Source organism: Schistocerca piceifrons, chromosome 5, assembly GCF_021461385.2.
Source record: "Schistocerca piceifrons isolate TAMUIC-IGC-003096 chromosome 5, iqSchPice1.1, whole genome shotgun sequence".
Lineage (NCBI taxonomy): Eukaryota > Metazoa > Arthropoda > Insecta > Orthoptera > Acrididae > Schistocerca > Schistocerca piceifrons.
The window spans coordinates 132,238,051-132,310,139 of record NC_060142.1 but is presented as its reverse complement, the minus strand read 5'-3'; the positions used below and the strand labels follow the sequence as shown (position 1 = coordinate 132,310,139).

Sequence of the window (72,089 nt, the reverse complement as noted above, 5' to 3'; positions counted from 1 at the left end):
CTTTCCTACATTCTTTTTCAATTTCCTATTGAAAGTTTGTTGTGTCCTGTCTACACCTACCTCTGCTTGAGGCTCATCAGTTTCTAACTGAAGCAACAGGTCAAACTTATTTTTGACATTAACCACAAAACTGTCAGACTTAGTTCTAGGCCTGTTCCTTCTGCTACCTGTTGCCACTTCCCACCTCTCTTTGCCCTTCTCCCTCGTTAACCTGTCCAGATCTTCCCTAGCCTGATCTAGCTCAGCCTGAAGGGCAGCAATTTTCCCCTCCTGTTCCACTATCTTCCTATCTCTGCTGCAAATCCAACATAACCACTGATGAGCCTGATCCACTTTCCCAACACCCACGCCACTGCAGTCCCCCCAGTGAAAAAAAACTACTACATCCATCACACCAGACCCCGGAACTAACAATTCTACGGCAAGTTAGGCACTTCTCACTCATCGCAAAAATAATACTTTAGCTAGAATTAATCAATTAAATTACCGAAAATCAAAAAAGACGTTACAAGAATTAAGCCTATTCACAAATGTATATAAGCAAGTTTCTGATTTAAAATTACGCTGTTTTTCTGAGATCTGTATTAAAACAATGAAGGTATACGCTATTTATTATATATTTCACTCGATGGAATGAAAAAAAAGGGCGATTAAACGAGATACTTTAACTTTGATTCTCCAAAAACGTTACGAGAATTAGGCCTATAAACAAATGTATATAGGCAAGTTTCTAATATAAAGTTACGCTGTTTTTCTGAAATCTGTATTAAAATAATGAAGTTATACGCTATTTACGGTAGTTTACTTATTTTTTACCGAGAAACTAGTTAAATTACCGTGAAACACGAAACAAACACGTTTACAAAATTTAAGCCTAAGCGCGACTTCGCGAAGTTACGATCTTTTCGTGTTTTCTGAAAAAATACGCAAAGAAAAGTCAAACCTTTAACGGCAAGACTAAACAATACACTAATGCACGTATTTAATTTGTTGTCGGCGTTAAACTAAATTATATTCCTGTCTAAATCACTTAACTTTCTGGAAATGGTTTCTGGCGTCACTTACTCGGCGGCCATCTTGGAACCAGAATGGAAAACAAAATCCCAAATAGAGTAGAAGCCAACACACACCCCAGCCTTACACTGCTATCAATAGGGAATGCTTCTGATGTTTTATCGTTGAAAAAGCCTGTTGCTTGTGTTTTTTAATGTAAAGAGGCAGTTATTTATAGTAGATTAGGTGGGCATCCAATCTTCTGTAGGAATTTGAAGAGCCCATTTCTGTGAACTAAACCAGAAGGTTTAACAACTTCAGTAAGAGCAATATAAAGTGGTCTCTGTTGCTCATGGCACTACTCTTGCAATTGTCATAGAGAGAAGATCATATCTATGGTTGATGGGCCAGGTCTAAAACCCATTGAGATTATGGGTAGATCCTCGAAGCTAGGATTTATAATCACATTAGGATGACTTTTGCATATGCTTCCCCAGCTACACTTAGCAGTAATTGTTGTTGTCACTTTAGTCCCATTTCTCTTAATTCGAAGTAACAATCTTTGAATTACACATACTCAGTGGGATGTAACCTTCTTCTGTGCTGCTTGTGAGAAGTGGGTGTAGATGTCTCAGAAGCACTTACTTATTATGCTTAATAACCTCTGCAGGGTTCCTATCCTCACTTGGAGCCTTTCTATTAGTCCAGGGGATGTATTGTTCTAAAGAGTTCTCCGATAGTAGGCATTACATTGACTCCTTCCATAAGTGGCATTTGTTTGATGACATCAGGACATCCCTGCTAACTTTATTCTCAGCAGCATACTGCTTGAGGTACTGTTCATCCCAGTATTCCTTTTGCTTGCCTTCGTCAGTAATGACTTCACCTCTCTTGTAAAATGAAAGTATACCTCTAAAATGTTTTACCGTTCATATACTGATATATAACTTGTGAGAAGGGTCTAACTCCCTTATTTTGTATCTAAATATCATCCTTTTGTACCAAATTAAATTTACAGATGAAGAAAATTTCGTTTTTCACATTTTCATGGTGAATTTCAGTATTGTCATGTTTATTTAAGGTAAAATGAAATAAATCTTTAGAGGAAATACACTAAAACAAAAAATGCAAGTTTAAAGAAGTCTCAAAAGGAAAATTAGCTTGTAGAGAAAAATGTAAACTTCAAAAATGAAAACTAACACACTAAGAAAATTCGATTTCATATGTAGATGTTTTAATCCTCACATTCATTCTGCCTTTGTTTGTTAAGAAAATAGGAATATGATTTTGTGATGTTAAAGTATCTTTGTCAGTCTTTTTAATATACCTCTGTTGTAAGCAAACTTGAAAATTATTACATAAAATATTATTACTTCTCCACCAAATTTTATCAATGATTTGATTCTCATAAACATTATATTTCTCATTAATCTTAAGCTCAGAGACTTAAATAAAGTGTCATAGATTATCCAGTTTTGTGGTCAATTGATCAATTGATATAAAAAAAATAAAAAAAACTTGAGCAACTAAATCTTTATACATTGATTTTTATTATTGAAATAAATATCCAAAATAAGGTTATCTACGGTAGAAGACAGTTTCCACCTATAAAAATCTTTACATGTGTAACTGATTCTCAAACAAGACACAATATATTTTCATTATGAGTATAGATTCTTTAAGCTGAATCTAAGATTATCTCATTTTACATAAGCAATATAAATGAAACTTTTTGTTAAACTGTCCAGGTTTGCTAAAATTATTCCTTAGTTTCACTTGTAGAAAATAATATTTAAGTCTTATAATAATTTTAAGATCATTTTAATTTTTTTCTATCATAAATGGAAAACTGCTTACATACAACATCAATTAACTAATAAGATTATATACAAAAATATCTAATTTGCATAAAGGTAAAGAAAATTTTAAGATGATTATGAGAAAGATTGATATCAAATCTAAAATATTTTTAGAGCTTTATGAGTTGTTACTATCTATGTCTAAAAACCTAAGGGGTTAATTTTAGTAAGAGCACGGTAATGGGTGTATTTTTTCTAAAAATGGAAGTTTTAAAACTCATTTATAATCATGCAAAATATGAGCTACTTTTACTTCTACAGCATATATTGAAGTTTTTCACTTTTTAAATGTTTGTAGTTCTACACTGATCTTTATTTTGGGATAAATGATATATATAATCATATAATAATATTGTATTGTTATATCACATTTCTCCAGATTTTATTTTCTTGTTTGCTTCTTCCTTAATTTTATATACACACATCTTTGCTCTTAAAATTACACGTTATACCATAATTATATCATTGCATTCATCTTTCCTATAATTCATGTTTACTTATGGCATATGACTTTTAGATAATTGTTGCTATCAATTTCATCTGTCATAAGATCCTTATCATTGCATAAATCTTCAGTTTTTTATAGTAAATGGTTTTTTATAGTAAATGTATCAATCTTATTGTGGTAACACAATTATGATTTGTATAATTCATTTCAGGATATTATATTGAAATTAAAGTGGAATTTATAGATCTAAAATACTCATTGCTTCATAAATTGCTCTGTTAAATTTAATTTAGTTTTCCTGCATTTTTATTGCTACTGGTTTTCTTTAAAGATCATTTTAATCTTTAAATTTGGTTTAGGTGATACTTTAACAAATTTATTATCATTTGAAACACGTTTTTATACTACTATCCACATTTTTCAAACATTGAATTATTCGCAAACTGCCTATTGGCTTCTGTCTTGGGTTCTTTGGCTGATGTTCGTCTAATGATTTTTCTTATGTTCCGCCAGCACGAGTGGCTGGCATTGTCAAAGCTTCACCCTCCATTGCCGGTGGTGAACTGGAGCCGAGCTCGCGGCCACAGACTATATGTACCTGGCGTGCCAACATCCGAGGGCTTCTCCGCGGTCATTTCCGGTGCGGTTCTCCTCTTGCTATCTCCGACGGTCGTTCACTGCAGCACGGGAAGCCAGGATCCGTTTACCTTAAGGCTTTCCTCTTTCTCGTTGAAACTGTTCGCGTGTTTTTGGATTTCAACAGCTTCTCTGAACAAGCGCGTGTGATAGTGCTTCTCTACAGCCAGAACTTCCGTGTCAGCGAATTTTATTACGTGGTCGGTCTCATTCAGTGCGTGCTCTGTCACGGCCGATTTCTCCACCTGCCCCAACCTGCAACCTTTCACAATTACATTGTGAAAGGTACCTTTATTTATTACTAATAATTTTCAAATGTTATCTGTTATACCTGGTTTATTCTTAGAACAATCTGCAATTTTGTAGTTTTCCTTCATAATACAACATAAATTAATGCATATTACAGGGTATTTCCTACCATTACGATTTTTGTCGTGAAATTTGATAATTTTTAAGTATAAAAAATGTCTTTCTATTTCTTTTTATTAGCAATTTTTAAAGTGTAAACATAAAATCTTTTATCAAATCAGTATACAATAATTCACAATCCAACTTTTTATTCAGTTATTGAAATATCACTTGAATATATGTTTTAATTGCACAATGAAATGAGTTTAGATTTTCATCAATCTTGTATGACATTCTGTAAATCTACTTGGTACTTCTCTTTTAGAATTCTTATAGGAACTTTGGATATACAGCTTTTGTGAGTACTAAACTCTATCATTAGATGATTTTCAGTTCATTTCTTGCATGTGATTATTCTTAGGCAACCTTAAGTTGCAGTATAAGTTTATTTCAACTTGTCAATTATTGTGAGTCTCAAAATTGACCCTAATTATTCTACATACAATAAGTTTTATGAAAATTAGAGAACCTATTGGATCTCTAGATTTTGTGTATTAATGCTTTGAAGCCTGTTCTGAAAAGCACTCTCCAACTTTCTGAGTGTTCATCACTCTTTCTTCAGGTTGTTCAAAAATTACCCCTTTGAACAGAAATATGTTCCTTGGTTCTTTTTCTTCAGGTTTATGCCCTCCTCATATATCTACAGTAAGAAATCGTAATACTTCAACATTCTCTATTATTCTCCTTCATAAATATTTATTCCTTTTCCTTCATTCTCTTTCATTCTCTCAATCCATGTTATAAAATCGCTAAAATGGAATACAGTGTATGATCCCAGTTGCAGGTTGAATGTCTCACATCTTTCAAAATGAACAAGGTGATTTTCGGTATTATACATAATTACTGACTTAATTTAAATACTGGCAGAAGTAGAGCTGTGAGGACAGGACGTCAGTCATGCTTGTGTAGCTCAGTGGTAGAGCACTTGCACGCGAAAGGCAAAGGTCCTGATTTCGAGTCTCGGTCCAGCACACAGTTTTAATCTGCCAGGAAGTCTCAATTATAATGCTATCATCTACTCATTAAGAGGTATAAACGTCTATTAAAAGTTTAATAGTAAAAGACTTGTGTTAAAGTTAGAAACTGTGGAAATGTGTTGAGGCAGCATAATTCATTACTCGAAAATTTCCCAGATGATTTACATCCAGTGGTTGAGAATGAGAGTCTTTAGCAATTTACAACCAACTTTACACAATATTTCCAACCTGTGATGTCTCAACATTTCTAATTAAATCACCTTTCCTCTTCCTGCTACAATATTTTATTTCCACTCAGACATTGGCAGCTGCTTTACACATGGCAGTTTGATTCCTTAAAGTGTCAGGGTGAGGCTTACTGACTTCTCTACATTTATAATTGAATCACCCTTTTCATTTTGCTAGAAAATTTTCTTTCCTTCTCTTCAGCGAATTGTGTTGGCTTATTTATTACCAAAGTATTGACGTTCATTATACTTGATATAGGTGTCATAAGTTGTTCTTCACCTGTTCATTAGGATGAAAGACTGTACAAAGATTACTCTTTTATTTATATATAGTTTATTCAATATAAAGTAATAAAATTAAAGTTAAAATTACATGTGAATTTATTCTGAGAGTGTGACAATATTTTATCGATAAAATATAATTAAGCAAAAACATTACTATTTTAAAAAGAAATTATTCGGTTATAAATCAAGAAACTACATATGAATTTGTATATACACAATGACAAAATCTTCACTGATAAAAATTTGTTAAGGACTTATGTTAATATTTTTCGATGAACTTAATTAATTTTAATTTTAAAAACTGTGTTTTACAAGTTACATAAATACAGAAATAATTTTTGTACAAATATACAAAATCAATACCTGTACAAATGCACTGAAAATTCAAAAGGAGCTTTATGAAAGAAGTTGAAAATTGTTTTAAAAATGTATAAACGGTGATGCAAGGAAAGATATAAACTGAAAAGGTAACTTGTACCAAATGAAATAAAAAGTAACAACTGAAAAACACGTAATAAACAAAAAAAAAAAGAAAGTAGAGGAATTTGGAAGAAAATTAGGAACTGTGCAAATGTATATAATAAATATTATTGTAGTGCACAAAAGTTACATATAGAAGATGAAGAATGTAAAACGATTTCCAGTTTTTAGGAACTGTAAACTAATACAAAGTGTAAAAAATTTTAGAAGAAAATTAGGGAAAGCAACAGCTGCTTGTTAGAAATATAAAAATGCTTATGCAAGGGAAAAAATGGAAAATGGTTTTTTAACTTGTGGTGTGTGTAAAGAAATTAAATGAAAGGAATTTTCAAAACTGTTAGCTACACTGCTATGTGTTTAGAGGTATATTATGCAAATTTAAGAGAAATATTTATTCAAAACTATAAATTTGTTCTTTTCAGACATTGAAGGTCCAATACATAAATATGGTGATTTGGAAGAAGGAACATGGCAATGGAGAAGACGTAAATGAAATTAATATTGTAACAAAGTGAGACAATTCTGTAAATCTTAGTAATATAGATGTTACACTTGAAATAGTGTTAAAAAGACATATGACTACACAAAATGCGGAATGAGATATTTAAATAAACAATTGAAGTGTTAAGAATGTTTTTTGATGGTGGCATAAGGAAATTTAAAGTTTCTTCTCTGTTTCTGGTAGTAAAGTTAGTGATTAGGTTTGTGTCCCATATACAAACTTTATAGCTGTAACTGCAGATGTTTAAAATATTCATCTGGGTATTTCTGTTAAGCAATCAAAACAGACCTACCAAAATCAATTTTTTTTATTTAAATCCTTCAAAGTCTTAATAAAAACACACTGAGTATGAAGTAAATTTAAATAAGCAATTTAGCGAAAACTAATAAATTCTACCAAAAAATAAAATAGTTCATTAGCTTTTTAATATGAATTTAGTACAATTATGCTTAAGGAGAAGTATGTAAATAGCTAAGTATATGACTTTATTTAAATAAAATGCAGTAAAATATAAATAAGTTTTTCTATGTAAAGGGAGTTAATTAAAGCAAATCACTGATGAGTATCTTTGAATTCATATATCAAAAGTCTTCTTATATTAATTTAGGTTCTTGGTATAAGGATAAGTCAAGGTAACAAAATTTAAATGAGCTCATTTTTCTCTTAATTTTTTGTTGTTTACAAATGTCTGTGCCATCGTGAGGAAGATTATAAAACTATTTTTTTCTTTAATTTCAATGTTTTAGTCGTAATTTTAAAATATTCACTTTTACAGACACTAACATGATGAAATATTATGTTCAATAACAAGAAAAGGCCTTAAAAATTAATATTTGTAAGCACAACATTTCAAATTATATAAACAGACATATATAAAAGGTTACTATTTAGTTTGGAGAGGATTTAAATAAAAAATGAGCACATCAATGGCTACTTTGTTAGTGTGGCACTCTCTCCACTCCATGCACTAAACCCAAATACATCCCCCACATACTTCTATTGGTGTATGTAAAGAAATTAATAAACAGCAAATCAGTTCCAAAATGGAAGGTTTATTTACATCCCTTTATGATGGCTTCTACATTAATAAAACCATCTTCTTCAGAAGGCAACTAGTGACAAACTAACAGGTTATCAGCGCATATTTCTTAAGCTATACATATACAGGAACACTAATAACTCATTACAAATACAAAAATTACTCAGATTTCCTGGATTATTTAGTGTAGTGGAGGTACATTGAAGTGCAGTTGAAAGGTGTCTGTAAAATGTAAATTTCCACCTCCAAAATATTAAAAATATTCAACACATTTTGGACATCATTGCATAGTGCCTTACTAATGTAGAGTTAAGGCACTAAAGTGCGCGTCATATATCTTGGCGGCCGAGTTTAGGTTCGTTCTGCGCATCTGACGTCACAAAACACAGTCAGCCAATGAACAGAGAACGACGTTGCCAGATCTCGACAGCAGTGCAGAGCACGGACGAGTGTCTTCAGGTTTAGAAACATTCAGTCATAAATTAAGTAATAGAACTAAAGCAATGTCTTGATAGCAGACTTTCTTTTACAGAAAGTTTGGAAAAAGCATTATTTATACCAATTGCTTCATATTCTATTAATTAATTAAACCAAACAAGCAATAAGACTCCTAATTCAGGCGATAGCAAGGAAAGGTGTTTGTTTCAATCTCACGAACTGCTTTTTCGCAATAAAGAACAGCGGTAATTGTTTATTTCCTATTGTACTTCGACGAAGCGTGAGTAATTCATAGTCATACCAACAGTGTTTATAAGTAGTTGCGTGAGGTGTTAGAGTCCTTATGGAGTTACAATGTTCTATGAGCTGAGGTAGCGGAACGATTAAGGTGTTGGGCTGCTAAGTGAAAGGTTATGAGTTCAAACCTTGTGTGGGACTTAATATTTTCTTTATTTAAAAACAATATTGGAGTGCCTTACTTCACGAATTTTATTCGTTTGAATGAAATTTCTAGTGCTTTGCCTCTTCATTAACTTTTTCGCTGCTGCAGACACGTGCTCCCCGTATTCCGCGCTGTGCGCGATTTTGTCATCACTGCACTTCTCGCCCGTGTAGACACATGGTGTTCCCACTGCTTTGACACACTTATCATTCGATTTCACAAAAACTATTTGGCCAAAAAATTTGATTTTTACACGTCTTCTTGCCTGATACCTTCCCCCCATAAATGACTTAATTTTTTTTTTATGTGCAGCATTAAATGTAGTAAACCATTGCACGAAATTTTGAAGAGTTTGCAGAGGTAAAAGTCCATAGCGTATACTTTCCGTATGGTCGATTTTAGTTGCCACAATGTTGAGAATGAAATGTGGACAAGATACCTAAATTTCATATAATATTTACTGTATAGGAATATCTCATTTAATTTAAGTACCACATAGGTGTTGTATGTAATATTGAGAAATATTCCGTCTTTCGCAACTGGAATAAAAGTTTTATATATACACGGCGCGTTTGGCTTTATTTTAAAGCACTTCCATTGGTGAAAGGTATGGCACATACACAATAGTATTCATGTTCTATTTCTTGTTTTTGTTCCACAGTCACAGTTTTACCAATGGTATTGAAATATATCCCTCTTCTGCAACTGTAATAAGCGACTTATTTAGAACAGACGCGTTTCTCTCTTTTGAAGCATCATAAGAGGACTGTATTTTGTGTCCTCCATTGCCAAGTAACCTTTCGTAGTTTTGTGCTGCGGTAGCACAATATTCAACGTTTGTGTTGGCTCATCAGTGTTTTAACAAATAAATGCTGTTTGTGTGTGCCACACACAAAATTATATTTGACATAGCTCTGAACACTTCACTGACAGACGGTATATTCAAGTCCTAATGTTTTTGTAAGTCCACAGTTTTGTTTAATGTATTTTGTCTACTTCCTTTTGATTGGTTGAAGTGCTTTAAAATAAAGCCAAACGTGCACAGTGTAAGTAAAACTTTTGTTACAGTCGCGAAAGGTGGAATATTTCTCAATATTACATACGACACTTATGTGGTACTTAAATTAAATGAAATATATAGGTATCTTGTCCACATTTCATTCTCAACATTGTGGCAACTAAAATCGACCATACGGAAAGTATACTCTATGGACTTTTACCTCTGCAAACTCTTCAAAATTTCGTGCAAAGGTTTACTATATTTAATGCTGCATAATAACTGCGTTGAACATCGAAACAAAATTAAGTCATTTATGGGGGGAAGGTATCAGTCAAGAAGATAGGTAAAAATCTAATTTTTGAGACAAATAGTTTTTGTGGAATCGAATGATAAAGAGTGTCAAAGCAGTCGGAACACAATGTGTCTGCACAGGCGAGCAGTGCAGTGACAAAATCGCCCACAGCGCGGAATGCAGGGAGCACGTCTTTGTAGCAGCGAAAGGGTTAATGCGGCCGTGGTGGCTTTACTTCATGAACTGCGCGCTCCCCCTAAACGTAAGCTTGCGAACTATGCTATACTATGGCGCTGCTTCTATTGGCGCGTGCGTCGTGTGCAACTGGCAACGCAGCAATCTCCAGCGTCTGGGCGGGCATGCGCGAGCCGCCAAGATAAAAGAATTGAACTATAGCGTCACATATGTGGGCTAAGGAAAGCTTCTGATGAGAACAGGCAATAGTAGTACACACAAGGAGACTGTACAATATTGAATGAACATTATTAGGCTAAACTTGGTTAAAGGGTGATAAATAAAAATTGAGAAATTGAAAATCAGATCATATCCAGCTGTGTACAAATGTAAAATTAACAAAATAGAAACGAACAGTAAGCTGCTACCAAGAAAAGGTTATTGAGGTCAAATTGAATTACATAAACTGTGAGATGGTGTAAATAATAAACAATACAATAAGGTATGGTATCTGAAGGAAGGGTGAGATAAGGAGAAAATGAAGGAAGGTAGGGGAGGAAAAGGGGGTGGAGAGAGGATAAGATGGCAAAACATGTGTAATTAAAAAATACAATTTATCTGACAAATTGTGAATATCAAAACATTATAACAGAGAAGAAACAGAGTACCACCAATATTAAGAGATGAGGAAATTGACATCCAATAGTCATCTGTAAGACAGGGCCACTCCTCTTCTATTTTAATGAAAGTAGGGGCTGAAACCACCTATAAAATTTCTGTTTTTGAGTTGCACTTCCTCATTTCAAATGGATCCATCTCTATGAACAACATGTTTTAAAATTTCTAATTCTTCTGACAGGTCAAACCTGTAATCTTTCTTTAAGCAAAAGTTCAAAGTCTTCTAGTCTCTATGGTGTGTGTCTTCAAATTAAGATGCTAAGAGCTCTTACTTCTGCTGAACACCTGCTTCTTCTCCAACACACATTGCACAGACACGAAGACTTAGAACTTTTGTGTAAGGAAAGTAAAGGTTACATGCCTAACCTGTTAGAAGAATTAGAACTTAGTGAACATTACGTTCTCAAAGATGGATCAGTTTTAAATGAATGGGTGCAACAAAAAAATATAATTTTTTAGTTAGTTTCAGACCCCTTCATTCGTCATCATAACAGAGAAGTGGCTGAATCTTCCAGGTGTCCCTTGGATATGTCATTTCCCTCACATGATAATGTTGATGGTACTCTGTTTCTTATGTAGTATGATGTTATTGCATTTATTGAGGTTTTGATATTCGCAATATCTCAGATATGTTGTATTTTTTAATTACACACGTTTTTGCCATCTTGCTCCCTCTTTACACCCTCCTTTTCTTCCGCTTACTCCACCCTCTCCTTTCCCCCCGTCACCTCCTGCCCTTCACCCCAGTCCGACTAAATTGTTTATTATTTAGACCATCTCATAGTTTACATAATTTGATTTCACCACTATAACCTTTACTTTACGATAAATAATTATTTGCTGTCATAGGGTTAATTTTACTTATGCATTTAGCTAAGTTTGATCTAGTTCTTATGTTATAATTTTAATTTTTATCTTTTAAGCAAGTGTAGCACAATAATTATCATTCACTATTGTGCACCCTCCTTGGATATACTGCTAGTGCCCTCTCTCACTAGAAGGTTTCCTTAGCCCATCATTACATACGCTATGCTAATGCATTAACTGTACATTGGTGAGGCAGTACTCAATGATGACCAGCATGATGTATATATTTTTAATACTACAGAGGTGAAAATTTATATTTTACTGATGCATTTCAACTATATTTTAAGATACTTCCATTACAAGTAACCCACTAAGTTTGATTATTGTTTATATATATATATGTGTGGGGGGGGCTATATATATATATATATATATATATATATATATATATATATATATATATATATATATATATATATATATATATATATATATATATATATATATATTCACTGTTAATCTGTTAATGTTGTCACTATTTCATCCCATGGTTCCTTCTCCAGCCATGTATAAAGTTTTAAACCTTCGATGGTATTTTTTTCAGTAGACCACATATCTGGGAGAAAATGTTCAACATGTTCCACGTTCTTAACTCAAACCTCCCAAATTCTGACTAACATACCGGCATGATGGCCACCACAAAAGGTCTGCGTAAGGGTTTGTATTCACTAAGTGAGGTCTTACAGGATGTGGGTACTGCAATGTTTGCTTACATTTGGTTAAGATTAACCACTAACCAACGCTCCTCTACAGATAAATTGGGTAAAAAATTGAACGAAATGTAGCTGTTTGAAGGGCAGAGGAAAAAAATGTGCCAAGACAAGAGCCAAGGGAAGAAAGCCTCTGCGATAGTTTGGTCGAATAGCAAGAGCAGTAGCAGATTTCTTACTGCCTGCGACATGTCATGCAAGGGTAGGTTTTGTTAGTAGTGGGTATCATGCATCGATACCATATCAGCACCATAGGTCATTGTAGTGAGAGAAGTCCAGTACGGCAGCCCAGTGTACTGCTTGAACCCTCTGCTGCGCTGTGTCGTTGAAGACTTGGTGCAGCATCTGGCTGAGTAGAACGGCGGCAGCTCGCTGTTGGGCGGCGACTCTTGTTTACTGTGTGGCGCAGTTTTTCTGCAGTTGCTGCTCGAGCAGTTCTGCTTGCTTAATGAGCCTGCTGCTAATTCGTCGGAGAGATGCAGGCCATTACCTTGCGCTTGAACGATGTATGCTGCCTTGTTTTCTTCTGGCTTGGCGCTAGTCATCCCCTTGGCTTTCAGAGTTGCTGCCGTTGCTGTTGTGAAGATGGATGTCTTTCTGATGCCCTTCTCCTGAAGAGCTCCACGGGCAGTTACAAGGGCAGGCACCCTTATGCTGTTCCGCGTGGGTACAGGAGCTTCGCTGGAGTTTGCGCCCCTGCTGCTGATCGTAGACCTTGGGTGAGGACTGCACGCAGTTGCCTCAAGGCCTCCCCCTCCTCCTCCTCCTCAGCCAGAGCGGTAGCGAAGGCAGCCCTCTCTGTCACCATGACGGCTTTCAGGGGCGTTGTGGCTTCCTCCACTATGGCACAAAGTTCCCCACTGCTCCTATTCTCAGGGATGGAAGCTGCATCCCGACCGTCTGCCTGTGGTTGGTTGTCCCCGTTGTTAGGGGGGAGAGCTGTCTCCGTGCTCTCCCTCTACTGTACTGGGCTCGTATTAGCCCGCCATTGTCGTCGTCGTCGTCGTCGTCTTCTCCCCTGCAGCCTCAGTGCGGCTGCGGCCCTTAATTTAAGAATCATGAAAGAAGGTTGTATACATGGAAGAACCCTGGAGATACTAATAGGTATCAGATAGGTTATATAATGGTAAGACAGAGATTTAGGAACCAGGTTTTAAATTGTAAGACATTTCCAGGGGCAGATGTGGACTCTGACCACAATCTATTGGTTATGAACTGTAGATTAAAACTGAAGAAACTGCAAAAAGGTGGGAATTTAACGATATGGGACCTGCATAAATTGAAAGAACTAGAGATTGTACAGAGTTTCAGGGAGAGCATAAGGGAACAATTGACAGGAATGGGGGAAAGAACTACAGTAGAAGAAGAATGGGTAGCTCTGAGGGATGAAGTAGTGAAGGCAGCAGAGGATCAAGTAGGTAAAAAGAAGAGGGCTAGTAGAAATCCTTGGGTAATAGAAGAAATATTGAATTTAATTGATGAAAGGAGAAAATATAAAAATGCAGTAAATGAAGCAGGCAAAAAGGAATACAAACGTCTCAAAAATGAGATCGACAGGAAGTGAAAAATGGCTAAGCAGGGATTGCTAGAGGACAAATGTAAGGATGTAGAGGCTCATCTCACTAGGGGTAAGATAGATACTGCCTACAGGAAAATTAAAGAAACCTTTGGAGATAAGAGAACCACTTGTATGAACATCAAGAGCTCAGATGGAAACCCAGTTCTAAGCAAAGAAGGGAAGGCAGAAAGGTGGAAGGAGTATATAGAGGGTCTATACAAGGTTGATGTACTTGAGGACAATATTATGGAAATGGAAGAGGATGTAGATGAAGATGAAATGGGAGATACGATACTGCGTGAAGAGTTTGACGGAGCACTGAAAGACCTGAGTCGAAACAAGGCCCCCAGAGTAGACAACATTCCATTGGAACTACTGACAGCCTTGGGGGAAGCCAGTCCTGAAAAAACTCTACCATCTGGTAAGCAAGGTGTATGAAACAGGCGAAATACCTTCAGACTTCAAGAAGGATATAATAATTCCAATCCCAAAGAAAGCAGGTGTTGACAGAAGTGAAAATTACCGAACAATCAGTTTAATAAGCCACAACTGCAAAATACTAACACGAATTCTTTACAGACGAATGGAAAAACTAGTAGAAGCCGACCTCGGGGAAGATCAGTTTGGATTCCGCAGAAATACTGGAACATGTGAGGCAATACTGACCTTACGACTTATCTTAGAAGAAAGATTAAGGAAAGGCAAACCTACGTTTCTAGCATTTGTAGACTTAGAGAAAGCTTTTGACAATGTTGACTGCAATACTCTCTTTCAAATTCCAAGAGGTGGCAGGGGTAAAATACAGGGAGCGAAAGGCTATTTACAATTTGTACAGAAACCAGATGCCAGTTATAAGAGTCGAGGGACATGAAAGGGAAACAGTGGCTGGGAAGGGAGTGAGACAGGGTTGTAGCCTCTCCCACATGCTATTCAATCTGTATATTGAGCAAGCAGTAAAGGAAACAAAAGAAAAGTTCAGAGTAGGCATTAAAATCCATGGAGAAGAAATAAAAACTTTGAGGTTCACCGATGACATTGTAATTCTGTCAGAGACAGCAAAGGACTTCAAAGAGCAGTTGAATGGAATGGACAGTGTCTTGAAAGGAGGATATAAGATGAACATCAACAAAAGCAAAACGAGGACAATGGAATGTAGTCGAATTAAGTTGGGTGATGCTGAGGGAATTAGATTAGGAAATGAGACACTTAAAGTAGTAAAGGAGTTTTGCTATTTGGGGAGCAAAATAACTGATGATGGTCGAAGTAGAGAGGGTATAAAATGTAGACTGTCAATGGCAAGGAAAGCGTTTCTGAAGAAGAGAAATTTTTTAACATCGAGTATTGATTTAAGTGTCAGGAAGTCATTTCTGAAAGTATTTGTATGGAGTGTAGCCATGTATGGAAGTGAAACATGGACGATAAATAGTTTGGACAAGAAGAGAATAGAAGCTTTCGAAATGTGGTGCTACAGAAGAATGCAGAAGATTAGATGGGTAGATCACATAACTAATGAGGAACTATTGAATAGGATTGGGGAGAAGAGAAGTTTGTGGCACAACTTGACCAGGAGAAGGGATCGGTTGGTAGGACATGTTCTGAGGCATCAAGGGATCATCAATTTAGTATTGGAGGGCACCGTGGAGGGTAAAAATCGTAGAGAGAGACCAAGAGATGAATACACTAAGCAGATTCAGAAGGATGTAGGTTGCAGTAGGTACTGGGAGATGAAGAAGCTTGCACAGGATAGAGTAGCATGGAGAGCTGCATCAAACCAGTCTCAGGACTGAAGACCACAACAACAACAACAACAACTTATGGTTGTAACAAAGAGCACAGACATAAAAATAATAACAATCATTACAGTTGGTGCTATCTAGTGATTATTTACAAAAGTAAAGGAATGAGCAGTATTTCTGTTCTAGAACTTTTAAAAACAAGAATAACTAAATACTTAAAATATAATTGTTATTTGTGCCAAATTGTAGTTATTTTTGGGTTTGTTGTTTCCATTTTAATCTGATAGTGCATAAAATTTGTTGTTACATTTTGCAGTTTCCATTATTTCTGTTGTGGATTAGCAAGACAGCCAATCCACTATGACAGGAAGCCGAAAGGCACGTGTTTAAGCTCACGCAGGCTGGCGTGAGGTCTGGAACAGGACAAGGAATTTATAGTAGCAAAGAACGTACGTAACTACTGGAATACTTAACTTTAATTCATAATTGGTGAACATCGCTCTTGACGGTACATGTTTTACAGCATCAATAGTAACTGGTAATGGCGCCTTGCTAGGTTGTAGCAAATGACGTAGCTGAAGGCTATGCTAACTATCGTCTCGGCAAATGAGAGCGTAATTTGTCAGTGAACCATCGCTAGCAAAGTTGGCTGTACAACTGGGGCGAGTGCTAGGAAGACTCTCTAGACCTGCTGTGTGACGGCGCTCGGTCTGCAATCACTGATAGTGGCGACACGCGGGTCCGACGTATACTAACGGACCGCGGCCGATTTAAAGGCTACCACCTAACAAGTGTGGTGTCTGGCGGTGACACCACAATTTCTTTAACCTAAACAGTGTTTTGACAATTAATGGTGTATTGTGTTTGTTATATAACACTTTAGGGGGTAAATGAACTCCTCCTCTGAAAAACTGAGACCATTTAAGAAATATCGTGTAATTTTGAAAAAGTATGAAGTTGATTAAATTGCACTAAAATATGACAATCCAGAAATGATAGTGTCAGTATATATGAAATTAAATGAAAACACCTAACAATTTGGTTCAAATGAAATAATAGGTAATAGTTCCAGGAAATCAGTAATAACTTTTGATATAAAATAATGAAAACAGGCAAGGAAGTAATATATAACAATTCATACAATCGTTTTTGTTTGTGTGAAGTATGTGAGTCAAACTGAAGAAAAGTTTAAATATGAAAAAATTAAAGATAAACAAACAGGAAAATTCAGAGATACACTTGCTGATGCAGTTCGTATACTTCATGAGAAAAATGAAAAAAGTGAAATAATGTCTGATATTACTCTGGCAGTTTAAAATGTGACTTAATAAACATGGTTTTTATTTTACAATTATCTATGTTATTAGATGTCAAAGAAGAAAGCTTGAAATATCATTATAATTACTTAAAAACATATATAAAAATTCTGAAAAATATTGAGGATGAAGTATAATTCTAGCTCAGTTTATATACAAATATATTCCTCCTCTGCCGGCCATGGTGGCCGAGCAGTTCTAGGCACTTCAGTACGGAACCGCACGACTGCTACGGTCGCAGGTTCAAGTCCTGCCTCGGGCATGGATGTGTGTGATGTCCTTAGGTTAGTTAGGTTTAAGTAGTTCTAAGATCTAGGGGACTCATGGCCTCAGATGTAAAGTCCCATAGTGCTCAGAGCCATTCCTCCTCTGAGTCTCAGTGCAGCTCACAGTAGTAGTCTGCCAAGAAGTTTCAAATGAGTGCACACTCAGCTGCAGAGAAAAAATTCATTCTGGAAATAATCACTTAGCTGTGGCTACACTATTTTCTCTGTAACATGTTTTCTTCCATGAGTGCTAAACATATAAGCTTTGCAAGACAATTTCTGTGAAGTTTGAAAGGCAGGAGAAGAGGTAGTGGCAGAAGTGAAGCTGTGATGGCAGGTTGTGACTAACATTCAGGTGGCTCAGTCATTAGAGCATTTGTCTATGAAAGACAAAGGTCTCAGTTTTGACCCAATGTCCAAATCAGTCTTAGTCTGCCAGCAAGTTTTATTCCTTCTTTAATTTGAAAACTTAATTTAATCTGAAACCACCAGAAAATAATTTTAAAACTTATGTACTCAAATGTTTACAAAAATATTCATCAATGTTCTGAATTGTGTGTCATTATAATATTATTCCTCTGATCAGAAATAATTAATTAAAACTCTTGATATGTATTGTCCAAACCAAACAAATTTCTTATTACCGTTTTATAAGAACAAAACCAGCATGCTTCAAAATGATGTGAAGCATCCAAATTACCTATCCTGTATTCAGTTTTACTTGCTTTTCCTAGAAGTTCATTAATCTTAAAAATCTTTACATTCTCAGCTTTTAATTTCTTTAATAATTTTTCTCTATTTGCTAGAGGTTGTGTATAATTTTCTAATTATTTTGCCAAATACCTTAATTTTTCTTATTCTTCATTACCAAATTGTGCTACTTTCAACAAGTAATTCAGCATAATCTTTTTGCTTCTGATGAACTGCAGTTGTAATAGCTGTACCGCCATCAACCAGAGATGCTAAAGCTCCAAATGCTGCAAACATCATTGGAAGAAGTCCACCTTCATGAAGTTTTTCTTTCTTCTTTGTAAAATATTCTAGAATATTTCTACTAACTGGAACAGATTGTGCTATAAGCAAATTACCATCATTTATAGACTGATTTCTTATAGCTTTTCTCTAAGCATACTTTAAGTAACTATCGAAATTGCATTTCTATAATTCATCTTTTGCTCATTCTTTCATTATAGTCTTTACTTTATGTTTTGGACTTGGAGTAATATAATCAGGAGAAAATTACTTCATTCATCAATTTAAAACTTATAACACCTGAAACCATTATCATACTCTTCAATACCATTGTGCCAACATGTCTCTGTCCGCAGCTCGTGGTCGTGCGGTAGCGTTCTCGCTTCCCACGCCTGGGATCCCTGGCGGGGTCAGGGATTTTCTCTGCCTCGTGATGACTGGGTGCTGCGTGCTGTCCTTAGGTTAGTTAGGTTTAAGTAGTTCTAAGTTCAGGGGACTAATGACCATAGATGTTGAGTCCCATAGCGCTCAGAGCCATTTGAACCAACATGTCTCTGAACTGACTTCACAACCTGTAGTCAGTTGGGCCACCTAGCCAACTGCAAAATTTCACTGAAAGGGCCATAATTTTGCAGAGATGTCATGGTGCAAGGCCTCAGTCTGCCACAGTAGCAACCTGAATTACCTCATACCTTAACCTCACACCACACCACTTCAGCCTCTACACCAGTAGAGATGGTAGCCTGTTTATATTTAAACTGGGCATATCTACCAGAAATGCTCACAGTCAAGACCTAGCAGTATGTTGTCTACTGCCCTACTGCTGTCAAAAAATATTCCATGCCAGCCAACAGACTGATATGTGTCACTCGGTGTCATATACATTCAGCCACTGCCTTTCACTAGCTGCTGGCCTATGTGCTACTTCTAGAAATTATGGTGTCAGAACATGAGCTAGAGCCCTGCAACTGGGTCCACCTCAGTATCACACCAACCAGCCTCTGGGTGTCTCCAGCAGAGATCTCAGATCTCAGACTAGTGGACCAAGCATTTGCGCACTACTCAGCCGTCACCTATTCAGTATACAAGCACCCTACCACCACAGACTCGCATCCGCACACTACTGACACTGCATTGTTTACTGAGGTCCTGGGTTTGGTGCACCATACCACCTCACCTCTACATCACTGCCAGCTTTCCAGTCCTCACTCACCAGTGACTGTCACCATTGGCTAGCATTTCTGGAACTTAGCTTGCCATGCCATTTCAGTCACTGATCCAGTGCCACTGTGGAATAGTTTTCCACATCATGATAATTCGTAATATATTCACTTATTTCTATTCTACCTCATTACTTTCTCTGATGCATAATGTGATGCAACAGATTATTCATCTTCCTTGATTTATTTAATTCATCTCCTCTTGATTTACTTTATTAATTTTCCTTTCATCAATCCCCTGTAGGTATACTATTATTTGAATTTAATTTTCAGTTTTTGGTTTTACTATGTGTTTTGACTTATTACTCTTAATGGATTTTAGATTATTTGGGCTTTTAGGCCCATATAATACAAGTGAAGTTATTAATACATTTGCATATTTTGACAAATTATCAGCATCAAATTTAATACCCACTGCATCTATAACAATTTGTTTTCTGGTTAATAACTTCATTAATCTATCTGTAGCTTCATAAGCTACTCCACGAATTTCTTAATCATCTCCACTCAATTCTGGTCGTAAATTAAAAATATAGTTTAGTATTCCATTAAGTCTTAAACCATAGACTTTATATTTGCTTATGTTAATATACTTTACCCACCCCCTTGCCATTGATGGGATGGCTTGCATGCCTCAGTGATACAGATAGCTGTACCGTAGGTACAACCACAATGGAGGAGTACCTGCTGACAGGCCAGACAAATGTTTGGTTCCTGAAGAGGGACAGCAGCCTTTTCAGCAGTTACAGAGACACAAGTCTGGATGATTGATCATCTGTCTTTGTAACATTAAGCAAAATAGGCTTGCTGTGCTTGTGCTGGAAGTGGCTAAGAGCAAGGGGAAACAACAGATACAATTCTTCCCAAGAGCACACAGATCTATTTATGATTAAATGATGATGGCAGCTTCTTGGATAAAATGTTTTGCAGTTAAATAGTCCCCCATTCGGATCTCTGGGTGGGGACTACTCAAGAGTATATCATCTTCAGCAGAAACAAAACAGGCGTACTAGAGATTGGACTGGGGAATGTTACATCCCTTAAGAAGGCATGTAGATTAGAAAACTGAAGAAGGGAAACAGATAGTTTGAAATAAGACCTAGTGGTAATCAGTGAAATTCGGTGGTAGGAAGAACATGACTTCTAGCCAAGTGAATACAGTGTTGTGAATATGAAACCAAATACAGGTAATGCAGGAGTATATTTAATAATGAATAAGAAAACGGAATGCAGGCAATGTGTTATGAACAGCATAGAGAACACATTATCATAATGAAGACAGACACAAAGTCCACACCCACCACAATAGTGCAAGTTCGTATGCCAACTAGCTCCACTGGTGACAAAGAGACTGAAGATCTGTATGACGTGTTAAAAGAAATTATCCAGATAGTTATGGGAAAACAAAATTTAATTCTAACTGGAGACTGGAATTCAACGGCAGGACAAGGAAGAAAATGAGAAATAGTAGTTTAATATGGAATGGGTACGGGAATGAAAGAGGAAGCTGTCTAATATAATGTAATCATCGCTAACACTTCGTTTAAGAATCATGAAAGAAGGTTGTATGCATGGAAGAGGCATATAGACACTAGAAGGTTTCATATTGACTATGTAATGGAGGAGAGATGTCAGAACCACATTTTAAACTGTAAGATGTTTTCAGGGAAAGATGTTGACTGTGACCTCAATTTATAGATTATGAACTGTAGACTAACATTGAAAAAATTGCAAAAAGATAGAAAATGAAAGAGACAGAGCCTGGATAAGCTGAAAGAACCGTAAGCTTTCGAGTGTTTTAGAGGGAGCATTAGGCAGCAATTGATTAGACAGGAGAAAGGAATACACTAGAAGACGAGTGGGAAGGCGAGTGGGAAGCTTTGAGAGATGAAACAGTGAAGGCAGCAGAGGATCAAATAGGTAGAAAGACAAAGTCTGGTTGAAATCCTTGGATGACACAAGAGACATTGAATTTAACTCATGAAAGGAGAAAATATCAAAATACAGCAAATGATAAGGGCGAAAGGCGAATACAATTTCTAAAAAATTAGATTTATAGGAAGTGCAAAACGGTTAAGCTTGAATTTCTAGTGGGCAACCGTAATAGTTTAGAAACATGTATAACCAGGCAACATTCTGACAGAACTATTTACATCCATGGGAGAGGCAGCCATGACAAAACTCGTCCATCTGGTGTGCAATACATATGAGACAGGACAAGCGAATAATTCCAATTCCAAACAATGTAGGTGTTGACTCATGTGAATATTACCGAACTATCAGTTTAAGAAGTCATGGTTGCAAAATATTAACAAGAATTCTTTACAGAAGGATGGAAGAGCTGGTAGCACCCAACCTCGGTGAAGAAATGTAGGAACACATAAAACAGTACTGACCCTACGACTTCTCATATTAGAAGATAGCTTAAGGAAAGGAAAACCCACATTTGTGGCATTTGTAGTCATTGGGAAAACTTTTGACAATGTTGACTGGAGTACTTTCTTTCAAATACTGAAGGCAGCAGGGGTAAAATACAGGGAGCAAAAGGCAATTTACAAATTGTACAGAAAACAGATGACTTATAAGAGTTGAGGGGCACGAATCAAAAACAGTGGTTTAGAACGGAGTGAGGCAGGGTTGTAGCCTATCTCCAGTGTTATTCTAGCTGTAAATTGAGCAAGCAGTAAAGGAAATCAAAGAAAAATCTGAAGTAGGAATTTATTACAGGAAGAAGAAATAAAATGTTTGACAATTGCTGATGACATTGTAATTGTTTCAAAGCTAACAAAGGAGATGGAATAGCAGTTGAATGGAATGGACAGTGACTTGCAAGGAGGAAATAAGATGAACGTCAACAAAATCAAAACAAAACTATGGAATGTACTCATATTAAATGTGATATTGAGGGAATTACATTAGGAAATGAGACAATTACAGTAGTAGATGACTTTTATTATTTGGACAGCAAAATAAATGATGGGGATCGAAGTAGTGATGATATAAAATGTAAACTGTCAATGACAAGAAAAGCATTTCTCAAGAAGAAATATTTCTTCATTTGAAATATAGATTTAAGTATTAGGGAGTCTTTTCTAAAAGTATTTGTATGGAGTGTAACCATGTGTGAAAGTGAAACAACTAATGAGGATGTTCTGAACAGAAGTGGGGAGAAAATAAATTTGTGGTGCAACCAGAAGAAAGGATCAGTTGGTACGACACATTCTGAGATGTTAAGGCATCACCAGTTTAGTATTGGAGGGAAGTGTGTGGGAGGGGTGAAAATCTTAGAGGCAGACCAAGGAATACTGTGAGCAGATCCAGAAGGATGCAGGTTGCTCTTGTTATTTGGCGATGTGGAGAGCCACATCAAACGAGTCTTCAGACTGAAGACCACAACAGCAACAATAAATTTTAACTTTCATTTACTTATATTTACAATTTTTTCACATTTATACCTTTGTTTATATGGCATTTTTTTATTTGTAGCTACTTCTTCTTTCTTGCTCAAAACATTCTGTACTTCTGTTCCACTGAATGTATTCTCATTCTGTTTCACTAATAATTCTCTGATATCCCCTAAATGATAATAAGAAACCATATTCTTTTCTTCTTTCTGTTTTCTTCAACTGTTTTAGCACATTTTCAACAACTCCTTCGAACCTTCATGTAACTTGTTTGATTGGACCAATAACACAGTGATACTCTTTTCTAATTCTCATATTATGTCTTTGGTTGTTTCTTCCACATTTGTAAAGATCAATCTTCTGTTTTTTTCTAATTTCGTGCTTTTCCTCTGGGTCGTATTTTGATAACATTTTTTTAAGAAAAAATAATGAGAAAGGTTTAATACACACAATTAGTAATATAACTGAGTTACATTTTTTGATTATGATTAATGCTTGAACTTATGAAATCTTTATCCCTTATTTCAGTATTTTACATCATTAAATTTCCTTGCCGAATTTGCTGTAATGAACCCAAATCCAGTATTCCTACTGCACATTTCTTTAAACTAACCAAATTTAAAATCCCAGCCTTCAAACTCATAATAAACATGACACAAATTTATATCATCCTCTCAAAATATATTTGATAATGTAGGATTATAGCTCACAAGTTATTTAGGAACCTTTTAGTAAGTCTGAACGAAATAAAGACAATCTTTTCCTCTCCATGGCTTCCACTAGTAAATAATTTTATCACCAGATTCACATTTCAAATGAGATGTTGAGTGTATCCATATAATTTTGTTATAAATCACCTTATTTATATCATACATTTGACTGCTGTAAAGACCATGTAAGTAACTCACAACTATGAAAATGGGTGCTTTATTTAATGATAAACTACATTAAAATGTTTGTGGGTTATGTAATGGGCAGACACCAAAACATTCACAAGACAAAATGCTGACTACTAACATCTAAGATCTGTTTGTTCTTTTTCCTTGTATAAGTGGATCAATTTCTCACAAAGTAGAATAATACATTTCAGTTTAGAAAACCATCTGAGCTTAAAATTAATAATAAATATAAAGCTTCTTATTTTAAATTGATGACATAAATTGTGGTAAGAGAAATAATTGCAGATAACAGATTTAAAATTTCTTGCCTGACGTGTTAAAAAGATTGATTCAGTTGTGTTAAAAGTACTAACAGGTAAGTTATAAAGCCATTTTTAATACAGAATTGTAAAAAGATTATGAAATTGAATTTCCTTAATATATTAATTTTATTTTTAGAAATTTAAATTTTAGTTTTAAAATTCATTGAATTTACATTTTTATTCTAGTAGGTTCTTCGAAAGATTTAGTTTATTTTACATTAAATTTACATTTTTATTTTAGTATATTTCCTCTGAAGATTTATTTGATTTTATCTTAAATTTATCACAAGAAACCTGGAATTAATGTGAGATTTTTGAAGTTCAAACATTAGAATAGTTTAATTTTTGTCATTTCTAAATTTAATTGTTTTAAATAGTGGAGGGGGGTTTAGATTCAAAGCAAGGGCATTTGAGATTTTTTACATAATACCTTCAGAGATTTGCTGATTAGCTATGTATAAACAACTAGATGGAATGAAATCATCATGAGAAAAATGGGATGCAGAAGTTGATTTGTCAGTGGTGAGTGTTGGAGAAAATAGAGTGCCAGAGGAGCATTGGAAACTATGGAGTAATGAAATAGTATATGGTCGTATTTGTGGTGAATGTAGGGTGCAGTAGAACAAAGTCCATTGATCCAAGATATGGCGGCAGTGGAAATGAACAATGGTATCTACGAGGATGCATGAAAGCACCTTGGGAGAGAACTTTGGCTTATGTGGCAGGAGAGTTTAGCTGAAATACAGAATGTGGTCACTCACAGGGATGCACCTTTTTTTAAAGACAATGATAACACAGCAGAAATGTCTTTAGCGATAACAGTTGGCTCCAGGGAATTGTCAGACTGAAATGGTATGTCAGTGGTGTGGATGAGTATGACCAGGTCAGAATTTTTGGAAGAGGCATTTTCCTTACATTTATACACTGACGGACCGAAATATTATAACGATCTGCTTAACAGCACATTGTTCCACACTTGGCATGCAGTACAACTGCACTTCTAGGCGGCATAGATTCTTTACGTCCTTGGTACATTTCCTCTAAGTACCAGACGTCTATGCTCAGCTCCCATAGTTGCCATTGATTACAAGCAGCAATTTGTGAGAACGGAGCTGGCACCCAGTTATGTCCCACATATGTTCCATCACGTTCAGACCAACTTCGTTTCCAATATATCAGCATGATTTCTCTATCACGATCTTTAGACCACTGTAACACGACTCTGCTCTTGTGACACCACAAGTCCCATAGAAGCCCATGTGACTATTTCCCACAGCATCTTCATAGACTAGCGGCCATGGCGGAATGCATGCTTCAAACAGCCATTCGCCTGGATGTCCGAATATCAGGTCACCAATCATCCAACCAGGCGACAAATTTTCAGTGATCCACTGTCGAATTTTGGTGGTCCCATGCCCACTGTGATCGTGACTGACGAAGTCGTTAGATCAAGCATGTGAAGACATAATGTTCGTTTGCTGAGAAGCTGTATGTTAACAACGGGCTCTGAATGGTGTACCCTAAAGACAATTGTGCTTGCCAAACATTGTTCAATGTTGGCGCATGAACACCCGAATAGCTTCGCCATTTCCGAGATGCTCGCTCCCATGAGCTGGATTATAACAATCTGCTGTTTGCCACAGTCTCATTGAATTTTCCCATTTGCAGCCCCTTATCGTTGGAAGAATGGTTCCCCATTCATCTCTACTTTGCTTGGATACTTTCCTGTCCATATCATGAGTCCAAAACACCACTAGCTGACATTCAGTCTGACAGTGTGCAGCGGTCGTAGTTTTTCACCTGATCATTGTATATCTGGTGGGATAGGTTACAAGTGGTGTGTAGGGAGGGGATTTCAGGTTCGGAAACAGTTTTATAAAGGTACTACATTTGAACTGGGATTAATTGGGCGAGTTCGCTAGTTCTTATAGTCTTGGATTAGATGATTATTCCATACAAGACATTGTTGACAATATTGTCTTTGGGCTGTTGATAATGAATGTTATACATGGTGCCTACAGTGGGCAATGGCACTGCACATTACAAGATATACCACTTGTAATGCAGACTTTGAGAAAATGTCGTTAAAGAAAGTAGAGCTGGAGTCCTAGCTAGTTGCTGATGAGTTTCTGCAAGTGGAATTCAGGACTGGAGCTCCCACTCAACATTCTCTACAGTGTCTTTGGTATCAACAGCCCTGTCAACCTCCATAAGGATATTCAGACACTACAGGTGAAGAAGTTGTTTAGGAGGTGGAGGACTATGAGGAAGCAGGGCTGCAGGATGAGTAAGGATTATGATGATATCAGGGTAGTGTTGAATCTGGGTACTGAAGTCTTTATGATAACAGAGTTTTTGAAAGGTATGAGTTAGGTATCAGTCAGTGCTGTGTCTTTTGATAGCCTAATGTATAAATGTACCACAATAAATCCAAAAGTTCGAGTTCCAATGTTCAACTGGTCATTCATCCCTTATTTCATCTCTAGTTATATTCTGACAACGTGAAAAATTCCAAGATCAACCATGCTTTGAAATCCAGTTAAATCATTTTCCCTTGTAACTGGCTAAGTAAATCAGGTCAACGGTCAGAGAATGGTAAGGGCTCCCTCTAATCTGAGTATTTATAGTAACATACTGCAGCACTCAAACAAGCTGTTGTGTTAAGAACAACTTTACTTTATTTATTTATGAGTGGCTTCGCAGATAGTTTTTAATTTCAAATATTTTCGAAGAACTTTATAGGCGAGGTAAAAAGACATTAGCAACAGCATGCTGCCTTACTCAGACTGTGATCTGGTTGATGAGAAAATGTTGTCACAGAGGAAGCTGATGTGGATACAGATGAAGCTGGCGTGGTGATGGATGGTGTGGGCATAGCTGTTGCTGTTGTTAGGTTATGTAATGGAAAGAGTGTTGGTGGCAGTGATGGAGCTGTGGAGAATGAGGGTGTAATGGCGACTGAAACAGAAAAGGCAGATGAGTTTGTTAGGTGCTCATAGTACGTGTCATTTCGCCTCACACGGCGGTGCAGTCACACTGTACTTCACTTGCCATCATGTCAAGCATGCTGCTTTAGAACATCGATTTGCAAAAGACTGACGCTGCCAGTTTCCATGGCCAGGTGTTGTTGACAGGTGTGGCTGTAGACTATCAGGAATTTTATAAGTGGATAGGATACAATGCACCAAATCAAGCCCCTATTCAGTTCTTGAGTTTTTAAAGAATGTGCCATTCATAGCTCTCAGACGATACCTATGTCATGTGATACAGATCAAAGTGCTGCTTATGTGTACCTTTCCTCACAACATGTCACAGAGCACAGAAATTAAACTGGGTGTAACCTCGTGGCCATTGATCATCTGGAGCACAGAAATAGTAGTCTGGACTGATGAGTCCAAGAATATATTAGTATATACCCAGAAAACTTGTCCAGGTTTGTTTAAAGGTATCTGTTCCATTACAGTATCATTGATAGAACGCAAGCACACCAAAGACACAATCTATTGCATTTGCCAACGGGGCACTAGTCAGGCGGGAGAAAATGGTATCCTTGTTTGGTGATGAACTGATACTTAAAACATGTCTGACATCGTCTCATCCTAGTGAACAATTCAACAAGTTTCTCCCCATTTATGAATGTTGACTTTACTCATATGCAGACACTGTTGGTGTCTTGCAGTTTGAACAGGAAAATGTATAGCTCAATTGCTTCCAAACCAGGTCGTTGTAGCAACACGCTATGTAGTAGATTAGGTTACCTGATTTCTGTCCTAATGAGCAATTGTGGAATGTCACTGACCGAGATGTGTTTGTCTTTATGGCCATTCTTTATTATGCGTAGGTGCTTGTCAACAGATCATGAATTAACTTGGATTCCCAACCCTTTTAGTTCATCCTGATGTCCCATCTATTTTATGTCATCAAAACGAAATTGGGTACTACACGTTACTAGGCAGGAACTTCTAATTCATTTACTCGTGAGTGTACTGGCAGCTGATCTCACATTTACATTTCGTTTGACACGTCTTTACTCAGCCATCTTGGCTTAAGACTTGGTTTTAGAGTTCACACAGGGCAGAACCATATTTACACGCTTTCCATCTTGCAAGCCATTATTAATCAGATTTATTTAAGATTTTGACTGAGTTTCTGCCTAAGACACTTTGGATTAAATTCAGAGAAGTGGGACCATAGTTCATAACTAACTAAACTCCTTGTGGTTTCATCCTATAGAACATGTTCGTATTGTTGCTTAGCTTCAACATAACTAACAGGAATATGTTACTGAAACAAAACTCGATAAGTGTAAGTTACCCTGTATAAAAATTTATTTTTGTTCAAAACACAATGATAACAGTCTCTGTACTGAAATCAATCAAATTAATCATTATCTACTGTCACTAATGTACCACCACAGAGTGATTAAATTTTGTCACCTATAAAAACATTAGCAACAGATACTCTATCAGTGGTCTAAGCTAGATGAAATTTGATGATCACTCTAAAGTTAATTTGATCCTAAATTAGATTTTTCTAGTTCAACTACATTTGGTTAGCAAACCTGTCCACACTTTAACCATTATCAGTTAAAATTACTTAATTGCAAACCCATTAGCTTTGTTTAGTTATGATAGCTTTATTGCAGAATTAATTATTCCTGGTACAGTTGTTTACTCATTGAGTATTGCAAAGCTAGCATCTTCGGCAAACTCTTCTGAGCAGATTGTTCTTTAATTCCTTCTAAGTACGCCAGTAGAGTGTTTGCCTCTCAGCACACATTCAACGCTATGTGTATAGATTTATTGTTGTCCAATACATCGACAATGAGTTTCATTTCCCCCACTCTCTTGTTCAAAGATGTTATTTTTTCCCTGAAGCACAAAAATTTAGACTTCTGTGTTTTAAAAGGTGTACTGATGTGGAGGACGTGGCACTCCTATACTTTCTCAGTAATTTTAATGACTTATCGTTGGTACACTGTTTTACACTCCCTCTCTGCTTGGATTCTGTCACATTATTTTTTCCATGTGTTTCAATTTTTGCAGCAGTCAATACGTTATTTCGATCAATCCCTGTGTATAAGTACAAAAATATAGAAATAGTTACAGTATTATCCACACAAACAAAACTACCTATACCTTTCTGCTGAAGCCACACATTTGCATATCTCCACCATGATTTCCAGGTCATTGCGTAATGCCATTTCCCAACCAGCCGTGTCCATCACATCGAAGATTTCCCTCCTGATGAAATCAACACAAGCTCTCTTGAGCGCGGTGCAGGAGTGTTTTGTTGCGACCACAACCAGGGACACTGCATTGTCAACAAAGATTTGGTCTGCTAACTGCTCTTCACAGTATTTCTTTAGAACACAAAGCTCATAGTTGTCAGCCAGCACCAGGAGCTTGTCACTGACGCTTTCTGGGTGTGGCAGTTGGTCACTGTACATGTAGAGCAGGGCTTCGCCCAACTCCTTATGTGGTGCTCCGTCCATCTGCAGGGTACCATTTGGGGTGTCTTTGAGCTTCTCAGCCAAGACAGGGCTGCGTGCTGCCAGCAGTGCCCTATGGGCCGCCAGTGGCATCCCACCCACCATGAGTGTCACGTCACTGCTGTCAGCAGACTCCAGCAGTGCCACCAGGTCGCCTGCCAGGTCACCCCTACTCTCTTCCGTCTTTTCTGGTGTTTCATTCTTGCTGAAAAGGAGAATTGTGGTATTTAAAAGAACAGCTATTAAGTTTGCAGCAACCACAGCAGCTATAGCTAACATCTGCACAAAAAATTAAACACTAATGAACTGGCAAGGGAATGGAATAAAAATTTTCGATGAACATAATAATTTTCTACTTTTAATTAATGATCATATAAAAATAAATTAAAATTGAGCACAGACGTTCGAAATGCCTTATCATTAAATAAAGAAATTATATACATATATCAGTAATACTGTTGAATACCTAGAAATAAGGAGGTATTTTATTTTCTATTTGATGTTTCAAATTTTTTTTAAAGAATTAACTGATAGCACTTTCATATGTTGAGTAAATAATTTAGAAAAATAATGTTCTTATTGTTAGTTACCAGTTGCATTCGACGATACATTTGTAATTTAAATAAAAATGAAAAACGTTGCTACTAGTAACATTTGAACAAATGACTGTGATTATGAGACTACTAAGCCATGCAGAGAGCTACAAGTAACAAAACTAATGTACCTGAAATGTTTTATACTTAACAGCAATTGGAAATCTTCTAATCTCCAAAGGCAATTTTTTCGTTGTTATTGTTCTTAGTACTCTACTAAATTTAGGTTCCTTGTGAGGTAATATTCAATTAACATGACTTCAGTAGGGTTATGCTATGAGATAAGGTTCAGCACGCAACACTGTCCAGAATTCATAGTTAACAACTTTCTTCAATCGAAGAAATATATCGAATAGGAAACAAATAGCAAGATTTGAATATTGCTTATCAAATCAAAACAGAATTCCAAGTGCATCTTCATAGAACTTGCCTATCACAGCCTCTGAAGCCTCGTGAAATGTGGCTCATCTGCCATATTGTAAATTGATTCATTCCTGCAAAAGCACTAAGTACTCAAATCACTATTTATACTCTTATGAACAATTGCATAATTGTTTTTATGAATATGTTGATTGATATCATTTTGCGTATTACCTATTTGCCAAATTCTAACTTTCAGTTCTGCCAACCCTCTACTTAGGGATTATATTTTCTAGACCTGGTAACCTGCCACCTGTCACTGGTTCTGATATGGTACTGAACTGTTCCAGGGACTTACAATTACATGAAAATGAAGACGAGTTAAGAATCGAAAGGTGTGAATCAAGCAGTTATCTGCATTAGTGAATGATGGACTGTCATACAATATGTAACAGCATCAACAGTAAAAATCATGAATTGTCTTCTTGTAATCTAAGAAAACATAAAAATTATAAATATTTATTTTGTATCTCACTTCCTCATTTGAATTAAGTCTTTACGATAAGTAAATTTATTAGTACAAATAGGGCTGTAGCATCAACATGTTACAGTATCATACCCATAACATTGTAACTGTGGCATTCTGGGGGCACTGTAAAAATGTTTAAGTGGTATAGGAGTTTGTTACATTGGTTATCAGCCTCTTCTTTAGTTTTAGCGATTAGTGTAAATAAATTTATTTTGTCATTTTGCTGATATAGAACTCAGTTTTATCACAATAAAGTCTTTTTATACTAATTCACAATTAGAAATGAAGTTTATGTGTAGCTGAGAACAGCTGTAAGCTTAAAGGACATAGTATTTTACATTCGATGGAGAAGTGGAAATATCTTTAGGTTTGCCCCAGGGAAGTGTTGTGGGATTCATATCATATATTAAGCACCTGACAAATAATATTAATAGTGTTCTTAAATATTTTACAGATGAGGCAGTTAATTGTAGCGAGGTACTGTCTGAAAAGAACTGCACAAATACAGGGTGAAACGCCTAGAACTAAAAGGAATGTCTATTGAGGTGCTTTTTTCACAGAATGAATTGGTAGCCGGGCGCTCGTGTTGTTAGTCAATCTACAGCTTTGTAATAATACTTAGAAAGTATATTTTTATACAAATGTACATTTTTAATGGAACAATGCCTGTTGACACTAACAAACTAAAAGTAGGGTAAATTAGGAGGTCAGTGGCGTTTATTGCAAGATTTTAGTGCGAGTCGTTTAGAAGACATCGTATTTTGGAAGTGTTCCACACTGACACTTCTGCTATACCTGTGGTAGCACACACCAAAGAACAACACAGCTGCATGTACTAGTTACGTGGATTCTGGCCGGTAACGAGACAACTGACCATCACCGGTTGTGTTCAGAATGACCACCGACATCGGCAATACACGCTTCCTGTCTAGTAAGGAACGACTCTTGCACACATGCTGGCATTTTAGCAGATATGTCCGAGTGGGGGGCAGTAATATGTCGTTGCATATCATCAGGTGAAGTTGCTATGTTCTTGTAGGCGACGTCTCTCAACTTTTCCCACAGAAAGAAGACTAAAAGCGTTGAATCCAGGGAATGGGCCGGCCAAGGTACAGGTGCTCTGTGACCAAACCAACGATTTGGAAACAATTCGTGAAGACGTGCGGTAGTACTTCGTGCACTGTGCGGTGGGCAGCCATCATGGTGGTGCCACAAGTTCCACCTAGTCTGCAGAGGAACTTCTTTTCGCATCCGTTTCACTCCATGGATGTTGACGTTCCACCTGACGGGAACTGTCGGGAGATCAATAGTGCATGTTTCGGGGGTTTACATGGCCCCGATTGTTACATTTGGCTTCGTCATTAAACAAGACACATGATACATCTGGAGTGTCATGTCTTAATGCCCTTATACAGAAGTTATCACGATTCTCATAATCGTTTCCATACAGATCATGATGGAGAGAGATGTGATACGGACAGAACCTTTGTCGATGGAAAATGCATAGGACACTTGCCTGACTCATACAACTTCCTTGTGTGATTGCATGGGAGCTAACGCGCAGCAAGAACGGCAGCAAGAACATTAGTTTCTCACTGTTCTGTCTTTACTTGTTTCATTCTGTTACATTGTGTAGGTGTTGTCCGACCCTGGTAGCTGAATGGACAGGGTGACGAATTGTCAGTCCTCTGGGCCCGGGTTAGATTCCTGGCTGGGTCGGGGGATTTTCTCCGCCCAGGGACTGGGTGTTGTGCTGTCATCTTCATCATCCTATCATCCTCACCGATTGCAGGTCGCCGAAGTGGCGACAAATTGAACGGTCTGCCCGACGGGGGGGGGCTAGCGATGCGATTAGATAAATAAAGTACAGGTGTTGGTCTACCACTTTCACATAACTGGCTGAAGAGGTTTATAAATAATTGCAGAGATGGTTAACGTTTATTGGGGTACCTTGCGGCACATGCCAGAACTGCGTCCTTCCTACACACCATCAGCTTGTCCGCTTTTTCTGTATTCGTAAATTCCATCATCTACTCACGATCTAAACTTGGACTGCCACACGCTAACTGACTCGCAAGTCGCAATGCATTCAAGGCACACACAAGTACAGTGTAAGTAAACACAACAACATCGTACCCAGCAATTATGCACGTTTCATGGCACACACGAGTTTCGGTGTAAAAACTTTTCAAAATACGATATCTCCTAAACGATTCGCACTAGAATCTTGCAACAAACGTCACTGACATTTTAAGTTATCCTTATTTTAGTCTGTTAATCTCAATAGACATTGTTCCATTAAAAAAAGTGTGTGTCTGCACAAAATGGAAATGAGCGTATGGCATTGTTGGCCTGAAGGCCCCATGAGGGGGAGTTCGGCCGCCGTATTGCAAGTCCTTTTTAGTTGACGCCACTTCGCCGACTTGCGGGTCAATGATGATGAAAATGATGGTGATAGACACACAACACCCAGTCCCCTGTCGGGAATCGAACCCTGGCCCCTCCGTAATAAGCGGAACCGCTACCGCTACGCTACGGAGGCGAACTATGTCTGCACAAAAATTCACTTTCTACGTATTATTAAAATCTGTGGATTGGCTAACAATACGAGCCCCTGACAACCAATCCATTTTGTGAAACCAGCACATCGGTAGCACTTACCATTTTCGCAGCATTTGCAGTGCCGGTTTTAGGTAATTCACCCTGTATATAGTCAGATTTCAAAGCGCAACAAATATAGTCAACCTTTTTTTAAATATTAACAAATGTAAAATTGTGCACCAGAAAAGGTTTTTCTTTTGACTAAAACATCACTGAGTAGGAATCATTCAACCAATCATACGATACCCCTAACAAGGCACCCCTTAAGTGCGTGGTCGAAATGGCTAATTACGTGTACAATATTCGGCGCCTAGAATATTGTCTACCATTCACCCGCAATATTGGCTGCTTATCGTACAGGGGCCGGTACTGGAGGTATCCAATGGTGGGCATAGCATGAGTCTACAGCGTAGCTGAACTGTTTAGTCGCCGAGTAACTAAAATGGTTCAAATGACTCTAAGCACTATGGGACTTAACATCTGAGGTCATCAGTCCCCTAGACTTAGAACTACTTAAACCTAAGTAACCTAAAGACATCACACACATCCATGCCCGAGGCAGGATTCGAAACTGCGACTGTAGCAGCCACGTGGCTTTGGACTGAAGCGCCTAGAACCGCTCGACCACAGCGGCCGGCCTCCGAGTAACTCACAGCATTGCTAATGCGCTAGTGGTGCTGATACAAAGCAGAGTAATGGCAACGATACTCAAGCAAACATTGCACTTTGTCTACAACAACAGTTGCCGAAGTTGACATTTCGTCAAAAAGGAACCCACGGAATTTTACAGAGTGAGAAAGAAGTGGCAGATGGAATGTTAGCGTTTCTGCAAGATGAGTCAGTGGCTTGTGTGGTGTCGTATATACTCGAATGTGCGGACAACGTACATGAGGCGTATAATTATGACAATACGTGCTTAAAAAGTGAAAGTGATGTTGAAACACGTCGAGCTATGTAGTTCATCATCCTTGTCGGACAGGGAGCCACAAATCCTGTCTACAGTAGAACGTAATAAACGCCAGTCGTTGTCCAAGGAGCGGGTACTAAGCATAATTACTAACATGGAAGAGCATCCACAGTATTATGAAAAGATTTAGAATAAGGCTACAGCAATATGATCTTGTAGTGCATGAGAAAAACTACGGATAGCCAAGGGAGGACAAAGCGCACTTGTTACAAAAACTGGTGCTTGCGCGTTTCAAGAATTCTTAATACAATTAACAGGATGTGCATTGAGTCTAGTTTACACGACGACATTGGGTTGCGCCACTCGTTGAGTGGAATGAGTTGCACGCAAGTGGTTTCATATATGACTGTAGACACGGCGACACCAGTATACACTTCAGTTTCGTCGTTTTGTGGGTCCCTGAGTCGTGTCTGAAATGAAAGTTTTGGCAGCTGCACGTCGCACGAGTTGTGATGGAGTTAAAGCTTGTTTCGTGGAATCGCTGCATAAGAAAAAACTAAGAAACGTGTTTCGATTCGTGACTGGATGAAGAAAAGACGTCAGCTCGGTTCCTCAGTAACCTTGCTGAAATAATTTATAACTGAAGATCCAAGAAGTTCTTTTAATTATCTTAGAATGTCACCAGAACCGTTCACGTTTCTTCTAAATAGAGTTAATTATGTGATAAGGAATAAAGGTACTGCAATGGATGAAGCACTGTCACCAGAACTGAAGTTACATATCATATTGCGTGCAATACAATCGAGAACACTCGGCATGTTATAAGACACGGTTTTAGTTGGTGATGACGCTATTTCATTAACACCAATAATTATTAACATTAACAGTCATAATTATTAACATTAACAGTCATAATTATTAACATTAGCAACAATAATTACTCGAAGTAGGCCGCATTAGGAAGAGAATAGTTTGCAAACTACTCTCTTGAAGATAGATCTTTACAGTGGCAATATTTCAAAATTCAAACATATGTGAATGGGCAGCACTGCAGCGACGTTTTAAATAGATGAATATGGAATAAAGAATGCAGCTTCTTGAATTGTATAGCCTTTCCTCCTGTCAACAATATTCCTTAACAAAGAGATGGACAACTCGAACGATGGGATTTTAGTCTTGTAGACAATAGCACTGCACAGCTAGAATTACACTTGCTTTTATCTTTCTTAATTCAGTTGTATAGAAGTATGCGCTCCTAACTCAAATTTTGCCCTGCAGCTCCGATATTGTCACACCATCTATGTTGTGATCGCATATGACGGTCTCAGCGGCAGCAATATGTTGCTTATTTTTGTAATCGCTAAAGGAATGCTTCATCCTCCGAAAGGCGTTCCTGCATGTTGAGTGCAAACTCTGTCCGTTTTGGCTTGTCATTTGACTCGAGTGCCTGTAACAGTTGCGCTTTGCAAGTGTACATCCATAAGTTCTCGTGGAGGACCTTACGCACAGTTGAACGTGGTAGTTTCAACTGTCTGACAGCAGTGTGGATGGACTTTGTAGGTGAACGAGTGAAAACATTTAGCCGGCCGGGTGGTCGAGCGGTTCTAGGCGCTTCAGTCCGGAACCGCGCTGCTGCTACGGTCGCAGGTTCGAATCCTGCCTCGGGCATGGATGTGTGTGATGTCCTTAGGTTAGTTAGGTTTAAGTAGTCCTAAGTATAGAGGACTGATGACCTCAGATGTTAAGTCCCATAGTGCTTAGAGCCATTTGAACCATTTTTTGAGCCTCACTGAAATCCCACAAACACCTGTGCAAACCATAGATATCCAAAAGGCGAACATTATTCTCCGTTCCCCACTTCATATTTCAATTTGTCTACACTCTACGAACACACATAACCTCAAAACTCATGCAACTAGTGTCGCCAAAGTTGGAACACGCCGAAAGTGTTTAGTTTCACCAACGAGTTGCGCAACGCGGGGCGCGCATGCGCAGCGGCCTGTAGCCTGCAACCTAGTGTCGTCGTGTAAACTAGGCTTTATAGTGACCTAATACCTTTGCACATCATATTGTGCGCGTCATAGATTACAGTAATTTCATAGGAAGCAGTGGATGGTTGCATAACTTCAAACAGTGCAACAGAAACGGAAGACGTAAGGTAACGAAATTTCAAACAAACTGTCAACTTGACAATGCACAGCAAGCTGCGGAAACGGCCCGAAAATATGTAGATGAGATAAACAAACTAATCCTAACGTTGCGTGAGGAAACTGTTTTCAGCTCCGACCAATCGGAATTTGAAAAAGAAATGCATTAAGGAACCCTGGAAATTAGAAGTACCAAGAGATTTGCATCAAGATCAACCAACATCGATGTCTTAACGCTTTCGTATACAATTATTTCGACTGTCAATCTGGATGGTAAAATGGCTGGAAAGTCATTTATTGTGCTGCGAGAAGTTGGAGGTGCTCTGCCCCCTACCATTCATTTGTGTGTGCGTGATCTTACAAGGGAGTAGGGAATATTTACGTCACAGCAATTAAGAGTGGGCCGGCCGAAGTGGCCGTGCGGTTAAAGGCGCTGCAGTCTGGAACCGCAAGACCGCTACGGTCGCGGGTTCGAATCCTGCCTCGGGCATGGATGTTTGTGATGTCCTTAGGTTAGTTAGGTTTAACTAGTTCTAAGTTCTAGGGGCCTAATGACCTCAGCAGTTGAGTCCCATAGTGCTAAGAGCCATTTGAACCATTTTTTGAATTAAGAGTGGGAAAATGGGCGTAAGGGAACTACAAATGTGGTGTAAGCATTGCTTTTGGCCAATACGTGGTCAAAATAATTTGCTTTTGCTTGATTTCTGGTCTGTGTATAAAAATCATTCTCCATTAGAGAAAACTATTCCTCCTGAAAAGCGTGTGGCATTTGCAGTTCATACCACCCAGAACCACTGGACATATTCAGCGTCCGGATGTTTGTTTTTATCCTTGCCTATAAAAGATATCGCACTATCTGGAGGTTCGCCTTAAAGAATAGCCAGTTTCACGATAAGCTCCAAGACAGACTGTTTCACTGTCGGTTGCATGTCATCACATTCCATCAGTTCTTATCACCCCGTTACACCAGCCTGACTGTATATGCATTCTTGAAGAATGGGTACCTAGCTCAACGTGCTACACGGTTTGTAACTCCCAAGGAGCTCGCCTTCGATATTGATGGTGTGAACCTTTGTTATCACTGTGGCGCGGCATTTTTCATTCGGTGTTCACGGTGCAAGTTAATGGTTTTTTTTTTTTTTTTTTTACATTTCTTGAATGACGAGGATGTCCATTTTGTGACTTGTAATACATAGATCCCATAGATACTTGATCTCTGTACCTCCCGGACGTTCGTTTCCTGTCGCCCTCCTGATGCACATGTTGAATCATTAGCAGCTAGTATTTTTGCTGTCATAAGCGTTAACACCACTCTTTCAGATGAGCCTTGCTAAAGATTGAACTTGCAACCGCGCGCTGAAGGGGTTCCTTGTTAGCTTCTGCATGCCTGCAACCAGGTGTCAGAGTAGCAGCGGAAAGCCACCTAGCTGAATGGCTGTCGACGTCTGCACAGAGGTACATTTTTAAACGGTGTTACTTAGATTTAAGTAGTTCTAAGTTCTAGGGGCCTGATGACTTCAGCAGTTAAGTCCCATGGTGCTCAGAGCCATTTGAACATTCAGGGGTATATGTGCATACTGTCTGTAAATTTGTCTCGAATACAGTTGCTAGTAACGAAGCAATAATTTATAACGTCATGTCTCGTGCAGTATCTTCGATGCATGGTCAGCGGAAAAAGTAGCAAGCAATAAACATTTTTCCTTTCATAACTTTGTACCGGAGTCAGTGAGAAAATTTTTGTAAGGATTTGATGTTGTCTGTGAAGTTTGTTGCAAGTCGCTAAGTGCTCTCATTCACAAATATTGAATGAATGAAGTGTGGGAACTCACGTGTCACAGTCTACACTTTTTCACTCCCCACCCCTTTGACAGGTACGTGGCTCTTATCCCACAGTGATTGTTAACCGACAGTAAGAGATATGTGCACCAAGCTTGTTAGAAATCGGTCCAGTGGTTTAGGAGGAGATGTGACACATACATACACAGTTTTATAATATTATGGATTATACGGGGTCTTCAAAAAGTCTCTCCGCAGTGCCGTATGATTGCTAGCCGTGCGTGTCGTATGATCGTTCGCCTGCCTGTATTACTTCCATAGAAGTGGATTCTCCCAACATTCCACCGTTTCGTTTATCTCAGCCAGCGTCAGTAGTATCGTTGGTGGGTGTCGTTACATGTTGACGTGAACGTTTAAGTTTAGTTCCTTTGTTCGTTTGTTTCGCTTTCGTCTCTGTTAAAATGCTAACCATTGAAGAACGTGTGTTTTTAAGTCGAACAAGTGTTCAAAGCTGGAGGTAAATACACAGTTTCAGTTCGTCAAATATTAAATTCAGTTTTCCCTGAGACAATACTCCCACATCGCCATACTGTGCGAGATGTGATTAACAAATTTCGAAGTACGGGTTCAGTGAAAGATGCCCTGAGAAGTGGTCGTCCTAGCGTTTTGTCTAAGGATAAACTACTCGATATTTCCGATAAAACGTCCATGAGACCGAATATGTCAGTAAGAAAACTCGCCCAGGAAATCGATGTTAGCGTCGGAACGGCACATACAGCTGTAAGGAAAAAATTACAACTTTTGCCATACAAAGTGACAGTCGTGCAAGAACTGAAAAATACTGATCATGGCAAGAGACTGCATTATTGTCAATGGTTCAAAAATTTCGTCGAACAAAATGGAAGGGATATTCTTAATGAAACGTTTTTCACTGATGAGGCGTGGTTTCATGTATCCAGGTACATGAACTCGCAAAATTATCGTATATGGAGTACTGCAAATCCATTCTGTATTCATGAGGAACCACTTCATTCTGTGAAAATAGAAGTTTGGATTGCAATTTCTAGACGTCGGATTGTGGGTCCCATACTTTTCAACGAAACAATAGACGCACAATGATACTGCAGTGATATTCTGTACCCATTCATAGGAGAACTTGCGTTAAGTGATATACTGAACGGTTATTTTCAACAAGATAGTGCAACCGTGCATACAGCTCGCGATTCAATGTCACTGCTTGCTGATGTTTTTGGTGATCGCATAATTTCGCAGGGACTTTGGCCTCCACGATCGCCTGACCTAACACCACCTGACTTTTTCTTCTGGGGTGCAGCGAAAGCAACTGTCTATAAAAACCGTCCAAAAATCCATCGATGAATTAAAAACTGCAATATCCACTTTCACTGCTTCTATTACAGAAGAAATGTTACAGCTTGTGTTTGCAAACATGATTAGACGAATTGAACTGTGTATTCAACAACAGGGGGGACACTTTCAACATTCAATGTGAAAATTTGGAAGTAAAAATGAATATTCAATAAATTAATAACTTGTATTTCACTGAGTTTCAGTTATATCCACTGCGGCATACGGCACGCGAAGCTAACAATCATACGGCACGGCAAAAAGTGGTTCAAATGGCTCTGAGCACTATGGGACTTAACATCTGAGGTCATCAGTCCCCTAGGACTTAGAACTACTTAAACCTAACTAACCTAAGGACATCACACACATCCATGCCCGTGGCAGGATTCGAACCTGCGACCGTAGCAGTCGCGCGATTCCGGACTGAAGCGCCTAGAGGCGCTCGGCCACCGCGGCCGGCACGGCACTGCAGAGAGACTTTTTGAACACCTCATATATCACCCTTAAGATAACATGATTATGGAGCTCATAAATAAGAAATGAGACAGTTAAAGTAGTAAAGGAGTTTTGCTATTTGGGGAGCAAAATAACTGATGATGGTCAAAGTAGAGACGATATAAAATGTAGACTGGCAATTGCAAGGAAAGCGTTTCTGAAGAAGAGAAATTTGTTAACATCGAATATAGATTTAAGTGTCAGGAAGTCGTTTCTGAAAGTATTTGTATGGAGTTTAGCCATCTATGGAAGTTAAACATGGACGATAAATAGTTTGGACGAAAAGAGAATAGAAGCTTTCGAAATGTGGTGCTACAGAAGAATGCTGAAGATTAGATGGGTAGATCACATAACTGATGAGAAGGTATTGAACAGAACTGGGGAGAGGAGGAGTTCGTGGAACAACTTGACTAGAAGAAGGGATCGGTTGGTGGGACATGTTCTGAGGCATCAAGGGATCACCAATTTAGTATTGGAGGGCAGTGTGGAGGGTAAAAATCGTAGAGGGAGACCAAGAGACGAATACACTACGCAGATTCAGAAGGATGTAGGTTGCAGTAGGTACTGGGAGATGAAGAAGCTTGCACAGGATAGAGTAGCATGGAGAGCTGCATTAAACCAGTCTCTGGACTGAAGACCACAACAGCAACAACAAATAAAAAACTGAAGACAGTAAGGGATAGAAAACAAGCACACAGGCAGTCATACCATTCTGACTCAAGGCGTGTTGCATCCCTCAGCAGACGGCAGATCTCCACAGTGTCTTCCGTGTGTTCCCTCATGGCACTAGCCCAACCATCTGTAGCCATAACTTCTTGGTAGTGGGAATTGATAAAGCTGATAGCTGCCGCCTTCAGCTTCGCACACGAGTAGACCATTGCAAGGACGGCGCTGGCTGCAGCATTTTCCACACACAGGTCCACAATGACCTGTTGCTCACACTGTTGCTTCAGTCTGGTCACACCGTACTTCTCCGCTGCCGCGAGCAGCTCCGGTGCGACGCATTCCAGCAGAGGCGCTTCGTCAGTGTACATGAACTGCAGCAGCTGCTGCAGCACCTCCTGGTTGATGTCTGCAATGTTCACACTGCCCTCAGAAGCTTCCAGCACATCGTGCCGGAACATGGCGGCGAAGACAGGGCTGCGCGCCGCCAACACTGCTCTGTGCGCCGGCAGCCAGACGCCGTCCGCCATGATGGTGATGTCAGCAGCTTTTCCAGACGACAGCAGCGCCCCCAGGTCAGCCGACAGGGTCCATCTTCTGTTCTTTTCCATCGCAGTTTCACCTGCAAGACACAGATATGCCATCCTTAAGTTGCAGCCTCTGTGGCTCAGTGGTTAAGTGGCTGACAACAGATCCTTAATGGCTTCAGTCTGACTGTGCTTCGTCCTCTCATGTTTCTCATTTATTTATTTATTTGATTAATACTGTTTTGAATTTGGATCACTTTAATTACCACGAATTTGATTTCATAACAAGCAACTGTTAGGTTCATCTGTAGTTATTTTCTCTGTTTATTTCGTTTCATCTTAAATACGTTAGACCTAAGACCACGACTATGGCAATACAGGGTGCTTGTTTTCTGGGAATATCTGTGTGGGTCTCAGTGTTAGTCGAATAGAGAGGCATTTGTAGCTGTAGCCTACCTGTCGCTCCACAAGAAGCCACGGGTAGGACACAGCCAAAGAGTAAGAAGGGGGCGAACTCTGAAGTTAGAGTGCCAGGACGTCGGGGTCTATAGGGAAGCTGCTAGCCAAACAAAAGAGCTGCAGATTCCACGACGCATTGCAGACAATACGAGATATTTTTTTTTCTTTATTGTGATTTTAAAACCTGTAGAACAGGTAGGCTGGCAGCAGCACAATACGCCACTCTTCAGCCGAAGATAGTACAATAATATAAACAGAGAAGATACACCACTTGGAAAAACGGCGGGAAAAAACAGTAGACACATGAACATAAAAAAACATGAAGCCCGTCACACTCGATGACAATCCACACTACAAACTGTTGACACGAAGCACAAACACTAAAGATGACTATGGCACTGGTGAACGATGGAGTGTGACGGTGAACACTGAACACTAAACACGACGGCACACACGAGACACTGATGGCGATGATCTCTGGCGCGCGAATGTCCACTTAGCATGTGCGAGTCCGGGAACCTGCCAAGAGGGGAATAAGGGTGAGGTGGGTGAGAGGGGAGAACAAAGATGCCAATGGCTAAGGAGATGGGGGGAGGAGGAGATGGACAGGGGAGGGGAAGCCCAGGGGAGGAGTGGGGAGAAATGGAGGAGGGAGGGAAGAGGGAGAGAAGGGAGGGAGGGTGCCCAGAGGAGCAAACACAGGAGGAGGGTGGGAGGATCAAAGTTGGTAGGAGGGGTAGATGGAGGGGAGGAGGGCATCATCAGGGAGCTGGCGGAAGCCACCTTGGGAGAGCGTAAGGAGGGTGGAGAGATGGAGACCGAGTGGGACGTGGGAATACAGGCACGGCAGCGGGCAGGGGTGGGAGAGGATGGGGGAGACTAGTGGGTGAGGAGGATCGAGTTTGCAGGAGGTCTACAGGATCCGTATCCTTTCAGTAAAAGGAGGAGGTGGGGGAAGGGGATGAGATCATACAGGATCCGCGTAGGGGAGGGGAGACGGATGCGATAGGCGAGGTGGAGAGCATGGTGTTCAAGGATTTGGAGGGATTTATAAAAGGTAGGGGGGGCAGAGATCCAAGCCGTATGGGCGTAACAAAGGATAGGGCGGATGAGGGATTTATAGGTGTGGAGGATGGTGGAGGGGTCCAGACCCCACGTATGGCCGGAAAGGAGCTTGAGGAGGCGGAGTTGGGAGCGTGCCTTGGCTTGGATTGTCCGGAGATGGGGAGTCCAGGAGAGGCAACGGTCGAGGGTGACGCCAAGGTACTTAAGGGTGGGAGTGAGGGCGATAGGATGGCCATAGATGGTGAGATAGAAATCAAGGAGGCGGAAGGAAGGGGTGATTTTGCCTACAATGATCGCCTGGGTTTTGGAGGGATTGACCTTGAGCAACCACTGATTGCACCAAGCGGTGAACCGGTCAAGATGGGATTGGAGAAGGTGTTGGGAGAACTGCAGGGTGGGGGCAAGGGCAAGGAAGGCGGTGTCATCGGCAAACTGGAGAAGGTGGACGGGGGGTGACGGCGGCGGCATGTCCGCCAACAATACGAGATCTCAGCCAGGCAATATAATGTCTTTTCATAGGACAACCTACGACGAGAGCGAACACAAACAGCACCCCGTTCCTAAAAAATGCAACTCTCTGATTTGTGAATAAAGGACTGTTTTGAACAGATAACATCTTTCCTATGTTTCGTGAAAGCAAATAGCACTTAGGGCTACATGTTTTCTCTCAGCTTGTGAGAGTGGAACAGGATCACCTGTGAGGTAACGGGTGAGCCTTGGTGCCCTGAAAATATTTTAAGTTCAGAGTTGGCGGCCACCGCTCGGCAAGAAGCGGCTCGTTAGGAAGCGCTTGATGCCGCACAACGGCCGGACCACGTGGTCCATCGTGCATGTGGCTGGGAATTCCTTGGTGACGCTGTGCGCCGGGAGGGCCAAAGATGGTGGACTTGTGAAACCATAATGGCAGACATTTCACAGTTCGTATAGTAGCCAGATGAATCATGATACAGTAGAGTCTCGATAGTTCGAGTTTCCAATAATCAGAGCCTCTTAAAAAAAAAAAAAAAAAAAAAAAAAGATGTTGCAACGATATACTTTTTTTACTGACATGATAAATAATGAAAACATCATTGCAAAAGATAGATTGGGAGAGTACAGCTCAGTGACAAAGCAGACAACAATGCAATCAACACCGACGATTAGCTCGCTGTACTGTTGCACGAACATCTGTTGTCAGTATGGCACGAAATACCCCGACTTCTGCCGGCTGCTACCGATCAAAACTGGGGAGTTCATACGCTGCTGTAATTCCCAGTAACTGTACTGTACAGTGTTGTGTGTCGTTTTGTTTGTTGAATGTGTGTTCCGTTGTACACCTTACAAAGATGAGTGCTGTAACAAAAAAGAGGAAATTTGTGCCTTTGCATCTAAAATTAGAAGCACTAAGACGACTTGACAAAGGAGAAACAATAAAAAAACTTGCTCTCGAATATGGTGTCGGTGAAGTTACTGTAGGTGACTGGCGAAGAAACCGACTTAAATTGGAACAGTTTTCTTCACAGAAATGCTCACACGAATCTCTCAGTCGAAGAAGTATAAAGAAGTCAAGACTTCGAAAAAACAAGTGAGCCATTGTTCATGTGGTTTACCCAACAGAGACAGAAAGGTGCTCCGATTTCTGGCCCAATCTTGCAAGAAAAAGCTTTGTTTTTCAGAAACCAGCTGCAGGAAGGAGATGACAATTTCGCCGCTAGTGTGGGCTGGCTCGACAAGTGGAAGAAAGAGGTATGGAGTGCATCAACTAGACGTATGTGGAGAAAAACTCTCTGGTGACGATCAGGCCGTTTCAAAATTTATCGTCGAGTTTAAAAAAATCATAAATGACGAAAATTTGTCTAAGGAACAAATATATAACTGTGGCGAAACTGGGCTAAATTTTAAAATGTTACCAGCGAGAACACTTGCTTCTTGTGAAGAAAAAAGAGCTCCTGGGCACAAAAAAGCAAAGAGCGGCTCACAATTACGGTAGCTTAAAATGCAACTGGAAACCACAAGCTAAAACTAGTTGTGATTGAGAAGTCTGCCAAGCCAAGAGCATTCAAGTATGTATCCATCTCAGCTCTTCCGGCTGTCTATACTGATGAGAGTAATGCTTGGATGAATCAGAAAATCTTCAAGAACTGGTTTTTTTAGTCATTTGTATCTGACTGCAAGAATTTCTTAAAAGAAAGGGAACTGCTATGCAAAACAATTTTGCTCATGGATAATGCGTCCTCACATCCAAGTGGAGGAGAACTGTAGTGCGACGGTATCCGCGCCTTGTTTTTCCCATCAAACGTTACCTGTCTCATTCAGCCCATGGATCAAGGCGTTCTGGAATGTCTAAAACAAAAGTATCGTCGGTGATTGCTACAGTCAATCCTGCATTCCGAAGACAACGAAAGCATTGTAGGAGCTTTCAAGAAAGTGACTTTGAAGGACGTCGTGTACTGGATTAGCGAATCTTGGAGCGAAATAAAGTCAGACACAATTTCTAAGTCATGGAAGAGAATTCTACAGGAAAGTAGTCCAGACACAGAAACTGACGATTTAGCAGATGAGGACGATCAACCATTTGTAATTCAATCAGAAGATTGCCAGGGTGTGAAGAGGCAGACGAGGTGGAAGTAGGCGATTGGTTAAATTCGGACGAACAGTTGGAAGTGACAGACTCTTCTATAATTGGCATGGTTAACATTCCATCGCAGTGTGAGAGTGACGAGGATGACGAGGCAGAGGCTGCATCGATGGTGAGTCACACCGATGGCTACGCTGCTCTCGAGGCCGCCATATGCTACGTGGAACAACAGCTGGAGGCGACACCAACTGACCTACTGCTCCTGAGACGGTGGCGTGACATTGCCGCGAGGAAACGTTGCTGCTTCGTCAAACAAAAGACACTTTGCTATTAATTGTCTAAATAAATAACTATTGTTATTCTGCCAATGAAAATGCATGTTTAAATACTGTTATTTTAACAAGGTTCATATTTTGACCTGTATTACTTGCAATATCATAATATTTCTTTTTCCCATTTAAATTTCAATAGTCCGAGTTTTCGATAGTTCGAGGTGGTTCCGGTCCCGTTCACCTCGAACTATCGAGACTCTACTGTACCTCAAAAAGAAACATGTTCATTACTATTATTTGCACGACGATTCTGATGGTGTAATCAGATTTTCAATATCTTTATCAGTCTAAAGTTTAGTATCTGAAAGTAAATTATACAAGTAACACCCAGCAACGAATTTCCAAAATATAAACGCTTCATCCGATTTTGTCGATCCCCGTGTCTTTAGAAAGCTATTAGTGTAGACCTAAATTGGTATGAATTATAGGCATGTAACTTGAATAGTACATGAGTTATCGGAGCTCAAAGTGGCCGATTACTATCGATCGTGTCAGGCCATAAGTACTCCACAGTTACACGATAAAACGGTAGCAGCATGCTTATAAATATATTTATTCATCTATGTCTTTGTTTATATGCGATATATATTATTCATGAAGAAATTAGTTAAAAATTTACTGTGTAGGCTGCTGCCCTACCTTTTTTTCTATTCCTTTGATATATGTTTATTTAATTTGTTTATGTATCTAATAATGTGTGTTAGAGCGTGTATATGGTCCAGCCGTAGGAATATTTATTTAATTTCAAGATGTTTGAATGTAAATCCAGCATTTCGTACGTGTTTCAATACGTTTGTGAGCTTGGAGACATGGAGGTAGCGCTCTGACTGGACACGTGAGTGAGTGCTGGACGCGGACAGTACAGCGCGACAGTCGCGGGAAAGACTTGGAGAGTGGAGCGGTTTGCGCGTGGTCGCGGTAGATAGAAATACCGGGTGACCAAAAAGTCAGTATAAATTTGAAAACTTAATAAACCACGGAATAATGTAGATAGAGGGGCAAAAATTGACGCACATGCTTGGAATGACATGGGGTTTTATTAGAACAAAAAACAAAAGTTCACAAAATGTCCGACGGATGGCGCTGGACAGCAAAACTGCTACCGTGACGCGTGAGAGGTACGCCGATATGTTACAGAATCGCATCATCCCCAGCCTGGTTCATAAACACCTGCTGGAACGTACGATGTTTATGCAGGATGGCGCTCCACCCCATATTGCTAGATGCGTGAAAGATCTCTTGCGCGCATCGTTTGGTGATCATCGTGTGCTCAGCCACCACTTTCGTCATGCTTGGCGTCCCAGGTTCCCAGACCTCAGTCCGTGCGATTATTGGCTTTGGGGTTACCTGCAGTCACAAGTGTATCGTGATCGACCGACATCTCTAGGGATGCTGAAAGACAACATCCGACCCCAATGCCTCACCGTAACTCCGGACATGCTTTACAGTGCTGTTCACAACATTATTCCTCGACTACAGCTATTGTTGAGGAATGATGGTGACCAAATTGAGCATTTCCTGTAAAGAACATCATCTTTCCTTTGTCTTACTTTGTTATGCTAATTATTGCTTTTCTGATCAGATGAAGCGCCATTTGTCGGACATTTTTTTGAATGTTCGTATTTTTTGGTTCTAATAAAACGCCATGTCATTCCAACCATGTGTGTCAATTTGTACTTCTCTGTCTACATTATTCCGTGATTTATTCAGTTTTCAAATTTATGCTGACTTTTTGATCACCCGATACTTCGGAGTGCCGACTTGTGCACTAGTGAGGTTTCCGTGGCTTCTACAGTGAAGACGTAGTGAGCGTTTAGAAGTGAATCCCTCGCGAGCTATGCTGTTCTTCATAGCTAATTACGTGCAGTAGGAATCTATTGTTTCCCTGTTATTCAACTTATATTTCATTTAACTGCTGGACCATCGACACCCATAAGTATTTTGCAGAAATATACCGCATCCTCAAAAGTACTTCTACTACCTGCCGGCCGAAGTGGCCGTGCGGTTAAAGGCGCTGCAGTCTGGAACCGCAAGACCGCTACGGTCGCAGGTTCGAATCCTGCCTCGGGCATGGATGTTTGTGATGTCCTTAGGTTAGTTAGGTTTAACTAGTTCTAAGTTCTAGGGGACTAATGACCTCAGCAGTTGAGTTCCATAGTGCTCAGAGCCATTTGAACCACTTCTACTACCGTACTCATCATTTAAAGTCGTTAAGATAGTACCAGCAGATTTTATTTAATTGCAATCTTTCATTTACAAATTTATATGTTACTTTCATAGTCCGCAACTGCCGATTGATAGAAACCTTCGACCGTTCGATTCATGTGTGAATTCTTATCGTATACCGTAGATTCAGCAGTATTTGGCCTGTAATGCGGCAACTACGTATCCCAGCCCCTAGTCAATGAAACCAGTCAAAACTTTTAATATTTGAACACTGACTCTGTGGGTGCGCAAATGAGGGCCACCACCACACCAGTACACATTTACTGCGAAAGCCAGCACACCTGAGCGCAGAGTGTGGGATCAAATTTGGGCGTGCTTTCTCTAATCGTGGGAGCGCTTCTGATTGGTTTATCCTTGCATATGCAGTATGTGGGAGCTGAAATGTTATCGAAGAATATTTTCATCTTTTTCATCTTTTTGATCCAACTGGCTCTGGGGGTTGCAGGAAGTGCCGCACAGAAAGCAAGAGAAGTGAAGTGAGCAAGTCTTCCAGGCTAGTGGGTGACCAGTAGAGTTGGGGATCCCTTTATTGCAATTGCTGGTAGCTATCCTTGCCTAGTAAGGCGGAGCCGGTCTCCCGCGTCGCTCCCCTACGCTCTGTAAAGGAGTATGGGACTCACCACCATCATCATCATCATCATCATCATCAAACTGTATACAGGTTTTTGACAGTGCGGACTTCAAAAGTCTAGCTTTCTTCCATTTTGCTTAGCAGCAAGATGCTTTTTAATAGGAGTGTAAGTTCTTTCAGCTCATGGCTATGGCGCGTTATTCCACGTCGCCATATTCGTCCTCACTAAATTAAAATTTGCATGCCATTAAGGGAAAGGAAAAAAATCCATTATATGAAGACAGAATACTGTTGATGACCGTGCAGCTTTTCCCTGGAATAAATGATGACTGAAACCCTCAGCTGCCGACAGGTGTTGTTGATATACCTCGATGTGGACAGCTGAAAATATGTGCCCCGAACGCGACCCGAATCCGGCATCTCCTGCTTACATGGCAGACGCTCTATCCATCTGAGCCACCGAGGACACAGATGAATAGCGCGACTGCAGGGACTTATCCCTTGCACGCTTCCCGTGAGACTCGCATTCCCAACTGTCCACAATTCTACATATGTAATGTACCTTATAGACATTTGCACGGTCATCAACAGTATTCTGTTCTTTCGAGAACAGTTACTGCCTTCATGTATATAGTTAAAGACTACCCAGCCATTGACCTTCGTCTGTGCGAATGCGCACAGGTTGTCCAGAACTCTTACGGGAATCTCCAAAGCGTGCGCGAGTAATGAGTGGATGGGCAAATGTCTATAAGGTACATTACATATGTAGAATTGTGGACAGTTGGGAATGTGAGTCTCACGGGAAGCGTGCAAGGGATAAGTCCCTGCAGTCGCGCTATTCATCTGTGTCGTCGGTGGCTCAGATGGATAGAGCGTCTGCCATGTAAGCAGGAGATCCCGGGTTCGGGTCCCGGTCGGGGCACACATTTTCAGCTGTCCACATCGAGGTATATCAGCAACACCTGTCGTTAGCTGAGGGTTTCAGTTAGTCATCGTTTAAAATCCATTATGTTTTACGGTTTATGCATAAGCTTCAAGTCGTCGGCTTCCAGTTAAGAGTTTTACTACTGTTATGTACTGTACCTGTTCAGTATATTCCTTTACACTCATAATGTACTCTTAATGCTTTTCATGCAACCTTTTTGCAATGCTTTTTTCATTTGCATTCTTTCTTTCTTGGGGGCATTATGATGGGGTTTGGATTTTAACCCAACACAATGGCACCAACTTTTGGGATCACAAACTGTACTGCACCATCTTGCCATCGCTTAAAGGCCAAACAATAGCGAAGAAAATTTATTCTACTGCCAGTGTTCGGACTGATTACCTGCGAGCTGAGCACCACAGCATAAGCAGGCATTTGCGATCTCAAATACAAAAGCAGATAACTACAGGAAATTGCACTGTGAGAAAATAATCAATCAAACTTTCCCCAGGAAATAACATTGCTCCCTAAAAGAAAAGGTTGAGCACAGTGATTTTACTGTGATGTGCAAGACAGTTACAATAAAACAAACTTTACAAATATACGATGGATTTTATATCAACAAAATTTTATCTTATCGTCAGTGAGATTAGTTATTAACGTCAAGAAGCAAACTCACAGCTGATAAGGACACTGAGAAGGTATACACGTAATCGCTACATTTGCCTGATGTTGTGTTTGAAAGTATGTCGTATGTAATGAAGTATTTGCTAAGTTAAATTAGTTTTTAGTTTATTAATGAGAAAACTTTGTAATTATGGATGCAGCAAAACTATTTTAAGGTATTTAATTCATAAGAACTCGCACATTACACAACCTTTTCATTGTTGCATAGCGACCTATGCCATGCCGTTTCAGTGGCTATGCATCTGTGGTCGAGTAAGCAACGTGCATTTGTTGTAAAATCATTTATTTTAAAACAGCCGATTATTCCGTTGTTACATAGCATTAATTCCGCCAACACTTCGACATGGAACGAAAAAGACGTGCTCCGTTCCATAACACAATTTTGTTATACGTGAAAAACTGCGAAGAAACAGTTTCAGCCCTAAAACGAAAGTCAATAGAACGTCCATAGTACGTCAGAACACCAAAAACCATTTAACGGATAAGATACCCTGTGTAGATTAATCCATACGGGCAACCCTGTAAACACACTTCTGCTACACATCTCTTTGATCGAATCATGAGCCGAATAGGCTACTTCATTATAATCCATAATTTCATACTACAATATGATCCGGGATCAGCAAATTTAAATGACACAGAAAGCGTAAAATTTCTGGAAAAAAAACTTCAAGTGATAACATCTACATCTTCATTTATAATCGGCAAATCACTATGAGGTACATGACAGAGGACACTTCTCATTACACTACGAGGGCAGTTTGAAAATATCTCGGACTAGAACGGAAAGAAACGACTTACCTCAGTGAACCTTTTTTTATTTCTCAGTATAGTCTCGCTGTACAACAACACACTTTGGCCAGCATCGATGTTACAACCCCCTTGAACCCATCTCGAAAACTACGTTGCTCCAGGTCTGCAAAATACCCGTCAAATTCGGCTGTCATTCTTTGTTTGAAGAGACTCCCCATCCACCGACGAAAACGTTTGAGCTTGGGGAAGAGACGGAAGTCCGATGGATCCAAATCAGGCGAATACGATCGGTTTGCCAACAATTCGTTTCTTGGTTCATGTATTTTTGCAATGGCAACGATACTTGTGTGTAGGTGCACATTGTCTTGTTGAAAGATGGCCTTCTTTCTTGCCAAACCTGGCCTCCATTGCAGTATATTTGCTGTAGTTGGTACGGGAGGTTGGCGTAGTATTTTCTCGTAACTGTTTGACGAATGGGGAGTGAATGTATCAGCACAATACTTTTTGCATCCCAGAAAACTGACGCCATGACTGTTCCGGCTGATCGTATTGCCTTTCCTTTTTTTGGTGGTGGTAAATGAAAATGTTTGCACTGCTTTGACTGCTGTTTCGTCTCTGAGGTACAGTTGTGGACCGACGTTTGCTCTGTGGTCGCAAACCAGCGCAAAAAAAAAATCTTGTTGGTCGCTCTGAAAACATATCAAACATTGTTCGGACATCTCCATTCTGATGAGTATCTGATCCTGCGTTAAGAGTTGTGGCACCCATCTAACAGATAATTTTCTCATAGACAGTTCCATTGTTAAATGCGATGTGCCAATTCACATGTCATTCCTACAGCTTCATCAAATCCTCGTACTATTAGCCGGTGATCCTTCATGGCCACATTACGCACTTGTACAAAAATTTCTGGTTAATGACAGATCTTGGCTAATCATGTAAGCTCTCCCGACCACATTTAACCTCGTTTGGCCATCTAGCAACAGCTGAATATGAAAGAGCAGGGTTCCCCAATGTGTTTTGAAAATCGACATGAATTTTCTTAGCTATCGTACCTTTTTATGAAGTATTTAATCAGTGCTCTCATCTCGATTTATTCTATCTTAATATACACTGAGGTCACAAAAGTTATGGGCTTCCCCCAGATATCGTGTCGGACCTCCTTTTGCCTGGCGTGCTGCACTAACTCGACGCGCCATGAGATCAACAAGTCGTTGGAAGTCCCCTGGAGAAATACTGGGCCACGCTCCCTCTACAGCCGTCCATAAAGCGAAAGTATTGCCGATGTTGGACTTTGTGCACGAACTATTATGTCCCACAAATGTTCGATGGGATTCATGTCGGGCGATCTGGCTGGCCAAATCATTCGCTCAGACTGTCCAGAATTTTCTCACACCAATCGCGAACAAATGTGGCCCGGTGGATGACGCATTGCCATCCATACAAATTTCATCGTTGTTTGGGAACATGAAGTCCATGAATGGCTGCAAATGGTCTCCAAACAGGCGAACATAACCATTTCCAGTCAATGATCGGCTCAGTTGGACCAGATGATCCAGTCCAGGCAATATAAACGTAACCCACACAATTATTTGATCACTACCAGCTTGCACAGTGCCTTGTTGACAATTTGGGTCCATGACTTCGCGGGTTCTGTGTCACACTCGAACTCTATCATCAGGTGTTACCAACTGAAATCTGGACTCATCTGACCAGGTCACGGTTTTCCAGTAGTCTTGGGTCCAACCGATAAGATTACGAACTCAGGAAAGGCGCTGCAGGTGATGACGTGCTGTTAGTAAAGCCACTCACGTCGGTCGTCTGCTGCCATAGCCCATTAACGTCCTAACGGATACGTTCGTCGTACGTCCCACATTGATTTCTGCGGGCATTTCACGCAGTGCTTCTTGTCTGTTAGCACTGATAACTCTACGCAAACGCTGCTGCTCTCGGTCGTTAAGTGAAGGCTGTCGACCGGTGCGTTGCCTGTGGTGAGAGGTAACGCCTGAAATTTGGCATTTTCGGCGCACTCTTGACACCGTGGATGTCGGAATATTGAATTCCCTAACGATTTCCGAAATGTAATGTCCAATGCATCTATCTCACCTACCATTTCGCGTTCGAACTCTGTTAATTCCCGTCGTGCGTCCACAATCACATCGAAAACCTTTTCACATGAATCACCCGAGTACCAATGACAGCTCTGCCAACGCGCTGCCCTGTTACACCCTGTGTACGCGATACTACTGCCATCTGTGTGTGTGTGTGCATATCGCTTTCTCATGAGTTCTGTCACCTCAAGTGCAGGATAATAGTTATTTCCGCTTTTGTGAGGTGCACAATTTTACGTTTCTCAAAATGAAAAGCAAGTTTTCGATCTTTAGAGCAGTTCGAAATCTTTTTAAAGCGTGTGTGTATGTTTAACTTTGTTGCTGACAGTACGTCGATGTAGGTAACTGCACCATCTGTAAAAGTCAGGGGTTAGTGTTTACAACGCCCCTCAGATCATTGAAATACAACATAAGCAGCAAGGGTTCCAGCGTCGGTTCCATCCCCCTTTCGTTTTCCACTCCTCCCCCCTTGTTTCCCCCTCATCTGTCCACCCCCGCCCCCCATCGCCCCTTGGCTGTGGGGTGTCATCCTCGTGCCGACTTTTTAATGCAGTGTTTCCAGTGATTGTTAAGTGTTGTGTGTCTTTTCCGAAGTGTTGCAAATGGTCATCATACTTTCGCTGGGTGTGATTTTTATTTCTCTTGCGAACAGAAACCAGATTGTCGCCGTGTTTTTTAATTGTCTGTCTACTAATCTACCTGGTTGCATCCTGTGTATTTTATTAGAATCGCCCACCCTTTATTTTATGTTTTAACTTTCCACAATTTTCCGCCGTTTTACAATTTACGTCACCGTTTTCACCGTTTTATCGCCTGCTTTTATTGTTTCTTATCTGCTTATGTTTTAAAAATTCTGTAGGCTGACGAGCAGCATACCAAGGGAAAAAAACAAGGGTTCCAACACATTTCCTGGGGCACAGCTAAAATTACTTCAGCTGTCGGTGACTCTCCACGCAAAATAATAGTTTGCATCCTTGCTAACAACAAAATCTCAAACCAGTCACGCAAATTCTTTTATGTTCCACGCGACCGCACTGACGTTGTACCGGGTCAAATGCTTATTGGAAGTGAAGAAATTACTGTACCTATGTGAGTTCTATGATCCACGGCTTTCGCGAAGTCACGTGAGGACAAGTCGGGTTTCAGATGAATGATGTTTCCGGAATACATGCTAGTTTCCATGAAAGAAATAATTCTGTACAAGATACCTCAGTAAGCCATTTAATAAATCACAATACGAATCAAGAAACAGAACAACATACTATAAAATAACAGTAAGGAATAAAAAATTGGAACCCAAGTCAAAACTACAAGCAGACAATATTATAAGAACAACAGCCAACAAATAATAGCATAGTGTGGTTCATGGATACAACGAAACTCATAGAAACGAATAAACAACATAAAATGTTGTTTGGTATGTATTAGCTGGAACTCAATGCAGCAACTGCAGCCTACTAAAAGATTTATTTCATGCGTTACAAATGCATGTAAAAATATGCAGCACACAGTTTTATGCTGAGACTAATACTGATTTATTTGAAACAGACCTAAAACATTAAGCATGAAATGCCAGATATTCATGAGGGTGACAATCCCATCACGTCATTACTGAATTACAGCCCACCACTCGGATGCCTCCTGCCGAAACAACAACAGTCAATGAACATCCACAACTATGAACTAAAAATGATCTAACAGGAAGAAACACAATTCAGAGAAAACGCAAAAGTAAGTAAGTAAGTAATTAACCCTCATGAAAATCCCATGCAGAGTAGGATTGTTTTCTACTGTTGTACGTGAAGTCATGTACAGTTGCATTTCAGTAAGTCAAAAGATATAGATACTTCCATAGGAAACACACAGAAGAATCACTAAAATTACTAGTGTTAATCAAGTAACAGAATTATTTTAAATTCAAACATGACGAATGAATAAAAATAAGGAAACTTACAAATATGTTTCAAGAACAGGCATGGACTGTGGCTATAGTGTATTAGTTAGGGACTACAGATTAAACCTGAAGAAATTGTTGAAAGTCGGGAAATCAAGAGATAGGATGTAGATAAACTGAATAAAAAACAAAAGTTGGTGAGACTTTCAAGCGAGCAGTAGGCAACGACTGACAGAAACAGGAAAAATGAATACAACAGAGAAGGATTGAATAGCTTTGAGAGATGAATTAGTGAAATCAGCAGAAGATTAAATAGCCATGCTGAAAAGTCTCAGTGGAAATAATTGGAAATTACAAGAGATATTGAATGTAACTGACGAAAGGAGAAAGTATGAGAATATAGCAAATGAGAAAGGCAAAAGGGAACACAGACATCTGAAAAATGAGAGTGATAGTGCAAAACGTCTAAGCGGGAATAGCCAGAGTACCGCAAAGCTGTAGAATAATGCGTGACTATGGAAAAAATAGATGCCGCGAATAGGAAAATTAAAAAGATCAGTGGAAAAAATAGAAGAACCTGTATGAATATAACGAGCTCAAATGGAAACCCCTTACTAACCAAAGAGGGAAAGACTGAAAGGTGCAAGAAATATATACTGTAGACAAACTTACCAAGGGAACAATCTTAAAGACAATGTTGTAGAAAGGGAATACGAAGTGAAAAAGATAAGACAGGAGTTATAATACTTCGAGAAAAATTTGACAGAGCCCTGAAAGAATCAAGTAAGAACAAGATTCTAGAGTAGAAGAAATTCTCTAAGAACTGTATAGATCTTTGCGAGAGTGATTTTGGACAGACTATAGTCTCATAAACTATTCAGAGTGTTTCACAATTCATGTTACACACTTCTAGAGGTTGTAGAGGAGACTTAGTAGTTCAACAAGTGTTACGTAGGAACCCATGTCCGGAAACGTCATCCAACGGCACTACAGAACGTCAAAGTTATAGGCCAGTGCCTGTAAGTGTATTTATATACAAGGCGATTCCGTGATGACGTTACAGACTTTCAGGGGTGATGGAGTCGGATAAATATATCAATTTGAGGAAACGATATATCAATTTGAGGAAACGAACGAGTCGAAGTTACAAGAGAAAATCAGTCTAATGCTTCTGACAGTGGAACACATGTAACGGTTCTGTTGTTGCTAGGAATGTAGGGTATGCAATTTTCACAGGTATGGACCAAGACAAGAAAAGATTTCCAGTAAACATGGGCTCTAAAATTCACACCTGAGAAGATATAAGCACTTCTTCATCTTTGCTAGGGTCACTTGTGTGAAATACATCTCCTCTATTAACCAAGTGCTCGTAGTTCTTAAGATATGCGTTTTAGAAGCCATGTTTACTAGACATTTTTTCTTCTTTTCTTGGTTTTGGTCCGTATTATCGCCTCTGGATGTTGTATACCGTACATTCGTAGCAACAACAGTACATGTACATGAATTTCACTGTCAGAAATATCAAAACACTTTTCGCTTATAACTTTCCAGTCGTTCTTTTCTGGTACAGGGATCCTTACTACAAATTGATACATTTATCCTTCTCCACCACCCTTGAAAGTTTGTAACATCATCATCGAATCACGCTGTATATACATAAATTTACAGGCGTCGGCGCCTATAGCTTTGACGCTCTGTAGCATCGTTGTATGACGTTTCCGCATATGGGTTTCTATGTAAAACTTGATCTTCTATGTCTCCTCTACAACATCTAGAATTGTGTAACAGGAATAGTGAGACACCCTGCATAAAGGGATGTGCAACAGAAATTTTGTCCAGTTGACTTTCCATAAAATTATTTCTTAATTCGGCACCCAAAACTATTTTACTAAAAAGACGAGCGCTGCAAAACTCCAACATCATAAATTAATAATGAAATTCTTGAGAGACCGGGGAAAATTGAATCCCTATACAGCAGTCTGCTCATGATGTGTTGCTCGTGATTTAAAAGTCGCACTGTGGCAGCTCCGGTATAAACTTTTGGAACAGCGTGTCCCAACTACTGCTCAAACGAAAGAGAACTGCTTTTACTATTTGTAGACAGAGAAAAACTGCGAAACTATTCCGTCGCAGAGATCTGCAATGCCGACTGATTTGTTACTGTTAGAAACTGTCGGATACTTCGTTCATAATGGATTGTTTTTGGGGACCCGTAAGTGATTAGGCAGGGCACAAGGAACACCGACTGTATGTTCGAATTTGAGGAATCCAAAACAGAATTTTTACTTCATTAAATGACCGTTTTCGTTCAGTCACTGTATCATGAGATTCGTCTGTCACTTTAAACTAGTAAACAGAACAAATAAACACTTTAGCCAAGGTTGGCATCATCACGAGGTATAAAAACATGATTACACAGGGTGGTCCAATGATCGTGACCGGGCCAAATATCTCACGAAATAAGCATCAAACGAAAAAACTACAAAGAACAAAACTTGTCTAGCTTGAAGGGGGAAACCAGATGGCGCTATGGTTGGCCCGCTAGATGGCGCTGCCATAGGTCAAACGGGTATCAACCACGTTTTTTTAAATAGGAACCCCAATTTTTTTAATTACATATTCGTGTAGTACGTAAAGAAATATGAATGTTTTAGTTGGACCACTTTTTTCGCGTTGTGATAGATGGCGCTGTAATAGGCACAAACATATGGCTCACAATTTTAGACGAACAGTTGGTAACAGGTAGGTTTTTTAAATTAAAATACAGAACGTAGGTACGTTTGAACATTTTATTTCCCTATGTGATGCATGTACCTTTGTGAACTTATCATTTCTGAGAACGCATGCTCCAACAGCGTGGGACGTCACATCCGGTGAACGTGCTTCGACGACCAATCCACAGGTCATGAAATATGCTATTTAATACCGATTCAACTGAACGCGAGCTATGTGCCGGACATCCATCATGTTGGAAGTATATCGCCATTCTCTCATGCAGTGAAACATCTTGTAGTAACATCGGTAGAACATTACCTAGGAAATCAACATACATTGCACCATTTAGATTTCCACTGATAAAATGGGGGCCAATTATCCTTCCTCCCATAATGCCGCACCATGCATTAACCCGCCAAGGTCGCTGATGTTCCACTTGTCGCAGCCATCGTGGATTTTCCGTTGCCCATTAGTGCATATTATGCGGGTTTACGTTACCGCTGCTGGTGAATGACGCTTCGTCCCTAAATAGAACGCGTCCAAAAAATCTGTCATCGTCCCGTAATTTCTCTTATGCCCAGTGGCAGAACTGTACACGACGTTCAAAGTCGTCGCCATGAAATTCCTGGTGCATTGAAATATGGTACAGGTGCAATCGATGTTGATGTAGCATTCTCAAAAACGACGTTTTTGAGATTCCCGATTCTCGCGCAATTCGTTTGCTACTGATGTGCGGATTAGCCGCGACAGCAGCTTAAACACCTACTTGGGCATCATCATTTGTTGCAGGTCGTGGTTGACGTTTCACATGTGGCTGAACACTTCCTATTTCCTTAAATAATGTAACTATCCGGCGAACGGTGCGGACACTTGGATGATGTCGTCCAGGATACACTCGCGGTGGGTATTTTGATCACAATAGCCGTACATCAACACGATATCGACCTTTTCCGCAATTGGTATACGGTCCATTTTAACACGGGTAATGTATCACGAAGCAAATACCGTCCGCAATGGCGGAATGTCACCTGATACAACGTACTTATACGTTTGTGACTATTGTAGCGCCATCTATCACAAAGCGAAAAAAGTGGACCAACCAAAACATTCATATTTCTTTACGTACTACACGAATATGTAATAAAAAATGGGGGTCCCCATTTAAAAAAACGCAGTTGATATCCGTTTGACGTATGGCAGCGCCATCTAGTGGGCCAACCATAGCGTCATCTGGTTTCCCCCTTCAAGCTAGACGAGTTTCGTTCTTTGTAGTTTTTCTTTGATGCTTATTTCGTGAGATATTTGGCCCGGTCACTATCAATCGACCACCCTGTATTGTGATAAAAACACATGCCGCCCACGAACCTTGGACCCCGCTGACGGGGGATGTCATTTATGTCTCTACCTTACCGTAATTGCAACCTTATCGGACGAGTAGCTGTAGAGGAACGATATTAAAGTATGGCTACTGAACAGAGCCAATAGCCTTTTCAGCAGATGCAGGGGCAACAGTCTGGGTGACTGACTGATCTAGCCTTGTAACATTACAACAATCATGGCCTTGCTATATTATCGCTGGGAACGGCTGAAAGCAAGGGGAAACTAGAGCCATTATGTTCGAAGACATTTCAGGACAGCAGCCCTCGTAAACTTCAGTCCACGATATTTCGACTGGACACATGCCAGTCATCTTCCCCCGAATGGGCAACACGATCATTTCATTTCATCTTCAGGTAAGCCATCGATGACTGACCAAGACGTTCTCCGCTCCGCCGAGTATGCGTCAGTCACGGTGACAGAAGGACCACACTATTATTATTCTGTACATCAACAAGCTAACTGCCTGCTTATCCCCCCTAGAGCAAAAATTGAAAGGAAAACGATGCACGTTCACACTTCGCGATAACCACTTCGCTAACAATGGTAACTGCATGTAAGTGGCACAATAAAAGGTATCCGATGGATCCGCCGTTCGTTTTCGTCACATAGCGGACTTTTCTGGAGCACTTGATGCCGACTCGCTGTATTTTTCGTTTTTGCAAACGCTAGCGACCTAGCAGTTGCAGTGTCAAAACGGCGTGGTTGCTTGGTTAGAGAATAAGGTTGTTTGGGGGAAGGGACCAAACATCGAGGTCTTCGGTCCCATCGGATTAGGGAACGATGGGAAAGCAAGTCGGCCGTGCCCTTTGGAAGGAACCATCCCAACATTTGTCTGAACCGGTTTAGGGAAATCACGGAAAACCAATATTAGGATGGACAGACGTGCGTCTGAACCGTCGACCTCCCGAATGCGAGTCCAGTGTGCTAACTACTGTGCCACCTCGCTCGGTAAAAAAACTGCGTGCTGAAGCTAAAGATTGTAGCTTCCGTTGGTAACGCCGGGCGTCGATTACATCAGCACATCCCCTCACCGCCAAAAACCAGTCTAGTGATTTAGCTTGTGGTCATTTTTTCTGCAACTGTTTTTGAAGACTGTCGCTGTGACGAAACAGCACTATAGTTGCGTTGAAAATTGATCTTGCTGTTTTTCCACATCGGAAATCTTGTTGTTCCATTCACACCGCCATCCCCCAGTGGAGTTGGACTACTTCTTTGTGCCACCTATACTTGCTTGACACAGTCAGAGAGAAAGACTGGACGTGGTGGGAGCTCAAAAAGTAGTAAGACTCCTTCACACAGTGAAAGTAAAATTATGTTCTTCTACAATTTCAAAAGAACAATTTCATACATTCACCGAAAATTGCGAAAAAACTTAAAATAAAATAAAAATATCGGCACTGGATATTGCCTTTTTGATATCGATTTGTAGGGGGACAGATATAGTCAATATGTATCGATATTGTTTGAATATATATATCGACATTTTATCAACAGCTCTAGACCACACCGCCCAGCGGCAGCTCCCTCGCTGGTGGAACGACAAAGATCAGGTGTCTTCGGCGTTGCCGCTCGCCGCTCGCCGCACTCATCGGGGGACTCTGGAGTCTTCGTCTGGAGAAAATCTCAGAGATGACGGGATTCCGCGCATTATCCAGCTAGTAACCGGTGTCACAGTTCATTAGATTTTCCACGATGCGTATTTCAACGTACTATTTTATAATAGAGTCCCGAAAAGATTTTGCTGTGCTCAAAATTACTGTTTTGTCGTACTCCATTGAATGTCCGTTAGAGATAGAATATTCCGCAATTGCAGACTTGCTGGATTGCGAAAGGCGAGTGCAACGTTTATGTTCTCTGCAGCGTTCTTCCACTGTGCGTTTTGTTTATTCTATATACGCCACACAACACTGGCAATGTATTTTATAAATTCTCTGCTTCCGCAAAAACAAACTATCTTCCACTGATCCCAGCGCGTCCGAAATCGTAGATGGTGTGCGAAAAATCACTTTCACCTGAAAATTACTGACGCGTTCTCCTATTTATCCACTTCCCGGTTTGCCGGTCGAAGTGGCCGTGCGGTTAAAGGCGCTGCAGTCTGGAACCGCAAGACCGCTACGGTCGCAGGTTCGAATCCTGCCTCGGGCATGGATGTTTGTGATGTCCTTGGGTTAGTTAGGTTTAAGTAGTTCTAAGTTCTAGGGGACTAATGACCTCAGCAGTTGAGTCCCATAGTGCTCAGAGCCATTTGAACCATTTGAACCACTTCCCGGTTCCCGGTTTTAGCTGAGAATGCCCTGTTAGTTTGCCGGGTAGAGTATGCATTGTCTTTGAACACAGTCTTTAAATGTTCAAGCTCTTTAGGCAAATTGTCTGCATCCAACACTGTATTGGTTCTGTGTACGAGAATTTTAAGCATATTCATAGTTTATTGAGATGGATGATGGCAGCTTGAAGAGCTAAGTACAGATCAGTCTGAGCGGCCTTACGACAAACCGAACGTCCCAGAGAGCCGTTACTCTTTCGTCTAACCAAACCATCCGGGAATGGGAGACAACCATCTTTCTCTAATGTCATAGCAAACCGAATGTTCTCATGAATGCAGTTTAGGTGATATAAAAACGCTAGGATCTTCTCCGTAGGGCCACACTATGAAAGTATTATCTACGTCTTTCCAAAAATGGATGGCCCATATGAAGGTGACTGTCAGGTGCCCAGTCAAAATATCGTGAATTTTACGACAACTAGCTGCAGTCCCAAAAACTCTCTTCGAATGTTTAATTCGCCTGGAAAATTTTAAACGTCGCAGAGTGTCATTATATCCTCCGAGGACATGCGGCTCTATTGTATTGATCAATGATGATGACATCCTCCCGGGAAAAATATCCGGGAGGTGTAGGAGCCCCCCATCTGGTCGGAGACTACTCAGGAGGATGTTGTCATCAGGGGAAACAAAACTAGCGTCCTAAGGATTGGAACGTGGAATGTTATATCATGCAACCAGGTACACAGGTGAGAGAATTTATAAGGAGAGTAGAGGTTTGATACAGTGAGAATTATTGGTGTGCGGTATTTCTGGCCAGGTGATTACAGAGATATCAGCACAAAATCAAACAAGATAATGCAGGAGTAGGACAGATAACAAATAAGAAAACAGGAATGCGGTTAACCTGCTACGATCAGCACAGTGAACGCATTACCGTACCAAGCTGAAACCCTCTACAATAACACAAGTTTATATTACAGCTAGCTCCGCAGACGACGAAGAGACTGAAAGAAAGCATGATGAGATAAAATAAATTAAACAGATACACTACTGGCCATTAAAATTGCTACACAACGATGATGACGTGCTACAGACGCGAAATTTAACCGACAGGAAGAAGATGCTGTGATGTGCAAATGATTAGCTTTTCAGAGCATTCACACAAGGTTGGCGCCGGTGGCGACACATACAACGTGCTGACATGAGGAAAGTTTCCAACCGATTTCTCATACACAAACATCAGTTGACCAGCGTTGCCTGGTGAAACGTTGTTGTGATGCCTCGTGTAAGGAGGAGAAATGCGTAACATCACGTTTCCGATTTTGATACAGGTCGGATTGTAGCCTATCGCGATTGCGGTTTATCGTATCGCGACGTTGCTGCTCGCGTTCGTCAAGATCCAATGACTGTTAGTAGAATATGGAATCGGCGGGTTCAAGAGGGTAATACGGAACGCCGTACTGGATCCCAACGGCCTCGTATCACTAGCAGTTGAGATGACAGGCATCTTATCCGCATGGCTGTAACGGATCGTGTAGCCACGTCTCGATCCTTGAGTCAACAGATGGGGACGCTTGCAAGACAACAACCATCTGCACGAACAGTTGGACGACGTTTGCAGCAGCATGGACTATCAGCTCTGAGACCATGGCTGCGGTTACCCTTGACGCTGCATTACAGACAGGAGCGCCTGCGATGGTGTACTCAACGACGAACCTGGGTGCACGAATGGCAAAACGTCATTTTTTCGGATGAATCCAGGTTTTTTTTTTTACAGCATCATGACGGTGGCATCCGTGTTTGGCGACATCGCGGTGAACGCACATTGGAAGAGACTATACGTCATCGCCATACTGGCGTATCACCCGGCGTGATGGTATGGGGTGCCATTGGTTACACGTCTCTGTCACCTACCTCTTGTTCGCATTGACGGCCCTTTGAACAGTGGACGTTACATTTCAGATGTGTTACGACCCGTGGCTCTACTCTTCATTCGATCCCAGCGAAACCCTACATTTCAGCAGGATAATGCACGACTGCATGTTGCGGGTCCTGTACAGGCCTTTCTGGTTACAGAAAATGTTCGACTGCTGCCCTGGCCAGCACATTCTCCAGATCTCTCACCAATTCAAAACGTCTGGTCAATGGTGGCCGAGCAACTGGCTCGTCACAATACGCCAGTCACTACTCTTGATGAACTGTGGTATCGTGTTGAAGCTGCATGGGCAGCTGCACCTGTACATGCCATCCAAGCTCTGTTTGACTCAATGCCCAGGCGTATAAAGGCCGTTATTACGGCCAGAGGTGATTGTTATGGGAACTGATTTCTCAGGATCTATGCACCCTAATTGCGTGAAAATGTAATCACATGTCAGTTCTAGTATAATATATTTGTCCAATGAATGCCCGTTTATCATCTGCATTCCTTCTTGGTGTAGGAATTTTAATGGCCAGTAGTGTAGTTAATGGGGACGAAAAAATAAGGTAATTGTTGTAGGGCACTGGCATTGGACAGTGGAGAAAGGTTGAGAGGGAAATAGGAGATCATGGACTGTGGGGAGTAGAATGAAAAGGAAAGCCGCCTAGCACAATTTTGCGTAAATCATAATTTAATGATCGTAAATACCCGGTTTAAGAACCACGAAAGAAGATTGCATAAATGGAAGAGAGCTGGAGAATAACGTTAAGACAGATACTTCGAAGCAATATTCAAACCGTGTGACATTTTCAGATGTGGATGTTGACTCTGACCATAATTTATTGGTTATGAGCTGCAGTTTAAGACTGAAGATCTTGCAGGAAGGAGGAGATTAAGGAGAGGAGATCTGGATAAAGTGAAAAGCCCGGAGGTCGTTGAGAATGATCAACGGAGCATTCTGCAATAATTGAATCAAACGAGGGAGACGAATACAGTAGGCGACGAATACGTAGCTTTAAAAATTGAAAGAGAAGGCAGCAGACGATCAAATAGGCAAAAAACGAGGTCCAGTAGATACCCTAGGTTACCAGACGATGTATTAAATCTTTGTGACGAAACTGTTTACAGTGTACCATAGCGGTATAGGGGAAGTTCAGAAGAACAGTTTGATACAAGACACTTACGGTCTATCAAGCCAGGAAACAACCTCAAATTAGTACAGATAATTCACCTAAATAGCAGAACATCCGAGCCGCGCGATATTTTCAATTTTCTATCGCCTTTCTACGACATCGGCTTAGTCGTGCACTTTACACGTTGTAAAATGGACGTTTGTGTAAATCTTACCTCACAGTTTGATGATTTTTGGCAGCATAAAATTAACAAAAATGGCTTTAAGCACTATGAGACTTAGCATCTGAGGTCAGCAGTCCCCTAGACTTAGAACTACTTAAGGTTAACCAACCAAGGACATCACACACACCCATGCCCGAGGCAGGATTCGAACCTGCGACCGTAGCAGCAGCGCGGTTCCGGACTGAAGCGCCTAGAACCGCTCTGTCACAGCGGCCGGCTAAAATTACCAATTAAATGGTTTTATTTCTCTGGCCTTATTAGGACCAGACTACTGTGTTTGAAAGGCTTCACTTTACATTGAATTGTATGCGTAATTTGTTTTCGTGTAACGCGAACAAAAGTCTTTTCCATTCAGTACCTTCACAGGAAAAGTTAACTACTAGTGTTAAAGAAAGCTGGTGTCTCAAGAGGGCGACAGAATACTAAAAATTTCGCACGGGGTGCATGCGCTTTCGTTGACCAGTTTGATGTTGATTCCCTGCTTGCTCGATCACAAGTATCATGTATGAAATTGTTCTTCTCAACTTCCACTACACCGCTATGGTACGTTGTAAACGCTTATCGTTTACTTCCTCTATATAGAGTATATAATAAGGGAAACAAACTTGAAGATAACATTACATAATGGGAAGAGGAAGTAGATGAAGGTAAGATGGAGGATTGATACTGGTAGAAGAAGCTGACCGAACATTGAAAGAGCTAATTCTAAACAAATCCTCTGGAAAGAATGACATTCCCATAGAATTCTTGACATCCTCGGGATAGCCAGCCATGACAAAACTATTTCACCCGATACGCAAGAAAAATGAAGCATCAGAAGTTCCCTTAGACTTGAAGTAAAATGTAATAATACCTGTTCCAAAGAAGGTACGTACTGACAGGTCTGAATATTATCAATACTTTAATAAGTCATATTTGCAAAATATTGACGCCAATTATTCACAGAGAAAGGGAATATTGATGTAAGCCGAACTGGGTTCAAAATGGCTCTGAGCACCATGGGACTTAACATCTGAGGTCATCAGTCCACTAGAACTTAGAACTACTTAAACCTAACTAACCTAAGGACATCACACACATCCATGCCCGAGGCAGGATTCAAACCTGCGACCGTAGTGGTCACGCGGTTCCGGACTCAAGTGCCTAGAACCGCTCGCTCACCTCTGCCGGCCGCCGAGCTGGGGGAAGATCGGTTTGGGTTTCGGAGAAACGATGGAACTAACGAGGCAATGCGGATCCTACGACTTATCTTAGAAGATAGATTGAAGAAAGGCAAACATGGTTTTCCGATGTTATTGTAATTCTGTCTTATTAGTCGGAAAACGACTTGGATGAGCAGTTTAAGGGAATGGATAGAGTGTTGAAAACAGTTGTTAAGATGAACAGCAACAAAACGAAACAAGGGTAATGGAGTATAGCCGAACTAAATCAGGCGATACTGAGGAAAATACTCGTAGATTAGATTTTTTTGGAAATTTGTGGTAAGGTCTTATGGGATCAAACTGCTGAGGTCATAGGTCCCTAAGCTTACCCACTACTTAATCTAACTTAAACTAACTTACGCTAAGGACAACACACACACCCAGGCCCGAAGGAGGACTCGAACCTCCGACGGGGGCAGCCGCGCGGACCGTGACAAGGCGCCTGAAACCGCGCGGCTGCCCCGCGCGGCAAAATTACTGGCGATTGGCAAAGTACACAGGGTATAAAATGTAGAACGAAAAATGCAAGAAAAACGAGCTCCTGGAAAAGAAAAATTTGTTAATATTAAGTATAAATTTTTAGGAAGTCTTCTCAGATATGGAGTGTAGCCTTGTACCGAAGTGAAACGTGATCGATAAGCAGTTCAGAGGAGAAAAGATTATAAGCTTTTAAAATGTGGTGCTGCTGAAAAATATTGAAGATAACATGGGTAGATCGAGTAAATGAGGAAGTGTTGGATCAAATTGGAGAGAAAAGAAATGGGTCAAATGGCTCTGAGCACTATGGGACTTAACATCTATGGTCATCAGTCCCCTAGAACTTAGAACTACTTAAACCTAACTAACCTAAGGACATCACACAACACCCAGCCATCACGAGGCAGAGAAAATCCCTGACCCCGCCGGGAATCGAACCCGGGAACCCGGGCGTGGGAAGCGAAAACGCTACCGCACGACCACGAGATGCGGGCAGGAGAGAAAAGAAATTTATGGCCTGGCTAAAAGAAGGTAACGGTTAACAGGACATATCCTGAGACATCGAGGCATCAAGAGACCACTAATCTCGTAACAGAAGTAAGTACGTATGAGAGGGGAAGAGACGGATGGGGAGTGTTATGGGGAGAAAAGAGTGGGGAGAGGGGGGATGGATTTTTTTAGGGAGACCACTTACCTGACTACAGTAAGCAGGTTCATATGGACGTAGATTGCAGTAGTTACTCAGAGATGAAGAACCTAGCACAGGATAGACTTCAACGTGGACAGTTGAATCAAACTACAACAACAAATATACAGTGAAAGACGTCCGTTTATTTGAGCACCTCTTTCATTAGAGTCTAGCCTATCAACTAGATAGGGTATTTTTTCATTTAAATGTGCCATCTTCAACATTTTCTAATAGGACCCATTTCTACACGAAGTGATCTCTAGGATATGCGTTTTAATTTAATGCTGACTTTTCCTTTATGATCAGCATCCTCTATTCCATTGAAAACTCCCTGTCTTACATGAAATCCATTCTCTTAGTCTGGCTATGGGGTAAGGCGAATTGTCTGGTTTCTCCAAGCTTAAAACGGAGAACTGAACCGTTATAATGCACGGGACGCTAGCAGAAGGAGGGATCGAAGAACAAGTAGAGTAGTGATGGCAGATGACACCAGCCCTCTCTGTCTTACCGTACATGAGTTGGGAAACAAATGTGAAACAATCCTTGCCGCCTAATTCGTGGATATATATTTCCATTGGTTGCTGGTAGATCGTGTCAGAAGTTCCGAGATCTTTCGAGAGAGTCTTTCCGTTAAAACGGGCGAACAAGGAATCCGTAGGTCGTGCTTCGGACGCAAGCCGATTGGGCCATTGTGTTGTGTCCGGAAGCTAGAGCTGTGATTAGCGGGAAGGTGCGCCAAAAAGTGGGTTCTCTCACGGGTGTTGAGGAGCCAACGGACAGTTGAGGTCTGCGCACGCTGCAGTCTAAACGTGATAGAGATTCCATGGGCTGCTGGGCAAACGTGTACCTATTCGTTATTAAACGAATACACTACACTCTGGAAGGGCACACTATTTAAGACATTAAAGGAAATTTACAAATAAAAACAGCACAAACATATACAGTCTACACACACACACACACACACACACACACACACACACGAAAAATAGATACACTAAAATCTGCAAAGACGCACCATTGATACACAAAAGGAATACCATATAAAAGACAACACACACAACTAAGAAGCACACAGAAAACACACGCGCGCGCACGCACACACAAAGATAAAATGCAAAAAAAAATTCAAATTTGGCGCCGAACTCTCTGGTGAATAAATGAACGCTGACTGGGCTGGGACACACAACAAACCACAATCACACTGTGTTTTGGTGAAGTGAAAAGTGTTTTACTACGTTATTTGTGGAACGCACTTGTTATAGTTACGTGTGCATCACAACTCCTGAGCCGGCCGGTGTGGCCAAGCGGTTAAAGACGCTACAGTCTGGAACCGCGTGACCGCTACGGTCGCAGGTTCGAATCCTGCCTCGGGCATGGATGTGTGTGATGTCCTTAGGTTAGTTAGGTTTAAGTAGTTCTAAGTTCTAGGGGACTGATGACCTTACAAGTTAAGTCCCATAGTGCTCAGAGCCATTTGAACCATTTTTGAACAACTCCTGAGCATGATGCGGAGAATGGAAGTGCTTACCACACGAAAACGCAAGTAAAAACGAATATAGGCGCAAAAACATCGCAACAAATTAAATTACATTCTAGAAGATAGGTTAACTCCCAACAAAAAAATTTCTCATCAACATCGTTTGGTTGCAGATGAAAAGCTACCTGTAGTAATTAACACACAAATTATCCAGAAAATTCATGCACACCAAATGTAAAGGTATTTACAAAAGGAAATGATCTAGTGTCTGAACTAAAGATGCACATAATTTTATAATCATTTAAGAAAAATATTCACATTGCAGAATGAATAAAAACGTAAACCCACTGATGATGGCACAGTGGTGTCGAAACATGTTTGCATAACTGGCGGACCTCACATCCAACAATTCCAAGATTTAATTCAAATCTTTTACTTCTAGCCTTCTAGGTCATTTTCAGGTGCATCAGGCAATAGACCAAGAATTATGTGAGGTACTGCTCAACTTTGTTTGTTCTCCGTAAGACCACACCGTGCTGCTTGGTTCCGTTGCGTCAGGGTAAAAAAATTCTTTCCCGTTTTTGCCTATTCTTAACTAAAATCACAGATTAAGATCACGAGTTTAACATCAGATCACTCTACACTATGACATATAAAAACATAGCCCGAACCTCATAAAATGACACGTAATGTAAAGTAATCGTCGGCAAGAACATGACACTGCCCTCTCTGACACGTATGTTTATCGCAGAACTATCATGTTTCTGTATCTTGTGACGGTCTCAGTCGCGGGTACAAGCTTTTTTTAAAAAAAAAGACAAAATGTGAAGTTAATCAGTTGATTTGTTTTGTTTACTAGTTTAAGGAGTCAGACGAATCTGATGATGACCCAACTGACCGAAACTAATTGCTAAATTTTCGATAAACGTGTTTTTCGGATTCCAAAAGTTCTTAAACATTGGGTCTCTGTATTCTTCAATGTGATCACGTCACGATTATGTGCTCTAGCCATTCTTCCTTTGCGTTGCATCGCGTCTCAGAGGTCATGACATCGTTATCAGATTTTCGGCATGGGGCATTTTGCGATATGCACAAAATGTTGTTGTTTTCAAATGTTTATGTCAAATGCGTATGGAGTACTTTGACAGCATACATCTATTACGCAGTAAGCACAATTTCTAGATGCATCTAGAGACGCACATCACTTATTACGTTGCTATAATTTGCTGTTAACCACTAGTGCAAGACGACGCGTAATCCTATCGTCTTACCGCTGACTTCCGAAAATGCATCACACGTGCGTTCCACAGCTGCAGTACGTTACGCAAAGCAGAATGAGATTCATCTGATTATGTTGGCTTGACCATCGAAGAACATAACGGACGTAAAAAGAAAATCGATGTAATTGCAGCTCTATCAGCGTTGATGCACATCAAAATATTAGTTTGCTTCTCCGTCGTACCGCCTCATAAACTTAGTAAAGTGGTAGCTACATTTTAGAATGCATCTAATCTGCAATTAAAATAGTAGACAATACAACTACAAACGAAGTATTACATTCGTACTTACGTGTTTGCCCTTGAGAACTAACTGCGCCTGCGGACGCCTTCGGCTTCAGACGCTGTGGGGACTTCGGTGGGGATAGCGCAGGACTGCCAACTGATGAATCTAAATGCCCCTCACGCTGTGGAGTCAGCTACGAATCCAGTGAAGAATGAACAGAGCATTTCCTTAAAGAGAAACAGATGCGACATGCACAGCCACTTGGATCCGGGAACCGAGGACGGTCGAGCGTGCCGGAAGAGTAATTTTAGCGGCAGTGACTTGTGTTATCAATGTAGGCAGCATTCCACTGCAGCACCGCGCCCGTACTGCCGCAGCTGATAGTCGCAGCGGTCAGTTTCGCAATCACTCCTGCTGCTCTCCACTCCTGTAACAGGATGGGTGTTATCGTATCAGTTCACCGTCTCATTTGCCCTACGTTACAGCCTAGTACAGTAGACATGGATATTTGTAGGAAAATTAAATCTGTTGGAATAGTTGTGCACAGTGTACACGCAACAATATGACATCTAATATACTGACAAATGCAGTCAAATGGTATCGCATTTGATGTCAGTATTACAGTATATAACAAGACATCAACGATTTAGGAGTTACAGGGTAGAAGTCCCCATAAAGGCAGTCGGCTACGTGCGGTCCTAGTATGTGCCTACGTGCCCTTACTGCAGATAGGAAACAAACGCCATTAATGATAGTGCGTGTAGTGTACACAAACCACAATTGTGACAATGCCCCGCGGAACACATTTACCACCTGATGACAAAACAAAAATCGACGATTACAAGAAAATGGGACTCTCGAATCATCAAATCGCCAAGATGTCGAATACTTCGGGCACAGTGATCGTTAGACTGTTCGCAGATATGGCACAACGGAAAAGATGGGCAAAGCAGAATGTTACCTGCGGCAACATAACGGTTACTTTCGGACAAAGCAAATACCATAAACTGTTATTCTTCTCAACGTGTTGCTGAGTTACAGTTGCTAATGACTGCCGAACGTGGATGTCAAGTTTTGTCAAACGACAAACACCTTGCGCTCAAGGAACGGCTGCAGAAACCTGCTCTAACACCCAAACATAAACAGGCTAAATTGGTATTTGCTGAAAAACATGTGTCATGAACTACAGAATGGGCTAAATAGATCTTCAGTAATGGGCCGCATAGTTTTCAACATGATTGGCATGATCTGAAAACTGAACAGCGGGTAATGATGAGCAGAAATTTTGGCGGTCGAAGTGTTATGACCGCGCGGGATTAGCCGAGCGGTATCAGGCACTGCAGTCATGGACTGTGCAGCTGGTCCCGGCGGAGGTTCGAGTCCTCCCTCGGGCATGGGTGTGTGTGTTTGTCCTTAGGATAATTTAGGTTAAGTAGTGTGTACGCTTAGGGACTGATGACCTTGGCAGTTAAGTCTCATAAGATTTCGCACACATTTGAACTTTGAACATTCATTTGAAGTGTTATGATTTGGGCAGCCTTCTACACTAAAAGTTAATCACTCATTGCTTGGCTGAAGACTAGAATGAACTCTAATTGTACACTGAGGTGCTAGAGACAGAAATGATTAGAATGTATGAAGACTATGACGGTACCTAACCAACGACATCCCATACGAGCAAACAGTTGCGCCTTTACCTATGATCACTCGTACTTTAGGTACTTGGGCTACACACGGCTCTGTTTTAAAAAAAATCGCTCGGTATAGTCATAGGATCGAGCCACACACGTCTTCTTTCATTCCTCACAGCTAATTCTTTGCAAATAATAACTTGTAGCTGTGATCCTGCTGTCAAATAATCTACGCGTTAGCTAGAATTGCGAATTGATAAAATACACATAAATACAAAATAACAGTTAAATGAGTAATTTAATAACAAGGTTTC

At 40.2% G+C, this 72,089-nt stretch overlaps 1 protein-coding gene across 1 annotated transcript; it reads right to left on the bottom strand.

Annotated features, from left to right (window-relative positions):
* Positions 1-28,744: 28,744 nt before the first annotated feature.
* LOC124798562 (TD and POZ domain-containing protein 1-like) lies at positions 28,745-70,464 on the bottom strand. The gene is made up of 3 exons (XM_047262020.1): positions 70,211-70,464; positions 41,101-41,677; positions 28,745-29,824 (listed from the first exon to the last, which is right to left on the bottom strand). The coding sequence occupies exons 2-3, from the start codon at positions 41,664-41,666 to the stop codon at positions 29,257-29,259; spliced, it is 1,134 nt and encodes a 377-aa protein (XP_047117976.1). The 5' UTR covers positions 41,667-41,677; positions 70,211-70,464; the 3' UTR covers positions 28,745-29,256.
* Between the last annotated feature and the right edge of the window lie 1,625 nt (positions 70,465-72,089).

Coding starts and splice junctions, on each gene's coding strand:
- LOC124798562 (XM_047262020.1), bottom strand. CDS start 41,666: ATGGAAAAGAACAGAAGATGGACCCTGTCGGCTGACCTGGGGGCGCTG. Junction 29,825..41,100: donor ACACGCCTTGAGTCAGAATG/GTATGACTGCCT, acceptor TCTCCTTTTCAG/CAAGAATGAAACACCAGAAA.